This window comes from Phyllobates terribilis, unplaced genomic scaffold (assembly GCF_046119375.1).
Source record: "Phyllobates terribilis strain yellow unplaced genomic scaffold, ASM4611937v1 Scaffold_11__3_contigs__length_659146591, whole genome shotgun sequence".
NCBI classification, from domain to species: domain Eukaryota; kingdom Metazoa; phylum Chordata; class Amphibia; order Anura; family Dendrobatidae; genus Phyllobates; species Phyllobates terribilis.
Window position 1 is genome coordinate 631,892,464 of NW_027362771.1, and position 72,089 is coordinate 631,964,552.

Genomic DNA, 72,089 nt, shown 5'->3' on the forward strand with positions numbered 1-72,089 from the left:
ATGGGGCATTATAAGGGTGGGAGTGACACCCTGCATTGGGCATTATAAGGAAGGTGGGGAGAGGTGACATCCTGCATGGGGCATTATATGGGGTGAGAAGTGACATCCTGCATGGGGCATTATAAGGGGGTGACATCCTGCAGGGGGCATTATAAGGAAGAGGGTAGAGGTGACATCCTGCATGGGGCATTATAAGGGGGGAGTGGTGACATCCTTCATTAGGTAATAATAAGGAAGGGGGGAGAGGTGACATCCTGCAAGGGGCATTATATGGGGGGAAGCAACATCCTGCATGGGGCAGTATAAGGAAGGGGGGAGAGGTGACATCCTGCATGGGGCATTAAAAGGGGGGAAGTGACATCCTGCATGGTGTATTATAAGGAAAGGGGGAGGGGTGACATCCTGCATGGGGCATTATAAGGGGGGAAGTAACATCCTGCATGGGGCATTATAAGGAAGGGGGAGAGAGGTGACATCCTGCATGGGGTATTACATGGGGGAGCGAAGTGACATCCTGCATGGGGCAATATAATGGGGGGTGACATAATGCATGGGGCTTTATAAGGGGGTGACATCCTGCATGGGGCATTATAAAGAAGGGGGGAGAGGTGACATCCTGGATGGAGCATTATAAGGAGGGGAGTGGTGACATCCTGCATGGGGCATTTTATGGAAGGGGGGGAGAGGTGACATCCTGCAAGGGGCAGTATAAGGAAGGGGGGTGACATCTTGCATGGGGCATTAAAAGGGGGGAAAGTGACATCCTGCATGGGGTATTATATGGGGGGGATAAGTGACATCCTGCATGGGGCATTATAAGAAGGGGGTGACATAATGCATGGGGAATTATAAGGGGGTGACATCCTGCATGGGGCATTATAAGGGGGTGACATCCTGCATGGGGCATTATAAGGGGGAACAGCCTGCGTGGGCCATTATAAGGGGGAACAGCCTGCGTGGGGCATTATAAGGGAGGAACAGCCTGCATGAGGCATTATGTGGGGGGAACCACCTGCATGGAGCATTATGTGGGGGCACAGCCTGCATGGAGCGTTATATGGGGGCCAGCATCCTGTATGGAGCGTTATAAGGGGGCCAGTATCCTGTATGGAGCGTTATAAGGGGGCCAGTATCCTGTAAGGAGCGTTATATGGGGCCCAGTATCCTGTGTGGAGCGTTATATGGGGCCAGTATCCTGTATGGAGTGTTATATGGGGGCCAGTATCCTGTAAGGAGCGTTATATAGGGGCCAGTGTTCTGTATGGAGTATAATAAGGGGGCCAGTATCCTGTGTGGAGCGTTTTATGGAGGCCAGTATCCTGTATGGAGCGTTATATGGGGGCCAGTATCCTGTATGGAGAATTAAATGGGGGCCAGTATCCTGTATGGAGCGTTATATAGGGGCCAGTATTCTGTATGGAGCGCAATAGTGCCAGTATCCTGTGTGCAGGGTTATATGGGGGCCAGTATCCTGTATGGAGCGTTATATGGGGACCAGTATCCTGTATGGAGCGCTATAAGGGGGCCAGTATCCTGTGTGGAGCCTTATATGGGGGCCAGTATCCTGTATGGAGCGTTATATGGGGGCCAGTATCCTGTATGGAGCGTTATATAGGGGCCAGTATTCTGTATGGAGCATAATAAGGGGGCCAGTATCCTGTGTGGAGCGTTATATGGGGGCCAGTATCCTGTATGGAGCATTATATGGAGACCAGTATCCTGTATGGAGCGTTAGAAGGGGGCCAGTATCCTGTATGGAGCGTTAAAAGGGGGCCAGTATCCTGTATGGAGCATTATAAGGGGGCCATTATCCTGTATGGAGCGTTATAAAGGGACCAGTATCCTGTATGGAGCGTTATATGGGGCCCAGTATCCTGTGTAGAGCATTATATGGTGGCCAGTATCCTGTATGGAGCTTTATATGGGGGCCGGTATCCTGTATGGAGCGTTATATAGGGGCCAGTATTCTGTATGGAGCATAATAAGGGGTCCAATATCCTGTGTGGAGCGTTATATGGGGGCCAGTATTCTGTATGGAACGTTATATGGGGGCCAGTATCGTGTTTGGAGCGTTATATGGGGGCCAGTATTCTGTATGTAGCGATTCACCGGTTTCTGACCTATTGTGGAATTTAAAATAGATATTGCTCATGTAATGTAAGAAGTGAAATCTTTGTCCTTGTACTATATATATATTTCTCTGCGGTATCTGTGCATCATAAATCGTGGTATGTGTTAAAGGGGCCCACTGAGACTCTTTCGCCCGGGGCCCACAAAAACCTGGAGCCAGCCCTGTTCCAGAATCTGGAATTTTTTTAAAGACTCTGCTGATAACCCCAAATTGCGATTTGTACCATCTGCCAGGCCAGCATCATCAGGGGTGGCAAAACTACCAGCCTGACCACCACCAGCATGATCAGGCACATGTCAGTAAAGCACCCGACTTTGTGGGGCAAACCCCTGGGTCCACGACCAGTGTCAACGGGTGTCACCACTGGTTCTTCCACTGTTGTGCGTGTAAGAGAACCACCTGTTGTGTGTGCAAGGCAATCCCCTGTCCATACTGCATGCAAAGATGCCCCCTCATCTCAGTCTTCACTTGTTATGGCAGTTTCTCAAGAAACAGCATCAACGTCCACGTCCACGTCCCACAGCAGCGTTCAATTGTCCATATCCCAGACCTTTGAATGAAAGCGCAAATTCGCAGCTAAAGCCCAACAGGCCACAATCCTAAATTCGCACATTTCCCGACTGCTTGCGTTGGAAATGCTGCCTTTTAGGATGGTGGAGACGGAATCCTTCAGCAACCTTATGGCGGTGGCCGTCCTTCAGTACTCGGTCCCCAGCCGACACTAGTTTGCCCGGTGTGCAATCCCCGCACTACACAAGCACGTGTCCCAAAACATCTGCCATGCCCCCAACAACGCAGTTACTGGGAGAGTCCACCTGACAACGGACACGTAGACAAGTGCTTGTGGCCAGGGAAGGTACATCTCCCTGATGGCACACTGGGTAAACATAGTGGAAGCCGGGACCTAGTCAGACCTTGGGACGGAAAATGTCCTCCCAACGCCAAGGTTTGCGGGCCCTAGGTCAATCAGAGTTGCCCCCACAGTGTACAGCTCCTGCACATCATCCTCCTCCTCCTCATGTTCAGCCTCCATCTCAGATATCCCCACATCAGTTACAAGCTGGAAGCACTGCAGTACTGCCTCAGCAAAGCGGCAACAGGCTGTCCTGAAACTCATAAGCTTAGGTGAGAAACCTCACACTGCTTGTGAGTTTTGGACAGCTGTGAAAGAGCAGGCAGATCTGTGGCTGAGACTGCTGAACCAACATCCAGGCATGGTCGTGTGTGACAATGGCCGTAACCTGGTGACGGCTCTGAGGCGATGCGAGATCACACACGTACCATGCCAGGCTCATGTGCTTAACCTCATGGTTCAAAGTTAAAGAAAAGGAATTGCAGCCAGAGTATGATTTGATGGATAAAGAAGCCGTAGCGGGCGATTACATACAGCCCAGCCTCATCTCATCCCACAGTGCATTGGGGGACAATGAGGGAGAGGAGGAGGAGGAGGAAGAACAGGAGCTGGTATCATGCACTGTAGATGGTAGTACCTGTAACTGTCATACCGCCGGTTCAGCGTTGGTGGCCTGAGGAGAGGGGGGAAAAGGAGGAGGAGGAGAGCATGGTCAGTCGTCATCTTGGTGAGGACACGGAAGTCTTGCCCGTCACCAGTCTGGCACGCATGGCTGACTTTATGTTACGCTGCCTTAACCGTGACCCTCCCGTTGTCAAAATGTTGGGTGACAGTCATTACTGGTTGGTGACACTTTTAGACCCCCGCTACAAGGAGAACTTTCACTCTCTTATTCCTGAAGTGGAGAGGTCTACAAAAATGGGGCAGTACCAGAAGATCCTTGCTGCAGAACTGTTAAAAAAATTCCCATCTGAACAAGCTAGCGGCAGAGGTCACAGTTTGTTGACCAACCAAGGTGTACAGGTGAGAGAGACGCAACTGCAATCCAGCAGAGGCAGCTGAACACTGTCAAAGTTCTGGTTTTCTGACAGTTTTCTGAGACCCGCCCAGCTTACAGTCCCTGAGGCGCGGGGTACTCTCAAAAGGAGTGTAAAGTTTCAAAAGATGGTGAGGGAGTACCTTGCCGACCGTACCAGGGTCCTCCGTGATTCGTCTGTGCCTTTTAATTATTGGGTATTCAAGCTGGACACTTGGAATGTACTCGCTCTGTACGCCATGGAGGTCCTGTCCTGCCCTGCCGCTAGCGAGTTATCGGAGCGTGTTTTTAGTGCTGCTGGGGGAATTATAACTGATAAGCGCACTTGCCTGACAACTGACAATGCTGACAAGCTGACCCTTATCAAAATGAACAAGGGCTGGATTGGGCCAGACTTCTCATCACCACCAAATGACACCTCAGTATCATAAAGTCAAATCCACTGTGTTATTTCAGGAGGTGTATTCCCATGCACCGCTTCACACCCACACATGTGTATACGCTTCCTCATTTCGGCTGTTTTTTGCTCTTCTCCTTATCCTCAGCCTCCACCACCACTATACCACCAGGGTGACCATGGTGCGTGTTGCCGGCATTGCAAGTTCCTCCGTCCTAATTTTTGGCAGTTTTTGCTTGGAAGGCATAGGCAAAGACTATTGGAAAACCACTCCCCAATAATGGGAATAATGTTTTTAATATGCTGTACTGCATTGCTCTTGTAAGGGGCTTTGCAAGTTCCTTTGTCCTAATTTTTGGCAGCTTTTGCTTGGAAGGCAAAGGCAAAGACTATGGGAGACCCACTCCCCAATGATGGGAATAATGTTTTTAATATACTGTACTGCATGGCTCTTGTAAGGGGCATTGCAAGTTCCTCCGTCCTTTATTTTTGGCAGCTTTTGCTTGGAAGGCAAAGGCAAAGACTATGGGAGACCAACTCCCCAATAATGGTAATATTTGTTTTTAATATGCTGTACTGCATGGCTCTTGTAAGGGGCATTAAAATTGTCTTGTTAAGCTACTGTGACCTCCATGTCTCTTCCAAGGGTCATTGATATTGTTTTTTATTCCACTGAGACCTCCACCACTCTTCCAAGGGGCATTAAAACCGTATTGTTAAGCTACTGTGACCTCCACGTCTCTTCCACGGGGCATTGATATTGTCTTTTTATTCCTCTGTAACCTCCACCACTCTTCCAAGGGGCATTGATATTGTCTTTTTATTCCATTGCGACATCCACCACTCTTCCAAGGGGCATTAAAACCGTCTTGTTAAGCTACTGTGAGCTCCACGTCTCTTCCACGGGGCATTGATTTTGTCTTTTTATTCCACTGTAACCTCCACCACTCTACCAAGGGGCATTAAAACCATATTTTTAAGCTACTGTGACCTCCACGTCTCTTCCAAGGGGCATTAAAACAATCTTGTTAAACCACTCTGAACTCCAGAGCTCTTCCAAGGGGCTTTGAACAGTTGTTTTTAATTACCGCTAACCCCCCAACACTCTTCCAAAGGGCATTGCATTTCCTCCTAATTTTAGTCAGCTTTTGCTTTTCAATGCATACGCGAACACTAAGGGAGACCCACTCCCCAATAATAGGTAGAAGGCTTTTAGTACGCTGTAATCCACGTCTCTTTCATGGGGCATTGCAGTTCCTCATAATTTTTGGAAAGCCTTCCATTCACTGCATAGGCCAACAGTGTACAGGAGACCCAGTTGCTATAAATGGAAAAAACGGTTTAGTTAAGGCCCTCTGACCTCCATGTCACTTCCAAGGGGCATTGGAGTGCCTCAAAATTTTTGGTAGGTATTGCACTCACTGTATGCCCTATAAATGTGTAGCCGAACCCCTCCTTTTGGTACAGAAACATATCCTACAATACATGTGTGGTTGACTGGCCTGATATTGATGTGAATGGTCCCTGTTCCTCCTGCTCTTTCTCCTTTGCCACCACATCATCCATTATTCATCAGCTGAAGCTTTGTTTTAACGGGAGTCATAGAACTGGGAAAGTAGCAGGAAAACAGCCAGCAATCCTCGGAGGAGGCAGGATATGCGCCAAAACGCTGACTACCTCAGGCCTAGCCGCTACTCCATACATGCACTTGCATTGCAAGGAACAGAAAGCTAAGGAGATGGATGGCCTCATCATCATGAATAATTTACTCGTTGTGTAGGAGGCCGACCACTGCTGCTGTCTACCTTCTGAACTCTGTATTGAAGCCTGATTGACCAAGGCCAGTAATCCTCTATGTCTGGAGGACGTGTTGCATCCCAGTGTCCAACTGTGTCCTGGCTTCCAAAATATAAACCCAGTGTGAAAGCGTCAGTGAGATGGACCATCCCTGGCCACATTCAATTGTCCACGTGTTTGTGGTAAGGCTGTCCTTCCCACTAAATGCACTGGGGAGGGCACAAGTAATGTTTTGGTATGCACGCTTGTGTATAAGGCGCACCGGGACAAATAATGGCGGCTAGGGATCGTTTATGGACACCCGGCCACCCCCACGCGGCTGGGGACCAAGCGTGGACACCCAGCCGTCAGGCGGCTGGGGACTGATTATGGATACCAGACCGCCGATGCAGCCATGACGTTGTGGCCAGATTCCGCCTCCACATGCCTAAAAGGCCCAGTTTCAAGTACAAGCAGGCAAATAGTATGGTACTGCAGCCTGGGGGTGGATGGGTGACAGACTGCATACTTGCGCTTGCATTGCAAGGAATGGGGAGGTACAATTGAACACTGCCCTTGGACAATGAATTGAACGGGGATAGTTGCAAGTCGACAATGACAGCTGCAGGGCGGGAGGCATCTTCGTATGTGCCATTGGGCGTTGGCGTGCACACACTACAGCAGAATAGGCTGTCCTTCCCACTAAATGCACTGGGGAGGGCACAGGTTATGTTTTGGTATGCGCGCTTGTGTATAAGGTGCACCAGCACAAATAAGGGCGGCTGGGGACCGAGTATGGACTCCCGGCCGCCGGTAGGCTGAGGACTGAGTATGGATACCAGGCCGCTGACACAGCCATGGCATGGTGGCCGGGTTCTGCCTTCACAAGCCTAAAAGGCCTCATTTCAAGTGCAATCAAGCTAGCAGTATGGTATTGCAGCCTGGGGGTGGGTGGGTGGCAGGCTGCACACTTACGCTTGCATTCCAAGAAAACAAAGCAGATGCTAACTTCTATCATCATCATCATGCTCCTCACCTTGGATCTCTCAACTCCCCTGATGGGGAAGCCAGGGCCCACCGGAGGAGTCTGGTTGTCTCGTGGGCTTGTCCAATGCTGCCCTAAAGCAGGCCAGGCTAACAAAAGTGTGGGGAAGGTTACCGGGACAGATAGTGGCGGCTGGGGACAGAGTATGGAGACCTCGCTGCCGAAGCAGCCATGAGGTAGTGGCCAGCTTCGGCCTCCTCCAAATTAAAAGGCCCCATTTCATGTGCAAGCTAGCAGTATAGTATTGCAGCCTGCGGGTTGGTGGGTGGTTGGCTGCATATTTGTGCTTGCATTGCAAGGAATGGTGGAGGTACAATTGAACACTGCCCTGGGACAAGGACTTGCACGGGGATAAATGCAAGTCTGCATCTTCTGATGCGGCAAGGATCACTTCTGATGGGAACACTTTTAGGCAGTGACCTGGGTGTCAGAGATGCTTCCAGGGGTCTTCCCCATGCTGTTCCCATGTCTTTTCAGCTCTGTATGCATGTGTAACACAGCAAATGGCCAGAAAAGGTTGTAAAATATTAAAATGACATTTCCCGGTGAATGCATTTGTCACGGTTGAAAGCAATACAAAAGTGCAAAAACGCATAAAAAATGCTACCTGTGAACATAGCCCAAGGTGTGGAGGAGTATGAGGAGCTTCTCAGTGTCTGCTGCATGGCAAACTGGATGGCAGCATTCTGCTGCGATCCAGCATGTCATGTCAATGTAGCAGAGCTGAAGCCATCCTGGGAACCATGGAAAGGTAAGGATGAGGTTGGTTTATTATCTTACTTTTATTGCAGAAGACATTAGCTTCAGCTGGAATGGGCGGGACGGTAAATAGAGTTTAATTTAGAACATTAAAGGAATGTGTCTTTATTTCAATTAAAGGACTTTATTCTGGATGTTTGTGTTTTTTTTAACTTTCACTATGGGGTTAGTAATGGGGGTGTCTTATAGACAACTCTCCTTTACTAACCTGGACTTGATGTCATCTGGCATTATAAGCTGTCATCAACCGCAACCCTATAACCCCACTGCCACCACTACAGGGCAGTGGGAAGAGCGAGGCTAAGTGCCAGAAGTGGCACATCCTATGGATGCGCCATTTCTGGGGAGGCTGATGGCTGGTGTTTCTAGCCTGGGAGGAGGCCAATATTCATGGCACCCTTCCTGGGCTATTAATATCAGCCCCCAGCAGTATGCCTAGCCTTTGCTAGCTATTAAAATAGGGGGGACCCCACATCATTTTTTTTGGTCCCCCATTTATTAGCTAGTAAAGGCTAGGTATTCAGCTGGAGGCTGATATTAGTAGCCTGGGAAGCTCCGTGAGTATTACCCCCTTCCCAGGCTTCAAACATCTGCCCCAGCCGTCTGCTTAACCTCCGCTAGAGACTAAAATTACAGGGAATTCCATGCCAATTTTTTTTTTAATAAATCCTTTATTTTAACACTAAATGACAAGTACAGTAACCAACACTGTCACTATACTTAAGGCCCCGTCACACTTAGCGACGCTGCAACGATCCCGACAACGATACAATCTGTCAGGGATCGTTGCTGCGTCGTTATGTTGTCGCTGGTGAGCTGTCAAACAGGCAGGCTCACCAACGATCAGGGGAGCAGCGACATCGTGGAAAGAATCTTTCCACGATGTCCTGCTCCTGGTTTCGAGCCTGCTGAAGCAGGAGCAGGCTGGTAACTATGGTAAACATCGGGTTACTAGGGGCACACGCGCTCCTAGTAACCTGTTGTTTATCATGGTTACCACTCTGCTACAGTGAGCGGGAGGTTACCGCTCACTTTAGCAGGCTCGTAACCATGATAAACAGCGGGTTACTAGGAGAGCGTGTGCCCCTAGTAACCCGATGTTTACCATAGTTACCAGCCTGATCGCTGCTCCCACTGGTCACACACAGCGATGTGTGCTGACCAGCGAGAGAGCAATGACCAAAAAATGGTCCAAGACACTTTGCAGCGATCAGCGACCTCACAGCAGGGGCCTGATCGCTGCAAAGTGTCACACATAGCGACATCGCTGGTGAGGTCGCTGTTGCGTCACCAAAACCGTGACACAGCAGCAGTCTCGCTAGCGATCTCACTATGTGAGACGGGGGCTTTATTATATCTGTGACTGACATGTTTCTATCTATCTAATCTATGTGTGATGCTCTATTCTTTCTGTTCTAAATTGTCTGGTACCGGAGTATGCCGCTATTGAATTGCCGGCCAGCTTTTTTAAAGAGACAAAAACACTATTATTTTTTTTTAATAAATCCTTTATTTTTGCACTAAATAACAAGTACAGTAACCAACACTGTCACTGTACTTATTATATATGTGACTGATATGTTTCTATATATCTAATCTATTTGTGATGCTCTATTCTTTCTGTTCTAAATTGTCGGGTACCGGTGTATGCCGCAGCTGAATTGCCGGCTTTTCATGTTTCACTGTGAGCACTGTTCCCATCGATTTGGGCAACCACTGTAATGCCACAACCACCATGGCTGTGGCATTACAGTGAGTGGCAGACAATACCTGCCATTGGTTTTAACGGTGTTCAACGGTGTTTGATGGTGTTCGACGAACCGTTCGACGAACATGTCGGTGCTCGACGAAACGAACCGAAGAACCTGAACACTATAGGTGTGGCTCAACACCAGTGAGGAGTTGCCCACTTACTAAAGACTATGATACTTTTTCCAGCAATGGACCACCATTTTTGTCAATATTATTATTGTGTATTATTAGTGATTTACTTGTTATGTCTTATATAGTTCTGCTTACTTGTCAGTATGTAAGATTTACTTGTAAAATGTCCAGCATTCCACTAATCTCATCTTTATCTCAGGAGTCCATTGTTTCAACAGCCAATGGTCTCATTTGGTGAGTGTGGATTGAGACACAGTGGAGCCGTCATCACAAGGGGTATTGCAGGCAGTCTCAGATGAAGGCTTCTAGAAAATTCTTCATTGTTTTTTCGCTTACAGTGAATGCTTGATGGGGAGGGTGATCACTTCTGACCTGGGAGGGGACTGATCCCAGGGAAAGAAAGGAGAGTCATGTTTTAGTGGGAGTTGTGTGGAAGGAATGAAGGAAGAGGATGGAGACTGTGGACTTGGAAGGATGTTACATGTTACCATTATGGATTATGTCATTTGGATTCACACTTTCTTAAAAGGACTGCTGCTACTTGGATACCTGTGACTTCATCATTTTAGCTGCCGTCTAGAGGATCATGGACTGTAGCTATAGACTATACTGGCTGGAGATACGAAATCTGTGGGCCAACCAAAAGTTGGGAGACAGTGAGTATGGCCTGGTACAAAGGCAGTGTAACTACTGAACCCAGATTGGGAATTTGAGAACTGAGAGATCTATATTTTGCTCATTTACCTGGGATTGCTTTACTACCATGGCTGTGATCAATAAGATATTGCTGCATCATTAACCGGCCTAGGTGACTACATACAACCCACAACCTCAGATCTCTGCACTCGTCATCATCCAATGTGTTATCCCATTCCTCGCCCTCAGAGTGACCCCTCTCCTTTTGTTGCCCTGACAGCACAGTACAGTCCGCATGAGCCGCAGGTATCTGAGTATCATCGGGATCACCTCTCTCCCCTGCTGTTAACGTCTGGTGACAAGGGTCAGGAACCTACTCGGACCCTACTTTGTCCTGCCCCGAATCCAAGCTAAAAAAATGTTGGGCATCGACGCAAATGCTTTCACCCCCTTGACTCTGTGACTGTTTGGAGTACACTTCGGATGCCCATGGTTTAGAATGGGTGAAGAGTTCTACAGACTCGCCCATCTGTAATTTGGCTTAGTCAGTTGGGCAGTTGTGATGCGGGGGGAAGCATGGGTAATAGGGTTGCCATCTCTGTGGACTGTACTGCATGTAATGTTGAGGTGGAGGAAGAGGAGAAGAGGCCACTGAAGGCAGAGATTGCCATCCACTGGAGCACCTACTCTTTCTGAGCCTGATGAACAAGGCGTATCGCTGTACGGCTGCCAAAGGAAGGGAGTGCAGTAGGCCGTCCACTAACATAAGTTGTCAATTGTCTCTGGATAGGACTTAATTGTGTTGATTCACTAGTGCTTTAACTAACATTACCACATACCCCACGTACACCTTGAACATCAAGCCTATTCCCCCTTTCTCCACGCCCTCGCTTTTTCCCACTCATGTTGGTAAGATACAGTGGTAGGAGCATGCACTTAACTAAAGAAAATACATTTTTTTCCTGTGCAATAGCTCAGCACACACCTGAATTTCAGAGACACTAAATGACAAGGTAAGATATGGCCTGCTGTATATCGTTACTAACAGACAAAAGAAATTTGTTAGTGTGCATGAGGCCGATAAAACCTTCGAAATATTCTCCAAACAATTTCAAACTGAGATGTCCCCTGCTGTATTACTTTAGGAAAAAAATAATTTTTTTTTTTGAATGTGGATGAGGCCAGTATGACATAGAATATATGCTCCAAAATATTTCACACTCAGATCTAGCCAGCTGTATCACTTTACTAAGAGCAAAAATTCTTTTTGGGTTATTCTGCATAAGCTCTGCGTCCAGCTGACATTGACCGCCATTGACATCGTAGCTGGCTTATAGCACTGTATGACTTTTGGCACAGGAAAAAATAATTTTTGAACTGGGCGTAGCAAGAGAAAAAAAATATTTTTTTACTCTGAAACCACCTGAAGTTCAACTCCACTAAAATAGTTTCTGACACTAAAAAAAAACTTTAGTGCCCACAGCTTTCAATATCACAATAGCAACAAAAAAAACTGATTTTGTGCTCTGCAATAAGAAACTCTTCAGACTGTGCAGAGCACAATTTCAACCCCACTAAATGAAAAGGTGCACTGCGCTTGCTTGATCACATTAGCAAGTGCAAAAAAAGATTCAAGGTATACTGAGACATGGAGCTCTCTACCAGCGGTGCACAGCACTATTGTATGGCATGGGCCCTCTGTTTCTGTCAGTATCTCAGTACTTGCACAAGAACACCAAAAATGTGCTGCACCAGCAGTTGCAGAGGTACACGGGCCAGGAATTATCTACACTCTGACTACCACACAAGCTCCCATCTGTCTAGCTAATATCTCTCATTACACAAGAGAACACTGAGCAGCGTCTGTATCCAGCAGTGACATGGACATAATGGCGCTGAGGGAACATGGCATCTTTTTATATTGAGAGGACATGTGGTTTCTGCCGCCAATTGCAGAAGCCCTTATGTCTGGACAGTGTAGATGCTTTCTGCGCTATGATTGGCAGGCCGTGCTTTCCTCAGTTAAAGTTACCGCCCACAGAAAAATAAAAACAGTGCGCCACTGATCTGACCTGTTCTAAGCTCTCCACAGCCCCCAGACTCACCTGGCACATGTCACCGCTCATCATACACCAACACTATGCTAACAAAACTGTCCAAAATGCCGTGGTTGCCCTGTATTCGTGGTCCCACGTAAATTCATCAAAATTTTCAGATTTTAAGAAAATTTGCTCGCCTTTGCGATCATGAATCCGAATGTGCCATATTCATGGCGAATTTGAAACTTTCGAACATTCGCCGAACAAATTCGCTCAACAGTAATGATGAGCGAGCACCAAAATGCTTTCGCACTCGTTGTTCAACTCAAGCAAATTGGAATGCTCGAGTGCTTGCTTCGAGTAACGAGCCCAATGTAAGTCTATGGTAAACTCGAGCATTTTTGTCGCGGCCCCCCCTGCGGTCTGCAGAGGGTCTAAAAATTTCCCAAATTGATGGGAACAGTGCTCAAATGTCATGGGAACAGCATGGGGAAGACCCATGGAAGCATTTCTGACTCCCAGTCCCAATGCTGTGAACAATGTTGTAAGAGTATTAAGCTACTTTTACGGACTCACAATAAAACATACAAAACTAAACAAAAATGGAATTTCCTCGGAAATATGTTAAGGAACATCCTTTCCAGGGTAATGACTTGTATATAAGCTATAATAAATAACCAAAACCAAAAGTACTCCTCCACACCTTCAACTATGTTTACACATAGCGTTTATGATGCTTTTTTGCACTTTTGCATGGCTTTCAACAGTGACAAATGCATTCACTGGGAAATGTCATTTTAAATTTTTACAACCTCATCTGGCAATGTGGTGTGTGACACATCATCAAACACATCCTTTTTCATTTATGATGGAGGGACTCTAAAAGTCACAAAACCTATTTTTACAGGACCATCAGACAGCTCTTACTATTCTTAAAGGGCCAGCAGTCGGTCCTCGCTGTTGTTAGAGAGCCGTCAGCCGGCTATGCTTTGTTGTTCCCATTAATAATAGTTAATAATAATAATAGTTTTTATTTTTATACTGCCAACATATTCCGCAGCACTTTACAAATTTTAGGGGGGACATATACAGACAATACAGAATAAGCATATCTCATATCGAAAGGAGTGAGGGCCCTGCTCGCAAGCTTACAGTCTATGAGGAAATGGGGGAGACACAAAAGGTCAAAAGTACATATATTATATAATGCAGCCTTGATATACTAAATAGAATAAATAATACATGGACTGGTCGCCTGCCAGTATGTGTACCGTCCTGACAGAGGCTATTGAGTGCATGGTTGTTATGAACCTGAAGTTGAAGAAGATTTTAATTTGGGGGAAAACTGGGATGGACAGAGTGTGTTTAGGCGATACGCCAGTCTAAAGAAATGTGTTTTTAGGGTTCTCTTGAAACTGTGGGTGTTGGGAATTAATTGAACTGTCCTGGGTAGTGCATTCCAAAGAATAAGCGCAGCACGTGAGAAATCTTGGAGACGGGAGTGGGACGTTCGGATTATGGAGGATTTTAGTTTTAAGTCATTTGCAGAACGGAGGGCACGTGTAGGGTGGTAGACTGAGACAAGGGAGGAGATATAGGGGGGTACTGAAGCATGGAGTGCTTTGTGCGTAAGCGTAATAAGTTTAAATTGAACTCTATATTGGATGGGCAACCAGTGCAATGACTGGCACAGTGAAGAGGCATCGGTGTAGCGGTTGACGAGGAATATGATACTGGCTGCTGCGTTAAGGACGGATTGGAGAGGAGAGAGTTTAGTAAGAGGGAGACCGATTAGTAGAGCGCTGCAATAGTCAAGACGAGAATGAATAAGAGCTACAGTAAGAGTTTTTGCTTAGTCAAAGGTGAGAAAAGTCCTGATTCTTGAGATGTTTTTGAGGTGTAGATGACATGAATGAGCGAGTGATTTGATGTGAGGAGTGAAAGAAAGATCTGAATCAAAAATGACCCCAAGACAGCGGGCTTGTTGCTGGGGAGTAATGGTTGAGCCACAAACAGAAATGGCAATATCGGGCACAGGTAGGTTGGGGGTGGGAGGAAAGACGAGGAGTTCAGTTTTTGACAGATTCAGTTTTAGGTAGAGGGAGGACATAATGTTAGATATGGCAGAAAGACAATCACTGGTCTTTTGTAGTAATGCAGGGGTGATGTCCGGAGCAGAGGTGTATAATTGGGTGTCATCAGCATAGAGATGGTACTGAAAACCAAATCTACTGATTGTTTGTCCAATAGGAGCGGTGTATAAGGAGAATAGAAGGGGGCCTAGGACTGATCCTTGAGGAACCCCGACAGTAAGGGGAAGTACAGAGGAGGAGGAGCAGGCAAAAGACACAGAGAAGAAGCGGTGAGAGAGATAAGAGGAGAACCAGGAGAGAACCGTGTCCTTGAGGCCAATAGTGCGGAGCATAGTGAGGAGGAGCTGGTGATCCACAGTGTCGAATGCTGCAGAGAGATCCAGGAGAATCAGCAGGGAGTAGTGACCATTGGATTTAGCTGTTAGTAGATCATTAGAGACTTTAGTGAGGGCAGTTTCAGTAGAATGTAAAGGGTCAAGAAGAGAGTTGTCTGAGAGATAGCGGATGAGACGAGAGTGGACCAGGCGTTCCAGGAGTTTAGAGATAAAGGGAAGATTGGAAACAGGTCTGTAGCTGGCCGTGCAGTTCTGGTCAAGGGATGGTTTTTTAAGTAATGGTTGTATGCTGGCGTGTTTAAAAGAAGAGGGAAAGATACCAGATGAGAGGGAAAGGTTGAAAACTTTAGTAAGGTGATTGGTGACAGCTGGGGAAAGGGACTGAAGGAGATGTGAGGGAATAGGGCCACTGGTTCAGGTGGTAGGGCGAGAAGATGCAAGGAGCCTGATCACTTCATCTTCCGTGACTGGTTCGAAATCAGAAAGTGAGCAAGATACAATGTGGCGGGGGAGAGCATGTAAAGCATTTGGGGATTGGGAGAAAATTTCCTGTCGGATATGGTCAATTTTTTCTTTGAAATAATTGGCCAGATCGTCAGCGCTGAGGTCGGTGGTCGGGGCCTGTGTTGTTTGATTGAGGAGAGAATGAAACGTGTCAAAGAGTCGTTTAGGATTATTGGAAAGTGAGATGATGAGGTTGTTAAAGAAGGTTTGTTTGGAGAGGTGAAGGGCAGAGTTATATGTTTTCAGTATGAATTTATAATGGAGGAAATCTTCGGGCAGATTTGATTTTCTCCACAGCCGTTCAGCGCACCTGGAGCACCGCTGGAGGAAAAGTGTTTGAGGTGTGTGCCAGGGTTGTCGCCGTCTATGCCGAATTGTTCTTTGTGTAGGAGGTGCGGCTTCATCCAGGGCGCATAGCATTATTTCGTTATAATACTTCAATGCAGAGTCGGGACATGAGAGGGAGGAGATTGGGGCCAATGATAATTGCAACCTTTTTATAAATTTCTGTGTGTTAATGGCGCTTAAATTTCTATAAGTGTGGACAGTGGGGGGGTCTTGAGTAGAGTCACAGTTCTTGACCGAGAATGAAAGAAGATTATGGTCAGAGAGTGGAAGGGGAGAATTAGTAAAGTCATGTACTGAGCAAAGCCGGGAGAAGAACAGGTCCAATGTGTTCCCGTCCTCATGTGTAGGAGAATTAGCAAGCTGTGAAAGGCTGAAGGAGGATGTTAGTGATAAAAGGTGAGCCGCAGATGGGGAAAGAGGATCGCCAATTGAGATGTTAAAATCTCCCATGATTATTGTGGGGATGTCGCAGGATAGAAAATTTGGAAGCCAAGCAGCAAAGTGATCCATGAATTGACGGGGGGGATTTGGGGGGCAATAGACAACCGCCACTCGCAGGGAGAAGGGTTGGTAGAGTTTGACTGTGTGGGCTTCAAAAGACGGGAAGATAAGGGAGGGTACAGGAGGGATAACCTGAAAAGTACATTTTGTTGAAAGAAGCAGACCAACACCTCCGCCTGATCTGTTGTCAGGTCGCGGAGTATGAGAGAAATGTAGGCCATTATAGGAGAGAGCTGCCGCGGCGGTGGTGTCCGACTGCTGGATCCACGTTTCAGTGAGAGCCAGAAGGTTGAGGGAATTAGAGAGGAAAAAGTCATGGATGTAAGAGAATTTATTACAAGCTGAGCACGCATTCAAAAGGGCACAGTTGAATGAGACAGAAGATATGCAGGGAATATTAATGAGATTAGCAGGGTTTCTGAATGTAACAGGGAAAGAGTTAGTGTTATTATTACTGGAGGGTCCTGGGTTGGGAGAAATATCACCTGCGACTAATAGAAGGAAGATACTGAGAGTGAGCAGATGGTTGAGTGATTTGTGAGAGCGTTTCCTGTTTTGTATGGTGGGAATGAATGGATCTGCGTGGTATAACGTTGTGAAGAGAGCATGACAACTGTGCATAGGAGAAGAGAGGAGTGAGGGATTAATATGGATGAAGTGTGCCGAATCAGTGGGAGAACGGTGAATGTGGATGATTGTAGCAGTTATTAATCCCATTATTAATGCCATTATTAATGAGTGGATCTCCTATACTGTTATTGCATATGTAGTGACTGCAACGGCTGCCAAAAATTTGGACGTAACCCAATACCCCTTTGAAGAGACATAGAGGAGGGTCTCAGTAACCAAAAAATGTTCCCATTATAAAGGAGCAGGTCTACTATAGTGGTAATGCCCATGCTGTGACTGCAAGGACTGCCAAAAATTGAAAAAAAAAACACTAACAATTTAGAAATACATAGAGCAGGGCCACAGTAACAGCATGTTCCCATTAGAAAGAAGCAGGTCTGCTATCCAGTTACAGGGTATTCAGTGGTTCCAACGGCTGCCAAAATTTGGCATTAACCCACTAAGAATTTAAAAACAAATAGAGCTAGGCCACAGTAACGGCAAATTCCCAGTACAAAGAAGTAGGTCTCCTATACAGTTACAGGGTATGCAGTGAGCGCGACGACTGCCAAAAATTTGGAGGAACTCCAATGCCCCTTGCAGGAGACGTAGAGGTCAGAGGGCCTCCTGGAAACAATGTTCCCATTATTAGGAAGCGGGTCTCCCATATTGTTTGCCTATGAAGTGAATGCAACGGCTGCCAAAAATTTGGAGGAACTCCAATGCCCCTTGCAAGAGATGTAGATATGGTGATATGGTGGATATTGTGGAGGAGTATTAGGAGAAGGATGAGGACTAGAGCAAATAGACAAAATCAGGAAGTGTATACCCATGTTGGGGTGTGAAGACAGAGGTGCATAGGAATAGAATTAGACCTCCCAAAAAAATACACTGTTTTTGAGTTTATGTTACGCTAATATCATTCGATGGTGTTGAGAAGTATGGCCCAATCCAGCCCTTGTTCATTTTTATAAGAGTCAGCCTGTCAACATTTTCAGTTGACAGGCAGATGCACCTATCGGTAATAATTCCACCGGCGGCAGTGAAAACCTGCTCTGATAAAACGCTAGTGGCAGGGCAGGCCAGGACCTCCAAGGCGGAGCGAGCCAGTTCATTCCACATGTCCAGCTTGGATATCCAATAATTATAAGGCACAGAGGAATCACGGAGGACATTGGCACGGTTGGCAAGGTACTCCCTCATCATCTTACGAAACTTTTCCCTCCTTGTAAAATTAACCCACACCTCAGGTCCTAAGCGATGGGAGGGTTTGAGAAAACTGTCCCATGACTTAGACAGTGTTCCCCTGCCTCTGCTGGATTGCATTTGTGTCTCTCTCACCTTTAGGCCTTGGTTGTCCAACGAACCGTGACCTCTGTTGCCAGCATTTTGAGATGGGAATTTTTTTAATAATTCTGAAACAAGGGCATTCTGGTACAGACCCATTTTATTAGGCCTGTCTGGTGCAGGAATAAGAGACAGAAAGTTCTCCTTGTAGCATGGGTCTAGAAGTGTCACCAACCAGTAATGACTGTGTTCAAAAATTTGGACAATGCGGTCATGGGAAAGGCAGAGTAACATACACTCAGCCATGTGTGACAGACTGCAAAGAGGCAAGACTTCCGTGTCCTCAGCAAGAGGATAACTGACCATGCTCTCCTCCTCATCCCTGTTCAGGCCATCCACGCTGTATAGATGATATGATAGTAGTACCATCTATAGTAGAGGAAACTAGATCCTGTTTTTCCTCCTCCTCCTCCTCATTGGCACATAATCCATGTTGGGATCAGATGAGGCTGGGCTGTGTAATCATCTTGTATGGTTCCTTGCTCCATCTCTTCTTACTCTGCCTGCATATCATCCTCTTTAATTGTGAGCAGAGAGCATTTCAGAAGACAGAGAAGCGGGATGGTGATGCTAATTATGACATCATCGGTGCTCACCATCTTGGTTGAGTCCTCAATGTTTTGGAGGATGGTACAGATGTCTGACATCCATGCCCACTCCTGAGGTCTTATGTGTGGAATCTATATAGTAGTTAATCACTGCACTACCTATGCACGGAGCACGGGCAGGGTCCAAAGCCAGCAATATATATATAGTAAAAGCACGGCACTCGAGATGAACTTTCAAACAATTTTAATGAGCCAGCAAACAGAAAGTGTTATACAGCAGACGTTTCGGTTAAAAAACCTTCATCAGTACACTCTGCAAGGCTATGAAGTGGAGATATAGCGATATCTTTATCAGAGAAATATAGAGATAGCAGGCTTCCTATGCTCTGGCGTACCGACGCGGTATCCACCGCTTGTCAGTGTGCTGCACAGCACACTGACAAGCGGTGGAGTCTTAAAAAAAAATAACCAGACTTGGTAAGACCTAACAGTTGTACTTGCAACTTCCGTCATGTTAGCATTACGAGGAACACCTTCCCGCCTTGTGTCTGCGGCTACCACAATGCTTCTTCCTGCTTGTTGTAGTGCTACACCTCCCTCCCCCTGTGTGCTGCTGTCCTCGCTCTCTATGTCCCCCTGCCAGGTTGGGTCAGTTACTATATCATCCACCACCTCGTCTTCCACTTCCGCACCCTGGTCCTCCTCCTGACTTTCTTGCAATTGTGTCTCATCATCATCATCCACCTCCTGCGACAGTAATTGCACGTTCCCAGCATTGCCTTCGTATGACCTTGGCTGCTCCAATATTTGGGCATCGCTACATGCATTCTCCTCTTGACTCGCTTGAAGCTTGCCAGGCAAGAGGCTCAAATCTACAAATGAAAAAATGAACAGAACTTCTGAGAGTCTAAGTGTGGGATCAGTTGTCTCTAAGCACTCGGCATGGTGGGAGGAAGGAGGATTAGGAATATGTGGTCGAGATTCACGGCTACTGACACTTCACCGTGTGGAAGTCAGGATGGTGATGGTTCCAAAAGACAGGGTGCTGGTGGTGGTGTCAAAGTGACTGGAAGCATTATCTGCAATCCAGCCAATAACTTGTTGACACTGCTCAGGGTTGAATAGTGTTGTGCTGCGGTCCCCTAGTAATTGGGACAGGAAGGTCGAGCGACAATATGTGGGTATTTGTTGTGCCACAATTTCAGCTTGCCCACTGCCATGTCCTTGGTCTCTGCAAGCACCATCACCATCAAGTCCACTTCCCCATCCCTTGCCACGCACCTTGTTCAATTTAAATGCAGAACAATATTTTCCCCGTTCATGAGAAATGGCTAATTTTGGAGCACAGTTATGATACGTGTGACAGAGAACCACGGTTTTAAATAGCAGGCCTGTAATTTACAGATACTATTCTTCACAGACACCTAGTGTTAATAGCTTGACTGATACACTGCAACAGAATGTAAAAGGAGACCAATATTTTCCACGCTCAGTTCAAATTTCAGGATTTTTATCGCTCAACTATAGATCAAATCTGGCTGTATTCCGTAGTGCTAACAAGCAAGAAAAATAGTGTACTCTGGATTGCTTTTTAAGCAAATAACCAGGATTAAGATATAAAAAAAATTTGGCCTGGCCCCTGATATCTGGAGCTATGTCTGCAAATATTTGAAATTATTACAGCAGCAGCACACAGGACGTTCATTGGACCATTTCGTGCTATGTGCGCTGGAGTCTGCCACATACACTGCCTGCCTGCCTAACTCCTGCTATCACTAGTATTATATGCAGCTGGATTAGTCCTCAGAAGGACTGTTAGTTCAGATGGATATATATATATATCTTCGGAATACTTTTACTAACTATAAACAAGCAAATCCCTCCCTCAGACAGCAGCACCTCTCCCTACTCTGCCTGGTTCCGGGGTAGACTGTGACAAGCAGATCGGTGCCAGGTCTTATATAGACCTGATAATAAGGGTAGGACCAAGATCAATCACTATGTGGTGCACTGGAGAAAAAATATGCTATTCACTTATAGTGTAAACTCTGGCACTCAATAAATGAGAAAAAAAGTCCAACAGAAGAATATTCATGTTTTTGATGTTTTTATTTGTTCAAAGGTTATATCCAAACCAACGCTTCGGCCCCAACATGGGCCTTCATCAGTATGATAATCTATACAGAAACATATCAAACACAAATTATTTACACCAGGGTATTCATAAAGAATCTTAATACGTGTGACCTAACACATGTAAAAATATATGAGTGTGCTCTATAGTAGGGAGTCGGTCATGTGATTGAAGTGGTCTGGTTAGTGTGGTGAAATAATAAGTAAAAAAAAGAAAAGAAAGGAAGAGGAGAGGAGCAGGAATAAGAGAGGGAAAAATAAAGGGGAAAAATATATGATGAAAGAAGGATGAAGGAATAGTATAAAGATATGAGATGGATACAATATTAGAACTAAATTTTACCTGAGGGGTAGGCAACCGTGGAATCGTCTAAATCCAAATGAGTACTGTGTTACTGAATATAATATAGCCTAACCCTGAAAAATGAGAACGAGAGTAGATTGGAAATCAACCCTAAGTTTGGACTGGACTTACTAATTATTTCATCACACTTACCGGACCACTTCAATTCACTTCAAGAACTAACGCGAGACAAGAAAAGGACAACATTCCTATTCCTAAACTCCAGCAAGTGGGTTCCTGACTTCTCAGATGTTTACAGACTGTTGTAAACAGTAGAAGGAATGGTAGACAAGGTCCTGTCCCACCTTCTTGAGATGTGTACCTTTTATCAATTTCTAAATGAGCTATCACCTCCTGGTGTGGTGGTGTCACCAGTAAACACTTGGACCGCATGTAGTAGTGCATGGTTGCTATTCAACAATTGTCTCTTGTAAGGTCCCGGGGCATAACTGATGCTGTTGTTGGTGGAGTCAATACCAAGGAGTGGTCCACGGTATGTGACACATGAGCTTCCAAAGCAGAGATAAATTTCTTTAAAAGACAATGGCATTGTATCTTACATTGAGCTAACTTGACAGAAGGCAGTAAAATCCATCTGCTGAATCACCAATTGTGGTAAATTTGGACATATATGATTTATTTTCTGCATAAACAAGCACATTTCCTAGGCACAGATGTGGCTTACTGACAACGCATAGGTGGAGGAGTGCGGAAAACAGTAGATGAGAGTGATGATGAGAATGACCCAGCATAATTTGAGAATACACTCTTCCTACTGGAGAGATGATTATGAGCTCAAACTGTAGGAGGGAAGCTAGAGCCCTGGCCATATTGCTGGTCATTCTGCTTTTCCAATGTGAGCAGGGTTTGTCACTTAATATGCTGATGGAGATCTGCAGTTCCTAGTAGATTTGTGCTACAAGATTCATGAATTACCCTATTACACTGCCTGCACACTACAAAAGATTAGGTCTCTAGCTATGTAGAATTTTTTCTCCCCCACTACTGAGATAATTTGTCCTTACTGAGATAAGGACCCACCATCACATTGATGAGCACCAGGATCTTTATCCACTGCAGCTATAACTGTGTTGGAATTACCTAAATCTACTCCAAAAGTGACTACAAAAGAAGCAAACCGGTCCCTTGAAGATATTTTGGCTAAACACTCTTTATTGCCAAAGCCTTCTGGCTCCTATGTCTTGTCCACCACATAACCATCTTCTTCATCATCACTATTACTGACTCACATAAAAGTTTCCACTGCATGGGAAACATCTTGAGCTCCTTGAGACAAGGGTCCATGAGGACTGGGCTCCAGCATCAATGAGAACATTTAAAACGTAACTTTAACTGTACAAGTAAAAACATGGTGAGAAAAAGCAAAAACAATATCAAAGATTGACAATGACCCAAAACACACAGCCAGGGCAACTAAGGAGTGGCTACGTAAGAATCATTTCAAGGACCTGGAGTGGCCTAGCCAATCTCTGTACCTGAACCCAATAGAAAATCTTTGGAGGGAGCTGAAACTTAATGTTGCCCAGCAACAACGCCAAAACCTAAAAGATCTGGAGAAGATGTGTATGGAGGAGGGGGGCAAAATCCCTGCTGCAGTGTGTGCGAACCTGGTCAAGAACTACAGGAAACGTCTGACTTCGGTAACTGCAAATAAAGGTTTCTGCAACAAATATTAAGTTCTGTTTTTCTATTGCATCAAATACGTATTACACACAATAAAATGCAAATTAATTATGTAAAAATCCTACAATGTGATTTTCTGGATTTTTATTAAGAGTCTGTCTCTCACAGTTGAAGTGTATCTACAATAATAATTACAGACCTCTCCATTCTTTGTAGGTGGGAAAACTTACAAAATTGGCAGGGTATCAATTACTTATTTTCCCCACTGTGCATTACATTACTTATCCTGTACTGATCCTGAGTTACATCCTGTATTATACTCCAGAGCTGCACTCACTATTCTGCTGGTGCAGTCACTGTGTACATACATTACATTACTGATCCTGAGTTACCTCCTGTATTATACTCCAGAGCTGCACTCACTATTCTGCTGGTGCAGTCACTGTGTACATACATTACATTACTGATCCTGAGTTACCTCCTGTATTATACTCCAGAGCTGCACTCACTATTCTGCTGGTGCAGTCACTGTGTACATACTTTACATTACTGATCTTGAGTTACATCCTGTATTATACTCCAGAGCTGCACTCACTATTCTGCTGGTGCAGTCACTGTGTACATACATTACATTACTGATCCTGTACTGATCCTGAGTTACCTCCTGTATTATACCCCAGAGCTGCACTCACTATTCTGCTGGTGCAGTCACTGTGTACATACATTACATTACTGATCCTGAGTTACATCCTGTATTATACTCCAGAGCTGCACTCACTATTCTGCTGGTGCAGTCACTGTGTACATACACTACATTACTGATCCTGAGTTACATCCTGTATTATACTCCAGAGCTGCACTCACAAATCTGCTGGTGCAGTCACTGTGTACATACATTACATTAAAGATCCTGAGTTACCTCCTGTATTATACTCCAGAGCTGCACTCACTATTCTACTGGTGCAGTCACTGTGTACATACACTACATTACGGATCCTGAGTTACATCCTGTATTATACTCCAGAGCTGTACTCACTATTCTACTGGTGCAGTCACTGTGTACATACACTACATTAGTGATCCTGAGTTACATCCTGTATTATACTCCAGAGCTGCACTCACTATTCTGCTGGTGCAGTCACTGTGTACATACATTACATTACTGATCTTGAGTTACATCCTGTATTATACTCCAGAGCTGCACTCACTATTCTGCTGGTGCAGTCACTGTGTACATACATTACATTACTGATCCTGTACTGATCCTGAGTTACCTCCTGTATTACACCCCAGAGCTGCACTCACTATTCTGCTGGTGCAGTCACTGTGTACATACATTACATTACTGATCCTGAGTTAAATCCTGTATTATACTCCAGAGCTGCACTCACTATTCTGCTGGTGCAGTCACTGTGTACATACATTACATTACTGATCCTGTACTGATCCTGAGTTACATCCTGTATTATACTCCAGAGCTGCACTCACTATTCTGCTGGTGCAGTCACTGTGTACATACACTACATTACTGATCCTGAGTTACATCCTGTATTATTCTCCAGAGCTGCACTCACTATTCTACTGGTGCAGTCACTGTGTACATACACTACATTACTGATCCTGAGTTACATCCTGTATTATACTCCAGAGCTGCACTCACTATTCTGCTGGTGCAGTCACTGTGTACATACATTACATTAAAGATCCTGAGTTACCTCCTGTATTATACTCCAGAGCTGCACTCACTATTCTACAGGTGCAGTCACTGTGTACATACACTACATTACGGATCCTGAGTTACATCCTTTATTATACTCCAGAGCTGCACTCACTATTCTACTGGTGCAGTCACTGTGTACATACACTACATTACTTATCCTGAGTTACGTCCTGTATTATATTCCAGAGCTGCACTCACTATTCTGCTGGTGCAGTCGCTGTGTACATACATTACATTACTGATCCTCAGTTACATCCTGTATTATACTCCAGAGCTGCACTCACTATTCTGCTGGTGGTGTCACTGTGTACATACATTACATTACTGATCCTGAGTTACATCCTGTATTATATTCCAGAGCTGCACTAACTATTCTACTGGTGCAGTCACTGTGTACATACACTACATTACTGATCCTGAGTTACGTCCTGTATTATATTCCAGAGCTGCACTCACTATTCTGCTGGTGCAGTCGCTGTGTACATACACTACATTACGGATCCTGAGTTACATCCTGTATTATACTCCAGAGCTGCACTCACTATTCTGCTGGTGGTGTCACTGTGTACATATATTACATTACTGATCCTGAGTTACCTCCTGTATTATACTCCAGAGCTGCACTCACTATACTGCTGGTGCAGTCATTGTGTACATACATTACATTACTGATCCTGAGTTACGTCCTGTATTATATTCCAGAGCTGCACTCACTATTCTACTGGTGCAGTCACTGTGTACATACACTACATTACTGATCCTGAGTTACGTCCTGTATTATATTCCAGAGCTGCACTCACTATTCTGCTGGTGCAGTCACTGTGTTCATACATTACATTACTGATCCTGAGTTACATCCTGTATTATACTCCAGAGCTGCACTCACTATTCTGCTGGTGCAGTCACTTTGTACATACATTACTGATCCTGATTTACCTCCTGTATTATACTCCAGAGCTGCACTCACTATTCTACTGGTGCAGTCACTGTATACATACACTACATTACTGATCCTGAGTTACATCATGTATTATACTCCAGAGCTGCACTCACTATTCTGCTGGTGCAGTCACTGTGTACATACATTACATTACTGATCCTGAGTTACCTCCTGTATTATACCCCAGAGCTGCACTCACTATTCTGCTGGTGCAGTCACTATGTACATACATTACATTACTGATCCTGAGTTACATCCTGTATTATACCCCAGAGCTGCACTCACTATTCTGCTGGTGCAGTCACTATGTACATACATTACATTACGGATCCTGAGTTACATCCTGTATTATACTCCAGAGCTGCACTCACTATTCTGCTGGTGGAGTCATTGTGTACATACATTACATTACTGATCCTGAGTTGCCTCCTGTATTATACTCCAGAGCTTCACTCACTATTATGCTGGTGCAGTCACTGTGTACATATATTACATTACTGATCCTGAGTTACATCCTGTATTATACTCAAGAGCTGCACTCACTATTCTGCTGGTGCAGTCACTGTGTACATACATTACATTACTGATCCTGTTCTGATCCTGATTTACATCCTGTATTGTACTCCGGAGCTGCACTCACTATTCTGCTGGTGCAGTCACTGTGTACATACATTACATTACTGATCCTGAGTTACATCCTGTATTATACTCCAGAGCTGCACTCACTATTCTGCTGGTGCAGTCACTGTGTACATCCATTACATTACTTATTCTGTATTATACTCCAGAGCTGCACTCACTATTCTGCTGGTGCAGTCACTGTGTACATACATTACTTTACTGATCCTGAGTTACATCCTGTATTATACTCCAGAGCTGCACTCACTATTCTGCTGGTGCAGTCACTGTGTACATCCATTACATTTCTTATTCTGTATTATACTCCAGAGCTGCACTCACTATTCTGCTGGTGCAGTCACTGTGTACATACATTACTTTACTGATCCTGAGTTACATTCTGTATTATACTCCAGAGCTGCACTCACTATTCTGATGGTGCAGTCACTGTGTATATCCATTACATTACTTATTCTGTATTATACTCCAGAGCTGCACTCACTATTCTGCTGGTGCAGTCACTGTGTACATACATTACTTTACTGATCCTGAGTTACATTCTGTATTATACTCCAGAGCTGCACTCACTATTCTGCTGGTGTAGTCACTGTGTATATCCATTACATTACTTATTCTGTATTATACTCCAGAGCTGCACTCACTATTCTGCTGGTGCAGTCACTGTGTACATCCATTACATTACTTATTCTGTATTATACTCCAGAGCTGTGCTCCAAGAAACTTTTGCTAAGAATTAGTGGTTTTCTCTATTTAACCATTTATTGCTTTTGCTTCCTAGAAAATATTTACAGTGATGAAATATTAGTGTAATATTACATGAGAGATATTGGATACAATTAGTTAATCACCTGCGGGCTTCTATTCTCTCAGTGGAGTGAAGATGGAGGACACACGTCACCTTTATTCTTTTCTGTCCATATATAGAGAGGTGTTAATGTGATAGGAAATAGCAATGGATCTGATTTTCTGCTCTCGTGTCACTCAGGGCTGTCGTACTGGAGAGCTTGGACCTCCATAAGACTTATAGAGGGCACAGACTGAGCGTCACTTCAAGGGTTTGCTCATCATTAGTAAACCATGGGAAATGCTGATGTAAGTTCTGTCACATTCTGAGGCTTCATCTATGATGTATAATCATTTATATTGTGAACCTTGATTTTTTTTGTATTTTATATGTTACTATCTCGCTCATCACTGTCTTTACTGCTTATTCTCTTCGGGGTTTTTAGCCTAGAAAGATATCTCATCCATGAAACAAATTGAGCTCCTACCAGTGAGAAAAAGATGAAAAAAACAACAGTTGTAACTAAATTGAAGTTATCTTTTTAGTATTTTGTTATTTTTGCTGTTTTGTTTTTTTTTCACATGTAATAATTGAAGTTGCATCTACATTATAATTGCTCTGTGATCGATCTAAGGTGCGAATTATAGCTTTATTTCCAAATGCAAAATCCTTGTCAGAGCCCCCTATCCCTCATGTGTCACTTTTGGTGTCTGTTTTGGAGAGGATTTTGGGTCACATTATACACCGAGTTCTAGGTGTATCTTCTACCAATGCACCGCTAACGGTATAGGTACATCCCAAATGTGGGTAAGGGGAAATTGTGTTTGTCTGTAACATGACGAACCTTCACAGAACACCGTGAATGCATTTGGGGGATTCAAAAGTCGTCAGTCACTGCAGATTTTTCATTTCAGACCAGAAAACCCCTTTAATGGTGATTTTTGCTTTAGGTAAGATGAATTACTATGTATTTTAATGGTAAACATAGCAAGCTTTCGAGACAACTCAGGTCTCTTCTTCAGGCTTTATTAGCCTGAAGAAGAGACCTGAGTTGTCTCGAAAGCTTGCTATGTTTACCATCTTTTCAGTTAGCCATTAAAAGGTATCAACCACTGAGGACTCTCAGATTCCAACATTGTTCTATCTACTGGCTAACACGGTATAAATATTCTTTATTTTAAATAATGTTAATAAATCTGGAACATGGTAGAAATCACAGATAGTATCTATTCTTTTAGGTAGCTCTTGATAAAGCTGTCAACAATAGTTTTCTCATATCTCATAGTCTAAGACAGGGGTGAGGAATCGTTTTTCTGCCAAAGGCTAGTTGTATATTTGTACCATCCCTCGGGGGCTGTACAAATCGAGCGCCTACTCCACCCACAAAGAACGTCCTGACGCTGGCACTGGTGTTAGGACGTTATCTTTCACTGCACGCGCCTCAGTATTCAGTAGTGAACAGTATGTGCACGTTCTCACAGAGCAAGAAGACATTAAATGTACAGCAGCCGGCAAAATACAGTTGTCGGCCCAAGCAATGCGGTCCCCAATATTCTGCCAAGGGGCTGGATATAAGGACATTAAGGAAGGTAAATGTTCCCTGGGCCTGATGTTCCCCATCCCTCATCTAAGAGAAGAAGTTACCCTCCCACCATACACACTAATTATGGCTCTACTGTTCTTAAAAATGATTATTTTTATAATAATTATAAGTCAATATTATTGATTTATTCAATCATGTCTGTACGGTTAGGAATATGTCAATGGTAGTCATCTCAAACTGATGTTATTTTCTACAGGAAAGAAACCTGAGTACCGGAACAGAGTTCTATCTCCTAGGCTTCGAAGGAAGCCAAAATCACAGAAATGTGCTGTTTTGTCTTTTCCTGGTGATTTACTGTGGGACAATATGTGGGAATCTCTTGATCATCACCTTGGTGTCCAACAGCAAGAACCTCCACACCCCAATGTACTTCTTCATCTCACAACTGTCCATCAGTGACATCTTGTTGACCACCGATATTGTTCCCAACATGCTCCACATTATACTATGTAATGGGGGGACCATTACTTTTTTGGGTTGCATCACACAACTGTATTTCTTCTGTGCCTTCGAAGCAGTTCAATGTTTTCTCCTCACAGTGATGTCTTATGACAGATATGTGGCCATCTGTAACCCTCTTCGATATGCTTCTATAATGACGTGGGCCCATTGTGTGAAATTGACCATTTTCTGTTGGGTTTTTGGCTTTTCTATTACATTGAGTGACACCTTAACAACAGCTAAGCTGACTTTTTGTGGACCAAACATCTTAGATCATTTCTTTTGTGATCTTGTTCCTTTATTAGAAATTGCCTGCTCTGATACCTTCATGGTTAAGTTAGATATCAATCTAATTGTCATACCAGTACTTATCATTCCATGCGTAATAATTGTGATATCTTATGTCAACATTGTTTCCACCATCTTAAAGATTCCTTCTAAAACCTGTAGACAAAAAACCTTCTCCACCTGCGGCTCCCACCTCACTGTGGTCTGTATATTTTACTGGACATTGTTTTGTGTCTACGTCTTTCCAATGAAAGACCAAATAATTAACATAAGTAAAATCCTGTCACTTCTGTACACGGTATTTACACCTTTGGTCAACCCCATAATATATAGTTTAAGAAATAAAGAGATGAGGAAAGCTTTAGAAAGAATAATAAAAATCAATTAAATATTTGATTTGTCCTCAGAACAATATGTCCAACTTTTATGAATTATTATCTACAATTGATCTCTTTAACAATATACAAATTTAACAACCTCTATGGTCATAACATTCACTAGAGGTGTTTGTTTTTCTTTAGAACTTTGATTTTCTTTGCAATTGGAGTACTATTTTGTCAAAATAAAAACTAATCTGATCAGGAAAGCCATGGCATGGTAGCCTTTGCTAGGTTTCAAGCATTCTTGCCAATATAATGAATAAAGCTCCCCATTCTTATTAGATGAAAATTGGATGAATCCATCAATTTTGACTAGATAGGCCAACTATTTTATTGAGCTGGGTGTTGGACAATTGACTACTGACATATTCCATGATGGAAACAATCCACAGATATATTAAAGATCAGGCAACTTAACCAACTGTATCTCACCCCTTTCTAAATGTTCATTATAAGCACAGCCTTAGCAATGTCAAGGAGACTTCACCAAAGGAAACAGACGATTAACCGGTAGTAACCCACAGCCCTATTAATAGTGTGGAGGTTTCACCAATTTAAGATACACCAGGTAACTGCTCTCCTCCAAATTAAAGATGTCTGAGCGCATGCAGAGAAGCTAATTAACCAAATCTGCTAATCTGGTTGAAAAACTTCACTCAGAGACTGAACCACGCAAATGGCATACTTTATTACATAGACATGGGGTTAAATAGCATTCTCCTTCTAGGTGGGATTAATAAAATTTATTGCTCCTTTCTGATAACTCGGCACACTGTAATTTGTTCATCTATGTATCTCTTGGTCTGAGTAACGCTTTAGGAATTCCGATGGGAGGGGGTGAGTTCGTCTCTCAGCGCCATCTTTGCCAACTTGACATGAATCTCTCTGTTATCAGGCATGTACATGCTTACGTCATTCCCAGGAAATTATCAACAAATTGGAACAGAAGCTGTTAGTTATATATTCATTAACTATTAACATAATCCATGTGCATATACACATTTGCATACATACATACACATAGATTATTCCATCATCTCTATATTGATTCTCACTGATTAGGTAATCTATTAAAAGAAACTAATTGATTTTCTATAATATATATTTTACCTTGACAGACCCCCTTAAAATCAAGTATTTGCTTTTAATATCCATATGCTAAAAATCAGAGGGGAGAAGAATTGACCCTATTCTAAGGCTATTCTGAAACCCTATGATGTGACGGACGCCCCGTCCCTTTTAGACGGACCCACCGACGTTCCTAAATATAACTCATATGAAGACCTACAGGAAACCGAAGGAGACCCTAAAAGATCTAGTGACTGGGTAATAGAGGGTCACCCCTAACACAGAAATATGGATATTATCTTCACAAACTCATTTACTTCCGGTAATCTCTCTGGTACAACACTTTTGTTCTAAGGGGAACTATTTGTTCATAGATTTTGAGAACCTTAGTAACTTTCCCTGTGGGGCCGGTATTGTCTGGGATATAATTACAACATTGTTCACCTATCATTTTGCATACCCCTCCTTTTTCTGCAAGTAACATATCCAGAGCTATTCTGTTTTGGAAGGCCATGGTAGATGTGGGTGCTAGTTGGTCAGCTATCCCTTGTAAGGCATCTTTGGTGTAATTGACAAATCTTTGTTGGTTATAATATTTGTAATTTATCCAATCTATGTTCTTGTTAATGGTTATTATGGGTATTATGGACTCAAATCCCGCCTTCACTTGGTCTCGGGCCTTGAATTCGTCTGACACCTCCTTAAGCACTCCAAGAACATCAACATATATGTGGGTCAAAACTGCCTTTGGGGTTAACTTCCAGAAAACTGGAATATCATTCTCTTTAGTAATAATTGTTTGGAATGCACGTGTTACCGTAACAAAGGCTTCCCCCATAGCTACCGTCATCAGAAAAAGGAGCATCAGGGTTGTGGGTCTGAGACCGCCTTCTTGCAATGGGATGCGTGGACCCATGATGTTCTGCCTTCGACCTTCTCAGCTGTAAGTGATGTAAGCGGCACTTAGTAGGGCCCTTCAAATCTAGCATCCAGTGTGCCTTGCACGTGATTCTTTATCCAGACAAAATCTCCAGGCTGGATGCTGTGAGTACCTGATTCAAGATCTGAGTCTGGAATAGAAGAGTACACTGTAGCATATGTTAGTTTAAACTCTTTAGCTAGTCTGACAACAAAATTCACAAGCTTATCATTCCCTGAACGAAGCTGCTGTGGGTAATATCGACCCATTCTAGGTGGCCCCCCAGACAAGATCTCATATGGTGTGAGCCCGGTGGGTTGTCTCGGGGTATTTTGGACTGAGTATAGTGAAATAGGCAGCACCTTCGGCTATGGAAGTAACCATTCTTTACTGGCTTTAAGAATTTTGTTTTTCAAAGTGCTATTCATCCTTTCAACTTTACCGCTACTTTGAGGATGATAAGGAGTATGCAGGCCCAAATCCGCCCCAATCATCTCCCAGATTGATTTGGTAATTTCTACAGTGAAGGAGGGTCCTTGATCACTTTCAATCACTTCTGGAATCCCGAATCTGCAGATAAGTTCTGCCAGAAGCCTTTTCACTGTAGTTCTAGCAGTCATGTTGACTACTGGGTATGCTTCTGTCCATCCGGAAAACATATCCACCACCACCAGAACATATTCATATCTTCCCCTCTTTCGTAATTGCATATGTTAAATTTGAATTCTCTGGAAAGGATATTGTGACTTTGCCAGCTTCTTCTTTGGCGCATGTTCTGTTCTTCCGGGATTACAAGTGTTACAAATCTCACAGCTCCCAGTACAGCATAGTTTGTAGCAAGAACTGAGATCTCGGGTGCAATATAGAGTTTATTGATAGCTGAAACCATCTGATTCTTCCCTCTATGTACCTTTTCATGAGCCCACTGAACCACTGCAGGATACAGTGCTCTTGGCAGACATATTCTTCTTCCCACTCTCCTTACAAAACGTTTCTCCCCGTCCGATCCATCCTTGTTTTTCTTCTTCTGGTACTGCATTCTGCCGGTCCATTGAAGTCCTGTGTGTCAGATTCTCTTCCAGTCTTTCCTCCTCTTCATCTTCCTCCTCTTCTTCTTCCAACCCCAAATTTCTCATTCCCGTTTCTTCCTCATCCCCTCATTGTCTCTGACTTCTGGTGAGCACAAACACCTCTATACCCCCCGACACCTCTGCTTCCTCTGGAAATATTGGTTCCATAGCTGCTGCTTTTTCTTTAATGTCAGCCAGATGATTCCCCTTGGCTTCCTCTCAATTCAGTTTCCCATGAGCCTTAATTTTGATCACAGCCACTTGCCTAGGTAACATCAGAGCTTCTAGCAGACTTCTTACTGCCGCTGTATTCCGGATTGGAGCTCCACTGGCTGTCTTGTAGCCCATCAGGGCCCATATCAGGCCAAAGTCGTGGGCAATCCCGAATCCATACCTCGAGTCCATGTAGATATTGGCCACTTGACTCTCTGTGCACTTGCAGGCTTCGGTCAGAGCTTACAGTTGGCCTCTTGAACTGACATATAAGATGGCAGTGGTCCAGCAGAAACAACCATTGATGGGGACACCACCGCATATCCGGTATGGTAATTTCCATATTCATCTTTTTATCTGGACCCGTCAACATACAGTATCAGATTCGCTTCAGGCAGTGGCTGCTCAGAGAAAGTAGGTAGGTGAGAGGTTTCTGCCTTCATGACTTCAAGGTAATCATGGTCACTCGAATCAGGATATTCATGGTCTTCTGAGGACCCCCATAAGTCTTCAGAGCAGTCCTACCTTGTCAGAGGAAGCAGAGTGGAGGGGTTCAAGACAGTACATCGCCGAAGTGCTATATTTTCTGGTAAAAGGAGCTCACATTGGATTATAACACGACGTTGTATAGATAGATGGTTGTGCTGGATTTGTGCAAGGATAGCTTTCAAATCATGAGGGGTCAGTATAGTTGTAGGATGGCCAAACACAACATCTGCTGTTCTGTGGAGGAGTTCTGTAGCTGCCAGCACTGCTTTAATACATGTTGGACCTGTTTGCGCCTCTGGATCAAATTTACTGGAATAATATCGGATGGGTCTCATGCGGCCTCCATGTTTTTTTTGTGCCAGAACTCCTGAGGCATGGCCACACGCTTCAGAGACAAATAGAAAGAATGGAAATTCATACTTGGTAATCCCCAGTGCAGGGGCTGAAATGATGAGTTCTTTCAACTGGTCCATTGCATCTTCAGCTTCTTGGTCAAAATGCAGGTCAAGCTCAGAAGAGTGGACCCGATCATATAGAGGTTGCATGAGGGCTGACATGTTAGGAATCCACTGCCTGCAGTATGTGACCATTCCCAGGAAAGCTTGGAGTTGTTTGACAGTTTTCGGGTGCGGGATGTCACGGATGGCAGATTTCCTCTCTTCAGTGAGATGCATGGTACCTTGGGATATGCAATGACCCAAAAACACAACTTTGGTACAACACCATTGTAGCTTTCTCAGAGTGACTTTGCATCCGATGGTGGCCAGAAATTGGAGCAAAGAATAGCTGAACCTGTAGCAAGTTTGGTCGTCAGAACAATAGAGGAGTAGATCATCGACATATTGTATCAATGTGACTTCAGGGTTCTCACTCTTCTAGGGTTGGAGACAGATAGTTAAGGATAGTGTGAAGTGATGAGGGGAGTTCTGAGCTCCTTGAGGCATAACGGTCCAGGTATACTGCACTCCTCTGTGTGTAAAAGCAAAAAGATACTGACAGTCTGGATGCAGAGGCACACTGAAGAAGGCGTTTGCCAAGTCAATTACTGTAAAATGCGTTGCCTCAGGTGGAATTTCACTGAGTAATCTATGTGGATTTTGCACCACTGGGGTGTCCAGGATTGTAACTGCATTCACAGCTCTCAGATCTTGCACCATCCTGATTTTATCTGGTTCTCCTCTTGCAGTTTTCTTCTTCACTAGAAACAATGGAGTATTAGCAGGAGAAACACGGAGAATTAACGCTCCTTTCTTGAGTAATTCTTGGATCTGGGCATCTAATGACGCTTCTTGGGCTGCTTTCAGTGCGTGCTGTGGGAGTGTGGAAATCAGTGCACCTTCTTCCAGGAAAACTTGAACTGGTGGGACAGGCAGCCGGTCTACAGTACAGACCAAAAGTTTGGACACACCTTCTCATTTAAAGATTTTTCTGTAATTTCTTGACTATGAAAATTGTACATTCACACTGAAGGCATCAAAACTATGAATTAACACATGTTGAATTATATACTTAACAAAAAAGTGTGAAACAACTGAAAATATGTCTTATATTCTAGGTTCTTCAAAGTAGCCACCTGTTGCTTTGATGACAGCTTTGCACACTCTTGGCATTCTCTTGATAAACTTCCAGAAGCAGTCATCGGAAATGGTTTTCACTTCACAGGTGTGCCCTGTCAGGTTTAATGGCGCTCCTTCCCTTCCAAACCCTGCCGTGCACCCAAACAGTGATTTTCCCCCACATATGGGGTATCTGCTTACTCAGAAGAAATAGCACAACAAAATGAATCATGCAATTTCTCCTGTTAACCATATGATAATGTAAAATTGGAGGCTGAAATTCATTTTTGTGAGAAAAACTTGAATATGTTATTTTTACTACTCAATGTTATAAACTTTTGTAAAGCACCTGCATGTTCAAGGTGCTCACCACACACTAAGATAAGTTTCCAGAGGGGTTTAGTTTCCAAGATAGTGTCACTTGTGGGGGGTTTCCACTGTTTTGGTACATCAGGGGCTCCCAAAACGCAACATGGCACCGCTAATTATTCAAGCAAATTTTACATCAAAAAGTCAAATGGCGCTCCTTCCCTTCCAAACTCTATGTGGTTTTCTCCCACATATGGGGTATTGACATGCTCAGGAGGAATTGCACAACAAATTTTAGGGTCTACTTTTTCCTCTTACCCTTGCGAAAATAAAAAAAATTGGGGTCTAAAGTACTATTTTTGTGAAAAAAGTTAAATGTTCATTTTTTTCTTCCACATTCCAAAAATTCATGTGAAGCACCTGAATGGTTAATAAACCTCTTGAATGTGGTTTTGAGCACCTTGAGGGGTGTAGTTTTTAGAATGATGTCACTTTTGAATATTTTCTGTCACAAAAGCCCCTCAAAATCACTTCAAATGTGATGTGGTCCCTAAAAAAAATGATGTTGTAAATTTTGTTGTAAAAATGAGAAATTGCTGGTCAACTTTTAACCCTTCTAACTTCCTAACAAAAGAAAATGTGGGTCCCAAAATTGTGCTGTGGTAAAGTAGACATGTGGGAAATGTTATTTATTAACTATTTTGTGTGACATACAGTACAGACCAACACTTTGGACACACCTTCTCATTTAAAGATTTTTCTGTATTTTCATGACTATGAAAATTGTACATTCACACTGAAGGCATCAAAACTATGAATTAAGACATGTGGAATTATATACTTAACAAAAAAGTGTGAAACAACTGAAAATATGTCTTATATTCTAGGTTCTTCAAAGTAGCCACCTTTTGCTTTGATGACTGCTTTGCACACTCTTGGCATTCTCTTGATGAGCTTCAAGAGGTAGTCACCGGAAATGGTTTTCACTTCACAGGTGTGCCCTGTCGGGTTTAGTAAGTGGGATTTCTTGCCTTATAAATGGGGTTGGGATCATCAGTTGTGTTGTGCAGAAGTCTGGTGGATACACAGATGATAGTCCTACTGAATAGACTGTTAGCTGCTTTTTTTCTTGCCATAATACAAATTTTAAGTAAAGAAAAATGAGTGGCCATCATTACTTTAGGAAATGAAGGTCAGTCAGTGCGAAAAATTGGGAAAACTTTGAAAGTGTCCCCAAGTGCAGTTGCAAAAACCATCAAGCGCTACAAAGAAACTGGATCACATGAGGACCGTCCCATGGAAAGGAAGACCAAGAGTCACCTCTGCTTCTGAGGATAAGTTTATCCGAGTCACCAGCCTCAGAAATCGCAGGTTAAAACCAGCTCAGATTATAGACCAGTTCAATGCTACACAGAGTTCTAGCAGCAGACACATCTCTTCAACAACTGTTAAGAGGAGCCAGGACCCGCAATCCTTGGCATCGTGTTCCATCCCAAGGTCCGACTGGGTCCCAGGTTCCACTATATTTACCCAGTGTGCCTTCAGCGAGATGTACTGTCCCTGCCCATAAGCATTTGTCCACGTGTCCGTGGTTAGGTGGACTTTCCCAGTAACTGAGTTGTTGAGGGCACGTCTAATGTTGTGGGACACATGCTCATGTAATGTGGGAATGGCACACTGAGAGGAATAGTGGCGGCTGGGGACCAAGTACCGAGGGATGGCCGCCACCATCAGGTTGCGGAAAGTTTCTGTCTCCACGAGCCTAAAAGGCAACATTTAGAGTGCAAGCATTCGCGAAATGTGTGAATTTAGTAATGAGGCCTGTGGAGCATTGGCTGGGTATTTGCACTTGCATTCCAAGTACTGGGGTAGGGACATCTGAACGTTGCTTTGGGACAAGGACGTGGACGTGCTTGCTTATGATGCTAGTTGATAGTGTGCAACGACAGGTGCAGGGCGGGAGACATCTTGGCATGCGCCATGGAAAGAGGATTGGCTTGCACACACAACAGCGGAACAAGCAGTTTTGTCACCCGCAGACACTGTTGCTGGACCCTGGGGTTCAGCCCACTTAATCAGGTGCTTTGCTGCCATGTGCCTGATCATGCTGGTGCGGGTCAGGCTGCTAGTTTTGCTACCACTGCTGATGTTAAAAGAACACAATAATAGAGCTCCCATAGTTTCTATATTAAAATGAGGCATAAATTAATTGTTTAAAATTTGCAATTTTATTATGAATAAATAGAAAACATACATAAAATAAGCAAAGGTATCAGAAAATGTAGCAATCAAGTTACAAAGCATATGACAGATTAGATTTTTTTTATATTAGGTGCTTTTTGATCCTCCTTAAGTGAAAGTAAATGCCAATAAATATAAATGAGCAAGATGTTATAAGTTTTTTTTAAAGTGCTAGTGCTTTAATCGTGAATATCAATACTCTCTATATTAAATAGCAGCAAAAAATAATGAAAAAAGTGCAAAGTGGCAATATGTGTCAGAGCATAAATAAATAAGATGCAAGTGCCTAAGTTAATTTAATTTTAACACATTATTTCCCCTGATCAAGGTATTGCACATAAAGTAGTTTGAGTATAGAAGTAAATTGTCAAGGATCAAACATGATTCCTACTTACATGTTGTAGTTGAGGAGCTTTGTTACCTGGCCACCACCCCGACGATGCCGTTTCACCATGGCTTTTTCGAAAATATAGCCAAACAAGCAGGGAGGGGGCGAGAGTACCCACCCGAGCAACCCGGAAAGAGCGGCAAGCATGCAGGGAGGGGGCGAGAGTTCCCACCCTAGCAACCCGGAAATACTCGCTGAGCTTGTCGAGCACAGTGATGCTCGGGAAAGTACCGAGCAGTGGCGAGCACGTTCACTCATCACTAGTTAAAACCAAAAGTCTTTAATTATAAACACTTTAAATGTTAAGGGGATATATGACAAAATTAATAACAGGTAGTGAAGCCTCTGGCAAGAGGTGGAGGGTGGACGGAGGCAAAAAAAAAAAAATAGGCATCCAGACGCTTTTTGAATGTCAAGCGTTCTTAGGCTTTGGTATCAGGATTTGGGATATGAATTTTATAATATTTCCCCTTAATTTTTAAAATGTTTATAATAAGTAACTATTGGTTTTAACACATCGTGGAAATAAGAATCTGGGAGCTGGATCATATCCTTTCATCCGCAGCTAAAAAGAATGCTGGGTCTAACAGATAAAGCATTAGCTGTTGATAACAGATGTGAAATAATAGCAACAGCTGCAGCTATGGTAGAAGGATGACAGATAGAACTTTGTGAAACATTGGCTTGATAAAAATGTGCAAAGTTCCTTCAGATTGTATAGTGTGACCTCTTATTTTTTTCAGTTTTCTTCATGTAGTCCACTATGTTGTCATGATGAATTCAATGAATATTGTTTGTCCCAAGTAAAATAGCAAATTTTTTCCACAATATCGGAGTGCAGATGATTGTGCCAAAAGCTAAAACTTCAGGAGGCTGACAATTGGTGCTCTCCAGCTTCAGAATATTTTATAACCTCTTTAAATGGAAATGCTGACTATATGACCTAAATTGCATGTTCTTGAATTTTCTAGCGGATTCACCTGTACTGTGCTGTCTCTAGGACTACAAGTGTAGAGATTCTTAGTGAGGCGGCAAAGAGGTGAGGAGGCTGCATTTTAAGTGCGGAGGAGGCCGATACGTGCATAGTAAAATGTAATTTCATAGTTTGACACAAGAACATATTTTGGTGTTTTCCTTACTAGCTTTCCATTGTTTTTTTTGCTTTTACGTGTATTGTTTATCCCCATTTAGTATGTGTTCCAGGGAAAATGCTACCACATGTGCGTCTTGTGAGATGTATACATGCCTTGAGGGTGAATATGTCTGCGCTCAATGTCCGAAAGTTACATGTTTGGAAGCCCAGGTACTGGATCTAAATATGCAGCTAGCAATACTCAGGAACATTGCAAACCTGGAGCAAAGTTTAGAGCTCACTGAGCTTGTTCTGGCTGGGGCGATTGATATGGAGGAGGGTGGAGATGGGAAAGATCAGGACAGAAGTACTTAGCTGAGCAAATGTAACAAGAAGGGGTAGGGGGAAAAGGACCAGGGAGGCCAGTCGTAATAAATATGCCTGTTTAGCTGATATTAGGACTGCAAGCATAGGACTAGGATCACTACAGCAGGACGTTGCTCCTAGCAACCTGGAAAACGACTCCTGTATGAAGAAGGGAAATAGAATTGCAACAAAGGCCAGACAGATGTTGCTGGTAGGGGACTCTATAATTAGGAGGACAGACTGGGTCATCTTCTGCCGAGACCGTGAATGGTAAACAGTGTGTTGTCTGCCGGGTGCTCGGGTTCGACATATGGCAGATTAGATAGACAGATTGCTGAGTGGGGCTGGGAAAAACCCAGAGCTCATGGTACACATCGGTACTAATGACAAAGTTAGAGGGAGGTGGAAGGTCCTTAAAAATGATTACAGGGAGCTAGAAGAGAAGCTGAAGGCCAGGACCTCCAAGGTGGTGTTTTCAGAAATACTGCCAGTGCCACCTGCATCACTAGAAGGACAGTGGGAGCTTAGGGAGATAAATAAGTGCCTTAGAGATTAGTGCAGGAAGGAAGGGTTTGGTTTCATGGAGGACAACGCCTACTTCTCTGCCGCTACAGGCTGCACCTCATTGGGGAGGGCGCAGCTGCGCTTGGAAAAAAGATGGTCAGATGGATAAAGGAGATTTTAAACTATGATCTTTGTGGAGAAGGGGTAGTTGTGCTAATAAGGGGATATATAGAGTACACAGAGAGAGTGAGACAGTAGTTTTAATGAGGATTTAAGGGGGCTGGGATATGCAAGGAAAGTAGGGTGCTGAGTAAGAGTAACAAATGTGCTAATAGTATTAAATGCTGGCAAATGCAAGAAGTCTCATAAACATAATGAATGACCTGGAGACTCTTATGTCGGTCACAGAAGACGATGTGGTGGGCACTATATAAACCTGGCTGGATGAAAGCCATGACTGGGTGAGAAATGGAGAGGGTTACCCTATATTTAGAAAGGGCAGGAAAAACAAAAAAGGTGGAGAGGAGAGAATTTTTATAAAATCCAAATTAAAATCTGTGCTCAATGACAACATTGGGGGGAGCTTTAGCAAAGTAGAATCACTATGGATAAATGTACATTGGGATGGAGATTGTGCTAACTGTCTTTCCCTTCCGTGTGCAGTAACACGAAGGGCTTAGGTAGTTTTTAGGTGCGTCGCTCATCCTCCATGCAGTTAACGGAGATAGAGCATACCGCTTTACCCGGTTCTGTGTGCTGTTAACACGGACGGGTTCTCATTTTAGTTGGTTTCTTCCTTTTCCACCCGGGAGGTGTTCGTCAGCAGTCCACCAGGCTGCATCGCGGACCCCGGGGTCGGTTGCGTTCCTATTTAATAAAACTGTTTGCAACCGTCCCCTTAACACCACCTAATATAGCTGAACATGTAGAGGATGAAATGCTGCAACAAATTAAAAAGACAGCAAAAATTAGGGTCCTCATTATCAGGGATTTTAACTATCCAGATATTCAATGGGACATAAAAACTTCTGGTTGTGCTAAAAGCTGCAAGTTCTTATCCACAGTTCAGGACAATTACCTCTCTCAGCTGGTAGATGAACCGACCAGGGGAGATAATCTTCTGGATCTGGTTAAGACAAGTAGACCATACACAATTTCAGAGCTACAGGTCAAGGATCATTTGGGAAGTAGTGATTATAATATGGTAAGTTTCATTGTAATTTTTAATCAAACATTCAAAAGGGGAAATGCAAAAATCTGGAACTATAGGAAAGCTAATTTCAACAAATTAAGGGAAGAGCTTAATCGTGTAGACTGGGACCATGTCATGGTAACTGGGGATACTGAACATAAATGGGGCATGTTTAAGAAAATACTACTATAATCCTGTAGAAAACTGATACCCTCTGGTAATGTAGAAAACTTATACCCTCTGTCTTTAAAGTGTTGTGGAATTAGTGGCTCTATATAAGTGAGTAAATTAAAACAAAATATAAAAAATTATGAAATGTCAAGGAATTAAAAAAAAACATTATTGATAAATAAGACAGAACAAATTTAATGAGACAAAAACAAAGGGCATTCAAAATCTTGGTGGCCGAGAATACAGAAATAGAATTTCAGGAGTATGAACATCTAAATATGAAATGCAAAAAAGAAATCAAGCTGCAAATTTATCTACAGAGAATCAAAAAGGCAGTTTCATTAAAATGAATCCCAAAAATTATTATAAATACTTAAATGCCAAAAAAGAAATTAAAAGATAACTATAGAGGACAAAGAAAAGGCTTACATATTAAATAGTCACTTTTAGTTCATGCTCACCAATGAACTGTCTATGCAATGGATTATTCAACAAATGAAAAATCAAAGTTCAACACCTGATATAAAGAATTTAACACAAAAAGAAGTATGCCTGTATATGAGGAAATTAAACAATGACAAATCCCCTGGCCCAGGTGGCTATCATCCATGGATACTGAAGGAAACAAGCTCAGTAATTGACAGACCGCTGTGTCTCATATTCTTACACTCTCTTGTAACATGGGATTGGAGGATAGCTGATTTGGTACTAATGTTTAAGAAAGGTAAAAAAGTGGATCCAGGTAACTACTGTTCAGTAAGTCTGACATCAGTAGTGTGCAAATTTTTGAAGGCCTTAAAAGAGATGACCTTCAGAGTTATATAGCAGAGAATAATATAATAAATGATAATCAGCATGGATTCATGAAAAATAGATCGTGTGTAACCAACAGGTTGTGGTTCTATGAGGAGGTAAGTGCAAATCTGGATGTTGGTAATGTGGCTGATGTGATTTATCTGGACTTTGCAATGGCATTTTATCCTGTACCGCATAACAGCCTTATACTGAAGCTACAGAAGCAGGGACTTGGGGGAACTATATGTAGATGAGTAAGGAATTGGCTTAATGATAGGAAACAAAAGTCATCATAAATGGTACGTTCTGTAAATCAGGGTTCCCCAACTATAGTCCTCCACAAGGCCCCTCCAACAGGTCATGTTTTCAGGATTTCCTTAGTATTGTACAGGTGATAATTACATCACCTGCACAGGCAATAATTCCTTCCCCTGTGAAAAACTAAGGAAATCCTGAAAACATGATCTGTTGATGGGCCTTGAGGACTGGAGTTGAGGAACACTGCTCTAAATGGGATATAGCCAGCAGGCAGTGGGAACTGCAGGGATCTGTACTAGGACCAATTCTTTTTAATGACCTTGAGGATGGGATTGACAGTTAAGTGTCAGTTTTTGCTTATGACACCAAACTATGTAGCATATTAAAATGTAATCTTGACATTAAGATATTGCTGAATGACCTGGATAACAGACTGAATGAGCAAACACTTGGCAGATGTTTTATGTGGATAAATGTAGAGTAATGCACCTAGGACAGAGTAATCCTATTGCTGTATATACATTAGATGGGAGTATACTCAGGACTACAGAACAGGAGAAGGATTTGGATATTCTGATTTCAAGTAAGCTGAGCAGCAGCACTCAATATCAAGCAGCAGCTGCAAAAGCAAACAAGACTTTAGTATGTATAAAGAGAGAGACAAAATCCTGCATGCCGAAAGTATTGTTACCCCTTTATAAATCACTGATCAGGCCACATCTGGAATATGGGATTCAGTTTTGGACTCCTCATTTTAAAAAGGATATTTAGAAGTTAGAGTCAGTTCAAAGACGGGCAACTAGATTATTATGAGGGCTGTAGGCCTCTCATATGATAAGAGGTTGAAAAAGTTGGACTATTTTAGACTACAAAAAAGACGCCCCAGAGGAGATCTCATTTACATATATAAATGTATACACTCGTATATGTGTGGACAGTTCAAAGGATGGCACATAACCTATTCCTTCCAAAGACCATACTAAGGATCATGGGGCACTCATTACGGGTGGAAGAAGGTCGATTCCGGTAGCTTAATAGGAAAGGGTTCTTTACAGTCAGAGCAGTCGGACTGTGTAATGCCAACCACAAGAGGTAGTGATGGCAGGATACAGTTAACCCTGCTATTGTCCTTGTTACCACTATACACTTGTTATCTTCCGGTCATTTTTGACCGGACCTAATAAAGTCTTGATTTTTAGCTAATTTAAGTGTTTTAATTGAATAATTTTTGCAGTATTATATTGTATGTGAACCTGGTTGTTTATAAACAAATGAAAAATGGAAAGAAAAACTTACTTTTTATTTTTTTTTGTGTCAAAACATTTAACACATACGGGCGGCACGGTGTTGCAGTGGTTAGCACTGCAGCTTTGCAGCGCTGGGGTCCTGGGTTCAAATCCCACCAAGGACAACATCTGCAAGGAGTTTGTATGTTCTCCCCGTGTTTGCGTGGGTTTCCTCCCACACTCCAAAGACATACTGATAGGGAATCTAGATTGTGAGCCCCAATGGGGGCAGGGATGATAATGCATGTAAAGCGCTGCAGAATATGTTAGTGCTATATAAAAATAAAGATTATTATTATTATTAACATGGCTTTATTGGAATATTTATGCATATTGCATATTTGCACATAAAAAAATAATTATTCATCCAACTGTAAACTATAACTAATAGCAATAAACTAAATGTAATTATATTATTTTCCAAAAAAAAAAAAAATTAACAGTTCAGTTTTTTTTATGTGAAATGATAAATAAGTCACACGGTGCAAAATTTACTGCTTGCAATTGTCACAGGTATAATTGACATGTCTTTTGCATGAATATTTTCCACATCTGTAACATATCACATTTGATTTGTGATTGCTTGATGTTGGACAGAAGTCGCATCACTTCCGTTTTAGGCTGGTTGCTTTGCTGGTGGCGTCCGTGGGTATTGTAGCAGTGCTGGTGTAAGCTGTTGGTTCACTTTATTTATCTTGCTGTTGGATCCTGTGGACATTGACTGCCGATCCATCAGCTCTGGGTGTTACCTTTCGTTCTTCAATATATGGGCTAACCAGTGATTTTCCCAACTCCTCTATAAAAAGTCTTCTCTTATATAGTTTATTTTTGGTTCCAATTTGGGTCTATTTCCTTCCATAGCACGAATGCATTGTATGCTGACACATCAAGCATATTGTAAAAAATCACCATTGGCCACCGATTTGTTTTGCGCTTACAGGTGTAAGTGCCTATCAGTTGATCTAGAGTATCAACAGCCCCTTTTGTAGCATTATATTCTCAAATGATGTCTGGTTTTCTGTCATCTCTATTACTTAGTAAAATAAAACGTAGAACTATAAAAGTCTCTCTTACTGAGAATACCTTGCGGCAGTTCTGGCTTATTTTTTCTAATAGTACCCAACATGATCATTTTCCTTTCATCAACATCTGCCCTAATTGATATGATGTAAAAAAATTGTCGCATGTGACATTTTGTCCTTTGAGTCCCTAGGTCAAATCCAAGACTACTCGCATGCCTTGATTTTTTGCGGCTCTTTCTCCAGCTTGTTTTCCTATGTATACCTGTGCATTTAGAGCGTACGCACTTTTGCTGTTGCACAGAGTCCATGTTTTGATGCTGTACTTTGCAGGCTTACTTGGAATATACTGCCTGAACGGACACCTACATCTGAACAAGACTAATTGCTCATCTACAGTCACATTGTCACCAGGATTATAAAATATTGGTAGATTTTCTACACATTTGTTCCACAAATCTCTAATAGGGGCAAGTTTGTCTGTGGCTCTTCTTTCAATTCGATTGCTTTTATTATCAAAGCGAAGGACTCTTGAAATTTGATGAAATCTTTTCACAGACATTGTGGCCCTAAATATGTGGCGACCAGTTTCTGAATCCCATAAACTACTGGTTGACTCACCGTATGACCTGTAGACTCCTGCTAACAGTAGCAATCCTATGAAAGCATTTAGATCTGTCAAATCTAAAGTATTCCATTTCTCGCCATAAACTTGTTGTCCCTCAATGTTGGACATTTGGATTATGATGTTTTGTATGGTAATATTTATAAACAATTTGAATGCAGATTGTATGTCATCAATTCTTGATATAGCATACCTGGTAAGACCAGGTGTACCTTTTATGACATCTTTAGAAGACATTCTACCAGACTGAGTAAAAGGCTGCAAGTTCCAAATGACATCTCTGTTCTTTGAAAGGATTTCTTGGATCCCACTAGTTGTCTGGGTCTCCTCATCAGATTCCACTTCAGAATCAGATTGCTCTGCATTGGATTCCCCATCATTTATGTGGTCCTCCTCTTCTGACACATTCTCAGGCGGGGCATCATCATCATCATCAGAATTAGAGGCGTTTACAAAGTCCTCCAAATCTTTTTCAGTCATTATACGTTTTCTTATTAGGCAAAGAGGCAACACTCTGGAATGAAAACATAAAATATACATAAAAAATAATAATACAATGAGAGAACAAACTATTACCAGTTTTACAACAATAAACACAATTATGGCCCCATCACACATTGAGAAATCCCCTGCGATTGTGATGCTGGAGCATCGCAAACAAGACCATCCATATATGCATGCACTAATTCTATCAATTGCTGTTTTACACTATACCATCTAATCAAAAGAATTGAATACTTTGACAATAAAAAAATAGTTTATCTGCTACATACCTGTAAAGATGATCCTTTAGAACTCTGTTGTCTGTATATGTCTTTTCTGCTCTCTCTCCAGCTGGACTGAAAATGAAACTGGATAGACTACTATGGCAATTGTCTACTGATAGGATAAAATAAACCCCACCCCCACCCTTTAGGATAAGAGCTCAGAGTAAAGCAAACACACTTTTCAGACAGAATTTATTAGTACTGTTTCAGGTCAGCATTTCACAGAAATTAGATCAGGGAACACAAGTAAAAAAAGAGAATATGTTAATTTACAATATGAAATGTTGAGAACTGAATTGAACTATTTTACAGGAACAGCAGGGTAAAAATATTTGGCACATAACTATACTGGAAGGTAATCCATCAGCAGTATTGTAATGAGAAAATGTATGTATGTGTAAATCTTCATGGACCAAAAGGACCTAAATAAATTGATAAATAGTAGTAGATGTAATATATAGTCCAAAATGAGATTATAGCTCCTTTATTTTACTCATAAAATGGCTGGAGATCACTATAAAAGGCTATCGGTCATTTTTGACCGAAGAGTACAAGTGTATAAAACATTGTGGAGCAAAAAGTAAACATAAAAAAATGTATATAACAATACGCATAGTAAGAACCCCTCAAATGAGGAATAGTCAATCAACCACAAGTTTCAGAACCGCAAGTTCAAAATCGGTCGTTTTTGACTGAAGACAACAGCAGGGTTAAAGACACATAGAGCTGGGCCACAGTAACGACATGTTACCATTAGAAAAGAGAAGGTCTGCTATTCAGTTATAGGGTATGCAGTGAGTCCAATGGCTGACCAAATTTAGGAAAAAGTCCACTAACAATTTAAAGACACATAGAGCAGGGCCACAGTAATGACAAATTCCCATTAGAAAGGAGAGACTCTGCTATACAGTTATAGGGTATGCAGTGAGTCCAACGGTTGCCAAAATGTAGGAAAAACCCTGCTAACAACTTTAGAATACATGGAGGTGGAACTCAGTAAAAGCATATTCCCATTAGAAAGGAAGGGGTCTCCTATCCTGTTTGCCTATGCATTGACAGCAATGGCTGTCAAAAATTTGGAGGCACTGCAATGCCCCTTGCAAGAGATGTAGAGGTCAGAGGGCTTCCTGAGAACAATGTTTCCATTATTAGGAAGTGGGTCTCCAATACTGTTTGCCAATGCTGTGAAGCAACGGCCGCCAAAAATTTGGAGGAACTCCAATGCCCCTTGCAAGAGAAGTAGATATGTTAATATGATACATATAATGGTGATATGGTGGTGTTGGATGAGACTGCGGAGAAGCAGGAGGACAAGAGAAAATATACAAAATCAGGAAGCGTATACCCATGTTTGGGTGTGAAGGCAGAAGTGCATGGGAATAGAGTTAGAACTCCCAAAAAAAAGACACTGTATTTGAGTTTATGCTACGCTACTATAATTCGGTAGTGTTGAGAAGTCTGGCCCAATCCAGCCCTTGTTCATTTTTATAAGTATCAGCCTGTCAGCATTTTCTATTGACAAGCGGATGTGCCTATCGGTTATAATTTCCCTGGCTGCACTAAAAACTCGCTCTGACAAAACGCTTATGGCAGGACAGGCCAGGACCTCCAAGGCATAGAGAGCCATTTCATGCATGTGTGCAGTTTGGATACCTGATAAATATAAGGCACAGAGGAATCACGGAGGATATTGTTACAGTTGGATAAGGTACTCCCTCAACATCTTCCCAAATTTTTCCCTCCTTGTGAGAGTACCCAGCACATCAGGGCTTGGGGATGGGAGGATCAGAGAAAACTGTCCAAGAACTTTGTCAGTGTTCCCCTGCCTCTGCTGGATTGGAGATGTGTCTCTCTCGCCTGTACTCCTTGGATGTCCAATGAACTGTAATCTCTGCTGCCAGTGTTTTCAGATGGGAATTTTATTAATAATTCCGCAACAAGTGCATTCTGGTACTGCCCCATTCTATTATGCCTGTCCAGCGTGGAAATAAGAGACATAAAGTTTTCCTTGTAGCATGGGTCTAGAAGTGTCCCCAATCAGTAATGACTGTAACCCAAAATTTGGACAACACGAGGGTCACGGGAAAGGCAGCGTAACATAAACTCAGCCATGTGTGCAAAGAGGCAAGAGTTCCGTGTCCTCACCAAGAGGACGACTGACCATGCTCTCCTCCTCATCCTCCTTCTCTTCCTCCTCCTCCCTGTCAGCAGGCCATCCACGCTGAATAGATGGTATGACAGTTGTGCAAGTAGTACCATCTGTAGCGCAGGAAACTAGTTTCTCTTCTTCCTCCTCATCCTCATTGTCATTCAATCCGCTTTGGGATGAGATGAGGCTGAGCTGTGTGGAATCACCCTATATGGTTCCTTGCTCTATCTCATCGTGCTCCGCCTGCAATGCATCCTCTTTGATTGTGAGCAGAGAGCATTTCAGAAGACAGAGAAGCGGAAAGGTGATGCTAATTGTGGAGTTATCGCCACTCACCATCTTGGTGGAGTCCTCAAAGTTTTGGAGGATGGTGCAGATATCTGACATCCATGTCTACTAATGAGGTCTTATGTGTAGAGTCTGACCTAAACACCAATGGCCTTGTTGATGCTGGTAGTCAACAACTTCCCTTTTTTGCTCACAAATCCTTCCCAACATCTGCAATGTAGAGTTCCAATGAGTGGTGACATCACACACAAATTTGTGAGCCGGCAGCTACAAACTCTTCTGAAGCACAGTATGGGCGGCCGAAGCTTTAGCTGACTTTCTAAAATGGGCACACTTGCAGTGAAATCTGAGAAGCAGATCTGGCAGATCAGGGTAGATTTTGAGAAACCGCTGAACCACGAGGTTAAGCACATGAGTCAGGCATGGTACGTCTGTGAGCTCGCCTCACAGTTGTAACCAGGTTCTGTCCATTTTCACATATGACCATGCCTGGCTGTAGTGTCACCGGTGTTAGTCACAGATCTGCCTGTCTTTCAGAACTGTCCACAACTCTTCAGTGTTGTGCGGTTTATCACCTATACATATTAGCTTCAGCACGACCTGTTGCCACTTGGCCGAGGCAGTGCTGCAGTGTTCCAGCTTGCAACTGATGTGGTCATTTCGTAGATAGAGGCTGTAGAGGGGGAAGAGATGTTGGGGCTGTAGAATGTAGGGGAAACCCTGATTGACCCAGTGCCCACAATCTTTGGAGTCGAGAGGACGTGTTCCGTCCCAAGGTCCGACTGTGTCCCAGGTTCCACTACAGTGCATTGTGAAAATATTTGGCCCCTTTGAACTTTTCTACCTTTTGCCACATTTCTGGCTTCAAACATAAAGATATAAAATTCTAATTTTTGGGGGAAGAATCAACAACAAGTGGGACAGTATCGTGAAGTGGAACAAAATTTATTGGATATTTTAAACTTTTTTAAATAATTGAAAACAGAAAAGTGGGCCGTGCAATATTATTCGACCCCTTTACTTTCAGTGCAGCAAACTCACTCCAGAAGTTCAGTGAGGATCTCTGAAAGATCTAATGTTGTCCTAAATGACTGGTAATGATAAATAGAATACACCTGTGTGTAATCAAGTCTCAGTATAAATGCACATGCTCTGTGATAGTCTCAGGGTTCTGTTTCAAGTGCAGAGAGCTTCATGAAGACCAAGGAACACACCAGGCAGGTCCGAGATATTGTTGTGGCAAAGTTTAAACCTGGATTTGGATATAAAATGATTTCCCAAGTTTTAAACATCTCAAGGAGCACTGTGCAAGCAATAATATTGAAATGGAAGGAGTATCAGACCACTGCAAATCTACCAAGACCCGGCCATCCCTCTAAACTTTCATCTCGAACAAGGTGAAGACTGATCAGAGATGCAGGCAAAAGGCCCATGATCACTCTGGATGAACTGAAGAGATCTACAGCTGAGGTTTGAGAGTCTGTCCATATGACAACAATCAGTCGTACACTACGCAAATCTGGCCTTTATGGAACAGTGGCAAGAAGAAAGCCATTTCTCAAAGATATCCATAAAAAGTCTCGTTTGAAGTTTGCCACAAGCCACCTGGGAGACACACCAAACATGTGGAATAAGGTGCTCTGGTCAGATGAAACCAAAATCAAACTTTATGACCACAATGCAAAACGATATGTTTGGCGTAAAAGCAACACAGCTTATCACCCTCAAAACACTATCCCCACTGTCAAACATGGTGGTGGCAGCATCATGGTTTGGGCCTGCTTTTCTTCAGCAGGGACATGGAAGATGGTTAAAATTGATGGGAAGATGGACAGAGCCAAATACAGGACCATTCTGGAAGTTAACCTGTTGGAGTCTGCAAAAGACCTGAGACTGGGACGGAGATTTATCTTCAAACAAGACAATGATCCCAAACATAAAGCAAAATCTACAATGGAATGGTTCAAATATAAACGTATCCAGGTGCTAGAATGCTCAAGTCAAAGGCCAGACCTGAATCCAATCGAGAATCTGTGGAAAGAGTTGAAAACTGCTGTTCACAAACACTCTCCATCCAACCTCAATGAGCTCGAGCTGTTTTGCAAGTAAGAATTGGCAAGAATTTCAGCCTCTCGATGTGCAAAACTGATAGAGAAATACCCAAAGCGACTTGCAGCTGTAATCGCAGCAAAAGGTGGCGTTACAAAGTATTAACTCAAGGGGGCCGAATAATATTGCAAGCCCAATTTTTCAGTTTTTAATTTGTTAAAAAAGTTTAATATATACAATAAATTTTGTTGCAATTCATGATTGTGTCCCACTTGTTGTTGATTCTTCCAAAAAAATTTTGAATTAAATATCTTTATGTTTGAAGTCATAAATGTGGCAAAAGGTAAAAAAGTTGAAGCAGTCCAAATACTTTCACAATGCACTGTATATCAACCCAGTGTGCCATCAGCGAAATATACCGTCCCTGCCCACAAGCACTTGTCCACGTGTCCGTGGTTAGGTGGACTTTCTCAGTAACTGCATTGTTGAGGGCACGGCTAATGTTGTGGGACACGTTCTCGTGTAATGTTGGGATGGCACACCGGGAGAAATTGTGGTGGCTGGGGACCGAGTACCAAGGGATGGCTGCCGCCATCAGGTTGCGGAAAATTTCCATCTCTACGAGCCTAAAAGGCAAGATTTTGAGCGCAAGCAGTCACGATATGTGTGAATTTAGTAATGAGGCCTGTGGAGCATTGGCTGCGTGTAGCGCCGGCGTCCCTGCCCTCTGCTAGGCAGGGACGCTGTTCCCCTCACCTCTCTGCTCCGAGCCCGGCGTCCTCCTCCCGCTCTGCTGGCAGCGCACGCTCCTTCCCTGCCACTGTGCTTAGGGCGCGCGCGCGCTCCCTCCCTCTTAAAGGGGCCGCGCGCGCCGTCCTAAGGAGTCCCCGGCCAATGGCCGGAGGACTTCACCATATATAAGGCACCTCCTCCAAAATGGAGGTGCCCGAGCAATGTTGTTGCACTGTTCACTACTCTGCTTCAGCCCTCAGGTCCCTTGCCAGTTACCTGCCAGTTACCTGCCAGAATCCTGCCAGTTTGCTGTCTGTTTCCTGCCTGATATTCCTCCTACCTGCTTGCTAGCCTGAGGTCCGACGGTCTGCCTTCCTACTCCTGTCAGTCTGTCTATGGACCAGCTTGCCCGCTCACCTGGGAGCGCACATCTGCTACCTGCCTTCTAAGCCTACCTGGAGGCTCCGCCGTCACGTTCTGTGACCACCGGCCTTTCCAGATACTCCTGCCCGCTCACCTGGGAGCGCTCATCTGCTGCCTGTCTGTTGGCCTACCTGGAGGCTCCGCTGTCACGTGCTGTGACCACCTGCCTTTCCAGAGACTCCTGCCCGCTCACCTGGGAGCGCTCATCTGCTGCCTGTCCGTTGGCCTACCTGGAGGCTCCGCCGTCACGTGCTGTGACCACCTGCTATTCCAGAGACACTTGCCCGCTCTCCTGGGAGTGCTCATCTGCTACCTGCCAGTTCGCCTACCGGGAGGATCCGCCGTCACATGCTGTGACCACCCGTTTATCCAGAGACTCTCGCTTGCTCACCTGGGAGCACACATCTACCATCTGCCTGCTAGCCTACCGGGAGGCTCAGCCATCACAGGTCGTACCTACCCTTACCCAAAGACTGCCCCGGTCACTTGCCGTGACCTCCTGCCCGTTCATCCAGAGACTGTCCCGGTCACTTGCCGTGACCTCCAGCCCATTCACCCAGAGACTGTCCCGGTCACCTGCTGTGACTGCCTGCCCATCTTCCCTGGTCGCCACCCGCTCCCTTACAAGGACCGCCCCCTTGTATAGGTAGCTCAGAGGTTTCGCCTCCCAGACCCGTTACACTGCGTATTTGCACTTGTGTTCCAAAGACTGGTGAAGGGACATCTGAACGCTGCGCTGGGATAAGGACGTGGACTTGCTTGCTGATGATGCTAGTTGATAGTGTACAACGACAGGTGCAGGGCGGAAGGCATCTTCACATGAACCATGGACAGGGGTTGGCGTGCATACACAACAGCGGAACAAGCAGTGGTGTCACGCGTAGACACTGTTGCTGGACCCTGGGGTTTGGCCCACTTAGTCGAGTGCTTTGCCACCATGTGCCTGATCATGCTGGTGGTGTTCAGGCTGGTAGTTTTACTACCCCTGCTGATGTTGGCCTGGCAGGTGGTGCAAATGGCCTTTTTGGGGTTATCGACAGAGTCTTTAAAAACAACCAGACTCGGGAAGACCTAACAGTTGTACTTGCTACTTCCTTCATGTTGGTGTTACGAGGAACACTTTCCCGCCTTGTGTCTGCGACCACCACACTGCTTCTTCCAACCTGTCTTGGTGTGATGCCTCCCACCCCCTGTGTGCTGCTGCTCTGTATGTCCCCCAGCCAGGTTGGGTCAGTTACTATATCATCCACTATCTCGTCTTCAACTTCTGCACCATGGTCCTCCTCCTGACTTTCTGGCAATTGTGTCTCATCATCATCATCATCGCCCACCTCTTGCTTAATTGCACTTTCCCACTGTCACCTTCGTGTTACCTTGGCTGCTCCAAATTTGGGCATTGGTGCATGTGTTCTCCTCCTGACTTGCTTGAAGCTGGCCGGGCGAGAGGCCCGAATCTACAAATGGAAAAGTGAACATCTCTTCTGAGTGTTCAAGTGTGGGATCAGTTGACTCCGGGCACTCGGTATGGTGGGAAGAAGGAGGATCAGATTGAGGAATATGCGGTCCAGACTCACGGCTACTGAGACTTGACTGTGTGGAAGACAGGGTGGTGGTGATGGCAAAGTGACAGGATGCATTATCTGCTATGCAATCAACAACTTTTGACACTGCTCTGGGTTCAATAGTGGTGTACTGCGGTCGGCTAGTAATTGGGACAGGTAGGTCGAGCGACAAGATGTGGGTTTTGTTGTGGCACACTTTCAGCTTGCCCATGGCCACGTCTTCAGCCTCTGCATGCACCATCACCATCACATCCACTTCACCGTCCCTTGCCACACGCCTTTCCCATTTTTAATGGAGGACAATATTTTCCACGTTTACGAGAAATGGCTAATTTTGGAATTCAGTTATATGTGATACATCTGACAGAGAACCATGATTTTAAATAGCAGGTGTGTAATTTGCTAATACTATTCTTCACAGACACCTAGTGTGAATAGCTTGACCGACACACTGCAACAAAATGGAAATGGAAGAAATGTCTGAATATGGAACAGTCTTATAGGTGATATGTCTGACAGAGAACAACGGTTTAAATAGCAGGCCTGTAATTTACTAATATTATTTTACACAGATAGCTAGTGTTAATAGCTTCACTAACACACTGCAACAGAATGGAAAAGGAGGCCAATATTTTCCACATTCAGTTCAAATTTCTAGATTTTAATCTCTGAAATATGGAACAACTATGACTTTATTTTGCAGTAAGAACAAGCAAATGGAGCAGAAAAATGGTGTACTCTGGATTGATTTTTAAGCAAATAACCAGGATTAAGATAACAAAAAAAAATTGGCCCTGGCCCCTGATATCTGGGGCTATGTCTACAAATATCTGTAATTATTACAGCAGCAGACAGGATGTTCAATGTACCCTCTTGTGCTGTATCATACACTGCAGTCTGCCATATATGTTGCCTGCCTTCCTAGTACTGACTATATGCAGCTAGATAAGCCCTCAGAAGGACTGTTAGTTCAGATGGATATATATATACATATATGTTGCGGAATACCTATACTAACAGGACATTCAATGGACCCTCTTGTGCTGTATCATCCACAAACCGTGCCTGCCTGCCTAACTCCTGCTCTCACCAGTATTATATGCAGCTCAATTAGTCCTCAGAAGGACAGTTATTTCAGTTGGATATATATATATATATATATATATATATATGTTGTGTAATACCTATTCTAACTATAAACAAGCAAATATCTCCCTGATGCAGCAGCATCTCTCCCTGCTGTGCCTTTTTCCAGGGTAGACTGTGACAAGCATGGCGGCACCCTTTCTTATATAGACTTGATTATGCTGTGCAGCAAGCTAATCACAGTAATGCCAACAAACAACATAGCTACGGCATTACAGTGCATGGCAGGCAATCCCTGCATGTACATTGGCTCTCTAAAGAGCCAATGTACAAATACCCATCTTATTAACATTTTGGTGCCCCCCCCAAAAAAAAAGCATATCTCTGATTTTTCAGACACAAATATATCTGTTGAAAATAGTCAGGTGTAGGCTAGAGAAACAGAAGTGTTGTTTTGCACTTCCACGGTTCAAACCTCTGTATTATCCATTTTTGGGCCATTTGTATGTAAAAAAAAAAAACAGTTTGAGTGTGTCGCTCACTGTTCAGCCGCAAATATATTTATTTAAAAAAGTCTGGTATTCCCCAGTAAACAATAACTGTGGTTTTGCCATCCCACGGTAAAAAATCTCTATTATTCAGGTTTTGGTATATTTTCCGTAAAGAAAACCAGTAGTGTCTCCTGACTGTTGTGACACAAAAATATATCTGTTGAAAATAGTCTGGTGTAGGCCCGACAAATCCCAGTGTGGTTTTGCAGTTCCACGGGTCAAATCTCTGTACTATCCAGTTTTGGGCCTTTGGTATCTAAAAAACCACAGTTTGAGTGTGTCGCTCACTGTTCAGGCGCAAATCTATATATTTAAATAAATCTGGTATACTCCAGTAAACAATAACTGTGGTTTTGCCATCCCATGGTAAAAAATCTCTATTATTCAGGTTTTGGTATATTTTCCGTAAAGAAAAACAGTAGTGTCTCCTGACTGTTGTGACATAAAAATATATCTGTTGAAAATAGTCTGGTGTAAGCTTGACAAATCCCAGTGTGGTTTTGCAGTTCCACGGGTCAAATCTCTGTACTATCCAGTTTTGGGCCTTTGGTATCTAAAAAAAACACAGTTTGAGTGTGTCGCTCAAGAAACAGCATCAACGTCCACGTCCCACTGCAGCGTTCAATTGTCCATATCCCAGACCTTTGAACGAAAGCGGAAATTCACAGCCAACGCCCCACAGGCCACAGTCCTAAATTCGCACATTTCACGACTGCTTTCGTTGGAAATGCTGCCTTTTAGGCTGGTGGAGACGGAATCCTTCCGCAATGTATGGCGGTGGCCGTCCCTTGGTACTCGGTCCCCAGCCGACACTATTTTGCCCTGTGTGCCATCCCCGCACTACACAAGCACGTGCCCCAAAGCATCTGCCGTGCCCTCAACAACGCAGTTACTGGGAGAGTCCACCTGACAATGGACACATGGACAAGTGCTTGTGTCCAGGGATGGTACATTTCTCTGATGGCACACTGGGTAAACCTAGTGGAAGCCGGGACCCAGTCTGACCTTGGGACGGAACACATCCTCCCCACACCGAGGATTGCGGGCCCTATGTCAGTCATAGTTGCCCCCACAGTGTATAGCTCCTGCGCATCCTCCTCCTCCTCCTCCTCCTCATGTTCAGCCTCCATCACAGATATCACTACATCAGTTACAAGCTGGAAGCACTGCAGTGCTGCCTCCTCCAAGCGGCAACAGGCTTGCTGAAACTCATAAGCTTAGGTGATAAACCTCACACTGCTTGTGAGTTGTGGACAGCTGTGAAAGAGCAACCTACATCCCGGCATGGTCGTGTGTGACAATAGCCGTAACCTGGTGGCGGCTCTGAGGTGAGGTGAGATCACACACCTGGCTCATGTGCTTAACCTCGTGGTTCAGCGGTTTCTTAAATCGTACCCCGAGTTGCCAGATTTGCTCGTGAAAGTACGCCGCGTGTCAGCTCATTTTCGCTAGTCCGCTACAGCTTCCGACGCCCTTGCTGTGTTGCAGCAGCGTTTGCAGCTTCCGGCACACCGACTGGTGTGTGATGTCCCCACACGTTGGAACTCTACCCTTTACATGTTGCAAAGGATTTGTGAGCAGAAGAGAGCAGTTGTGGAGTACCAGATGCAACAAGGCCGTCGATATTCAGGTCAGACTCCACACATAAGACCTCAGGAGTGGACCTGGATGTCTGACATATGTACCATCCTGACAAACTTTGAGGAGGCCACCAAGATGGTGAGTGGCTGTGGCGCCATCATTAGTGTAAGCATCCCACTTGTCTGTCTTTTGCAATGCTCTCTGCAGAGAATTAAAGAGGAGGTATTGCAGCCAGAGTATGATGAGGTGGATCAAGAAGCCGTAGTGGGCGATTACACACAGCCCAGCCTCATTTCATCTCAACGTGCATTGGGGGATAATGAGGGAGAGGAGGAGAAGGAGGAGGAGGAGGAAGAACAGGAGCTGCTATCATGCGCTGTAGACGGTAGTACCTGTACAAGTGTCATACCGTCGGTTCAGCGTGGGTGGCCTGAGGACAGGGGGGAGGAGGAGGAGGTGGAGGAGGTGGAGAGCATGGTCAGTTATCATCTTGGTGAGGACACGGAAATCTTGCCCGTTACCAGTCTGGCACGCATGGCTGACTTTATGTTATGCTGCCTTAACAGTGACCCTCGCGTTGTCAAAATTTTGGGTGACAGTCATTACTGGTTGGTGACACTTTTAGACCCCCGCTACAAGGACAACTTTCACTCTCTTATTCCTGAGGTGGAGAAGTCTACAAAAATGGGGCAGTACCAGAAGGTCCTTGCTGCAGAACTCTTAAAAAAATTCCCTTCTGAACACGCTAGCGGCAGAGGTCACAGTTCGTTGCCCAACCAAGACGTACAGGCGAGAAAGATGCAACTCCAATCCAGCAGAGGCAGGGGAACACTGTCAACGTTCTAGGACAGTTTTCTGACACCCGCCCACCTTACAGACCCTGAGGCGCGGGGTACTCTCACAAGGAGTGGAAAGTTTCAAAAGATGGTGAGGGAGTACCTTGCCGACCGTACCAGCATCCTCCGTGATTCCTCTGTGCCTTTTATATATTGGGTATCCAAGCTGGACACTTGGAATGAACTCGATCTGTACGCCTTGGAGATCCTGGCCTGCCCTGCCGCTAACATGTTATCGGAGAGTGTTTTTAGTGCCGCTGGGGGAATTATAACTGATAAGCGCACTTGCCTGTCAACTGACAATGCTGACAAGCTGACCCTTATCAAAATGAACAAGGGCTGGATTGGGCCAGACTTCTCATCACCACCAAATGACAGCAGAGTAACATAAAGTCAAATCCACTGTGTTATTTCGGGAGGTGTATTCACATGCACCACTTCACACCCACACATGGGTATACGCTTCCTCATTTCGGCTGTTTTATGTTCTTCTCCTTATCCTCAGCCTCCACCTCCACTATACCACCAGGGTGCCAGCATTGCAAGTTCCTCCATCCTTATTTTTGTCAGCTTTTGCTTGGAAGGCATGAGCAAATACTATGGGAGACCCACTCCAAAATAATGGGACTTATGTTTGTAATATGCTGTACTGCATGGCTCTTGTCAGGGGCATTGGAAGTGGCTCCATCCTAATTTTTGGAAGCTTTTGCTTGGAAGGCTTAAGCAAATCCTATGGGAGACCCACTCCCCAATAATGGGACTTATGTTTGTAATATGCTGCACTGCATGGCTCTTGTAAGGGGCATTGCAAGTTGCTCCATCCTAATTTTTGGAAGCTTTTGCTTGGAAGGCATAAGTAAATCCTATAGGAGACCCACTCCCCAATAATGGGACTTATGTTCGTAATATGCTGTACTGCATGGCTCTTGTAAGGGGCATTGCAGTTCCTCATAATTTTTGGAAAGCATTCCATTCACTGCTTAGGCCAACAGTGCACAGGAGACCCAGTTGCTATAAATGGAAAAAAAGGTTTAGTTAAGGCCCTCTGACCTCCATGTCATTTCCAAGGGGCATTGGAGTGCCTCGAAAATTTTGGTAGGCATTGCACTCATTGTATGTCCTATGACTGTGTAGCCGAACCGCTCCTTTTGTTACAGAAACATATCCTACAAGACATATCTGGTTGACTGGCCTGATATTGATGTGAATGGTCCCTGTTCCTCCTGCTCTTTCTCCTTTGGCACTACCTCATCCATCATTTATCACCTGAATCTTTGTTTTAACGGGAGTCATAGAACTTGGATAGTAGCACCTCAGGCCTAGCCGCTACTACATACATGCGCTTGCATTACAACAAAACAAAGCAGATGCTAACTTCTATCATCCTCATCATGCTCCTCGGCTTGGCACTCTCAACTCCCCTGATGGAGAAGCCAGGGCCCACCGGAGGAGTCTGATTGTCTGGTGGGCTCGGCCAATGCTGCCCTAAAGCAGGCCAGGCTAAGAAAAGTGTGGGAAAGGTTACCAGTACAAATAGGGGTGGCTGGGGACCGAGTATGGACACCCGGCCGCCCCCTGGAGGCTGGGGAGCAAGTGGGGATATCCGGCCACCGGGCGGCTGGGGACTGAGTATGGATACCAAGCCGCCGACGCAGCCATGACGTGGTGGCCACATTCCGCCTCCACATGCCCAAAAGGCCCAATTTAAACTGCAAGCAAGCAGTGTGGTATTGCAGCCTAGGGGTGGGTGGGTGGCAGGCTGCATACTTCCGCTTGCATTGCAAGGAATGGGAGAGGTACAATTGAACACTGCCCTGGGACAAGGACTTGAACGGTGATAGTTGCAAGTCTGCAACGACAGGTGCAGGGTGGGAGGCATTTTCGCATGTACCATGAACAGGGGTTTGGCATGCACACACTACAGCGGAATAGTCTCTCCTTCCCACTAAATGCACTGGGGAGGGCACAGGTAATGTTTTGGTATACGCACTTAATCTTATGTATAAGGCACACCAGGACAAATAGGGGCGGCTGGGGACTGAGTATGGATACCTTGCTGCCAAAGAAGCCATGTGGTAGTGGCCAGCTTCGGCCTCCTCCAAACTAAAAGGCCCCATTTCAAGGGCAAGCTAGCAGTATGGCATTGCATTCTGGGGGTGGGTGGGTGGCAGGATGCACACTTACACTTGCATTAAAAGAAAACAAAGCAGATGCTAACTTCTGTCATCATCATTATGCTCCTCAACTTGGCATTCTCAATCCCCCTGATGGAGAAGCCAGGGCCCACTGGAGGAGTCTGGTTCTCTGGTGGGCTCGTCCAATGTTGCCCTAAAGCAGACCGGGCTAAGAAAAGTGTGTGGGGGGATGTTCCAAGGAGAAATAGGGGCGGCTGGGGACCGTTTATGGACACCCGGATGCCCCCAGGCGGCTGAGAACCGTGTGTGGGCACCCGGCCGCGGGGCGGCAGGGGACCGAGCATGGACACCCGGCCGCCAGACAGCTGGGGACTGAGTATGGATTCCAGGCCGCCAACGCAGCCATGACGTGGTGGCCAGATTCCGCCTCCACATGCCTAAAAGGCCCAATTTCAAGTGCAAGCAAGCAAGCAGTATAGTATTGCAGCCTGGGGGTGGGTGGGTGGCAGGCTGCATACTTGGGCTTGTATTGCAAGGAATGGGGGAGGTACAATTGAACACTGCCCTGGGACTAGAACTTGCACAGGGATAGTTGCAAGTCTGCATCTTCTGATGCGGCAAGGATCACTTATGATGGGCACACTTTTAGACAGTGACCTGGGTGTCAGAGATGCTTCCAGGGGTCTTCCCCATGCTGTTCCCATGTCTTTTCAGCACTTTATGCATGTGTCACACAGCACATGGCCAGATAAGGTTGTAAAATGTTAAAATTACATTTCCCGGTGAATGCATTTGTCACAGTTGAAAGCAATACAAAAGTGCAAAAACGCATAAAAAATGCTACTTGTGAACATAGCCCAAGGTGTGGAGGAGTATTTTTGTTTTTGGTTATTTATTTTACCTTATACACAAGTCTTTACCCTGGAAAAGAAGTTCCCTAACATATTTCACAGGAAAAAAGTTTCAGTTTCGTTTGTGAACGTTTTATTGTGAGCCCGTAAAAGTGGCTTAATACCTCTGACCAAGTTGTTGACAGCAGTGACCTGGGGGTCAGAATTGCTTCCTGGGGCGATCCCCATGCTGTCCCCATGTCATTTGAGCACTGTCACTATCGTTTTGGGCACTTGTTAGGCTTTTAAATGACTGCCGGGGGTGCCACCGCAAAAATGCTCGAGTCTCCCATAGACTAACATTGGGCTCGTTGCTCGGGTCGAGCACCCGAGTATCACAGCGAGCTCGGCCCGAGCTTCGAGCACCCGAGCATTTTAGTGCTCGATCAACACTAATCTAGACTAGAGATGAGCGGTGTTCGACTGGAACTGTTCGCCAATCTCAAATTCGAGCTGTTTTGGGCGGTGTTCGAGTTGTTCGACGAACCCGAACGATTTGCAAAAAATTCGGCTGTTCGAGGTTATGTTCGATAACTGTTCGTGCACCAAAAGCGTGTCCTGCATGTCTGGTGCTATTTAGAGCACCAATCATGCAGGGATTGTCTGCCACTCACTGTAATGCCACAGCCATGGTGGTTGTGGCATTACAGTGATTGCCCAAATCGATGGGAACAGTGCCAACAGTGAAACATGAAAAGCCGGCAATTCAGCAGCAGCATACACCGGTACCCGACAATTTAGAACTGAAAGAATAGAGCTTCACACATAGATTAGATAGATATAAACATGTCAGCCACATATATACGAAGTACAGTGAAAGTGCTGCTTACTGTACTTGTCATTTAGCGTAAAGGATTTATCAAAAAAAATAATAGTGTTTTCATGCACCGTCTCTATAAAAAAGCCGGCCGGCAATTCAGCAGCGGTACCCGACAATTTAGAATAGAAGGAATAGAGAATCACACATAGATTAGATAGATAGAAACATGTCAGTCACATATATATGAAGTACAGTGACAGTGTTGATTACTGTACTTGTCATTTAGTGTAAAGGATTTATCAAAAAAAATAATAGTGTTTTCATGCACCGTCTCTTTAAAAAAGCCGGCCGGCAATTCAGCATCTGTACCCAACAATTTAGAATAGAAGGAATAGAGAATCACACATAGATTAGATAGATAGAAACATGTCAGTCACATATATATGAAGTACAGTGACAGTGTTGATTACTGTACTTGTCATTTAGTGTAAAGGATTTATCAAAAAAAATAATAGTGTTTTCATGCACCGTCTCTTTAAAAAAGCCGGCCGGCAATTCAGCATCTGTACCCGACAATTTATAACAGACAGAATAGAGCTTCACACATAGATTAGATAGATAGAAACATGTCAGTCACATATATATGAAGTACAGTGATAGTGTTGGTTACTGTACTTGTCATTTAGTATTAAAATAAAGGATTTATTATTAAAAAAATTGGCGTGGGGTTCCCCTTAATTTTAGGCTCTAGCGGAGGTTAAGCAGACAGCTGGGGCAGATGTTTGAAGCCTGGGAAGGGGGTAATACCCACGGAGCTTCCCAGGCTACTAATATCAGCCCCCAGCTGAATACATAGCCTTTAATAGCTATTAAAATGGGGGACCCCCCCAAAAAAATGACGTGGGGTCCCCCCTAATTTAATAGCTAGCAAAGGCTAGGCAGACAGCTAGGGGCTGATATTAATAGCCCAGGAAGGGAACCATGAATATTGGCCCCCTCCCAGGCTAGAAACACCAGACATTAGCCGCCCCAGAAATGGCGCATTCATAGGATGCGCCAATTCTGGCACTTAGCCTCGCTCTTCCACGCTGCCCTGGTGCGGTGGCAGGGGGTAATAGGGCTGGGGTTGATGTCAGCTTATAATGCCAGCTGACATCAAGCCCAGGTTAGTAATGGAGAGGCGTCTATAAGACACCCCCATTACTAACCCCATAGTCAAAGTTAAAAAAAACACCAATTCTTTATTGTTCTAAATTAAACCATACTTACCATCACGCCCATTCCAGCTGAAGCCAACGATCTCCTGTAATAAAAATAAAATAATAAAGCAACCTCATCCTTACCTTTCCATGGTTCCCACGACAGCTTCAGCTCTGCTACATCGAGATGACAGGTTGGACCGCAGCAGAACGCCGCCATCCAGCCTGTCATCCCGCAGACACTGAGAAGCGCAGGCTTGCTTGCGCTCCACATTGTCTCTCTGTGACGGCATAAAGATGAGCCGAGGTCATGTCCAATGAACTCGGCTCACCTCATGCACGTCACTTACAGCGTGGGAGAATTCTCACGCTGAAGCGCTGAGTGCAGGAGAATTTTCCCACGCTGTCAGTGAGGTGCATGAGGTGAGCTGAGTTCATTGGACATGAGCTCACCTCATGCACTTCACTGACAGCGTGGGAGAATTCTCCTGCACTCAGCACTTCAGCGTGAGAATTTTCCCACGCTGTCAGTGACGTGCATGAGGTGAGCCGAGTTCATTGGACATGACCTCGGCTCATCTGGATGCCGTCACAGCGAGACACTGAGGAGCGCAAGCATGCCTGCTCTTCTCAGTGTCTGCGGCATGACAGGCTGGATGGCAGCGTTCTGCTGCGGTCCAGCCTGTCATCTCGATGTAGCAGAGCTGAAGCTGTCGTGGGAACCATGGAAAAGTAAGGATGAGGTTCGTTTATTATTTTTCTTTTATTGCAGGAGATCGTTGGCTTCAGCTGGAATGGGCGTGATGGTAAGTATAGTTTAATTTAGAACAATAAAGAATTGTGTGTTTATTTCAATTAAAGGACTTTATTCTGGGTGTTGTGTTTTTCTTAAATACTTTACTAGAAATTCATGGCGGTCATGTCTAATACTGGCGTGACCCTATGAATTTTGGGCTTGGGGCCAGCTGATAATACCAAGCTGGCCCTAACCCCTTTATTACCCAGTGAGCCACCGCACCAGGGCCCTGGATGAGTTGGGTACAGCGCCAGAAGATGGCACTTCTATGAATGCGCCATTTTCCGGGGTGGCTGCGGACTGCAATTTGCAGCGGGGGGGGCCCAGAGAGCTTGGGCCTGCCTGCGCTGCAGATTCCAGCCCCCAGCTGCCTAGTTGTACCTGGCTGGACACAAAAATAGGGCGAAGCCCAACGTATTTTTTTTTTAATTATTTCATGAAATTCATGAAATAATTAAGAAAAAAAGGCCTTCCCTATATTCTTGTGTCCGGCCAGGTACAAATAGGCAGCTGGTGGTTGGGGGCAGCCCATTCCTGCCTGCTGTACCTGGCTGGACACAAATATAGTGCGAAGCCCCACTTCAATTTTTTTAAATTATTTCAGGAAATTCATGAAATAATTAAAAAAAAATTGACGTGGGGCTTCGCACTATATTTGTGTCCAGTCAGGTGCAGCAGGCAGGAACGGGCTGCCCCCAACCACCAGCTGCCTATTTGTACCTGGCCGGACACAACAATATAGGGAAGCCCTTTTTTTCTTAATTATTTCATGAAATAATTTAAAGAAAATTGACGTGGGGCTTCGCCCTGTTTTTGTGTCCAGCCAGGTACAACTATGCAGCTGGGGGCTGGAATCCGCAGCGCAGGGAGGCCCAAGCTTTCTGGGCCACCCCCGCTGCAAATTGCAGTCCGCAGCCACCCCGGAAAATGGCGCGTTCATAGAAGCGCCATCGTCTGGCGCTGTACCCAACTCATCCAGGGCCCTGATGCGGTGGCTCACTGGGTAATAAAGGGGTTAGGGCCAGCTTGGCATTATCAGCTGGCCCTAAGCCCAAAATTCATGGGGTCACGCCAATATTAGACATGACCACCATGAATTTCTAGTAAAGTATTTAAAAAAAACACAACACCCAGAAAAAAGTCCTTTAATTGAAATAAACACACAATTCTTTATTGTTCTAAATTAAACCATACTTACCATCACACCCATTCCAGCTGAAGCCAACGATCTCCTGAAATAAAAGAAAAATAATAAAGCAACATCATCCTTACCTTTCCGTGGTTCCCATGACAGCTTCAGCTCTGCTACATCGAGATGACAGGCTGGACCGCAGCAGAACGCTGCCATCCAGCCTGTCATCCCGCAGACACTGAGAAGCGCAGGCTTGCTTGCGCTCCACAGTGTCTCTCTGTGAGGGCATCCAGATGAGCCGAGTTAATGTCCAATGAACTCGGCTCACCTCATGCACGTCACTGACAGCGTGGGAAAATTCTCCTGCACTCAGCGCTTCAGCGTGGGAGAATTCTCACACTGAAGCGCTGAGTGCAGGAGAATTCTCCCACGCTGTCAGTGACGTGCAGGAGGTGAGCTGAGTTCATTGGACATGAGCTCACCTTATGCACGTCACTGACAGCGTGGGAGAATTCTCCTGCACTCAGCGCTTCAGCATGAGAATTTTCCCACGCTGTCAGTGACATGCATGAGGTGCGCCGAGTTCATTGGACATGAACTCATCTCATCTTTATGCCGTCACAGCCAGACACTGCAGAGCGCAAGCAAGCCTGCGCTTCTCAGTGTCTGCGGGATGACAGGCTGGATGGCAGCGTTCTGCTGCGGTCCAGCCTGTCATCTCGATGTAGCAGAGCTGAAGCTGTCGTGGGAACCATGGAAAGGTAAGGATGATGTTGCTTTATTATTTTTCTTTTATTGCAGGAGATCGTTGGCTTCAGCTGGAATGGGCGTGATGGTAAGTATGGTTTAATTTAGAACAATAAAGGATTGTGTCTTTATTTCAATTAAAGGACTTTATTCTGGGTGTTTGTGTTTTCTTTTAACTTTGACTATGGGGTTAGTAATGGGGGTGTCTTATAGACGCCTCTCCATTACTAACCTGGGCTTGATGTCAGCTGGCATTATAAGCTGACATCAACCCCAGCCCTATTACCCCCTGCCACCGCTACAGGGCAGCGTGGAAGAGCGAGGCTAAGTGCCAGAATTGGCGCATCCTATGAATGCGCCATTTCTGGGGCGGCTGACGGCTGGTGTTTCTAGCCTGGGAGGGGGCCAATATTCATGGCACCCTTCCTGGGCTATTAATATCAGCCCCCAGCTGTCTGCCTAGCCTTTGCTAGCTATTAAATTAGGGGGGACCCCACGTCATTTTTTTGGGGGGGTCCCCCATTTTAATAGCTAGTAAAGGCTATGTATTCAGCTGGGGGTTCATATTAGTAGCCTGGGAAGCTCCGTGGGTATTACCCCCTTCCCAGGCTTCAAACATCTGCCCCAGGTGTCTGCTTAACCTCCGCTAGAGACTAAAATTAAGGGGAACCCCACGCCAATTTTTTTTAATAATAAATACTTTATTTTAATACTAAATGACAAGTACAGTAACCAACACTATCACTGTACTTCATATATATGTGACTGACATGTTTCTATCTATCTAATCTATGTGTGAAGCTCTATTCTGTCTGTTATAAATTGTCGGGTACAGATGCTGAATTGCCGGCCGGCTTTTTTAAAGAGACGGTGCATGAAAACACTATTATTTTTTTAAATAAATCCTTTACACTAAATGACAAGTACAGTAAGCAACACTGTCACTGTACTTCATATATTTGTGACTGACATGTTTCTATCTATCTAATCTATGTGTGATTCTCTATTCCTTCTTGTCTAAATTGTCGGGTACCGGTGTATGCCGCTGCTGAATTGCCGGCCGGCTTTTTTAAAGAAAGCGTCTTCTGAGCAGTTTGTCAGCTTTTGGACATCTTTGAAGGTGTTTTCTATGTGTTTCTATGTGTTTTTGTTTGCCTGCCATTGGTTTTAACGGTGTTCGACGGTGTTCGACGGTGTTCTAAGGTGTTCGACGAACAGTTCGACGAACAGTTCCTCGAACATCCCGGTGTTCGACGAACCGAACCGAACCCGAACACTACAGGGGTGGCTCAACACTAATCTAGACGCGTTTTGAATGTTAAACGGTCGTAGGCTTTGGTATCAGGATTTGTTATATGAATTTTATCATATTTCCCCTTAATTTTTAAAATGTTTATATTAAGGAATTATTGGTTTTAAAACATCGTGGAAATATGAATCTGGGAGCTGGATCATATCCTTTCTTCCCGAGATAAAAAGAATGCTGGGTCTAACAGATAAAGCATTAGCTGTTGATAACAGATGTGAAATAAGAGCAACAGCTGCAGATATGGTAGAAGGATGACAGATAGAACTTTGTGAAACATTGGTTTGCTAAAAATGTGCAAAGTTCCTTCAGATTGTATAGTGTGACCTCTTATTTTTTTCAGTTTTCTTCATGTAGTCCTCTATGTTGTCATGATGAATACAATGAATATTGTTTGTCCCAAGTAAAATAGCAATTTTTTTCCACAATATCGGAGTGCAGATGATTCTGCCAAAAGCTAAAACTTCAGGACACAGACAGTTGGTGCTCTCCAGATTCAGAATATATTATAATCTCTTTAAAAGGAAATGCTGACTATATGACTAGTGTTGAGCCACCCCCGTAGTGTTCGAGTTCGGTTCGGTTCGTCGAACAACCGTGTGTTCACCGAACTGTTCGTCGAACTGTTCGTCGAACACCTTCGAACACCGCTAAAACCAATGACAGGCAAACAAAAACACATAGAAACACATAGAAAACACCTTCAAAGGTGTCCAAAAGCTGACAAACTGCTCAGAAGACACAACTAACACATGGAAAAGTGACAAGTACATATAGTCATGCGAAAAGAAAAGAGGTGGAGGAGTAAAAGGAGGGGGAGACACAGATATAGGCATGTCATGCCCTTCTAAAATCCAAAAAGTGAGAAGCCGACACAGCCAGTCCGCTCCTGCCCGTGCCACCTCCGTGTTGCCGGGTTTATGCCAGAGCCTCGGTGAACCCTGACGGCCAGCCCCCCTTTCCCAATACTGGTGCCTGTCCGCTGGTGGGTCGAGCGAGCCCCCCTGTGGTGGAGGCAGCTCTAAGCTTTTTAATTTAAATTGTCTCTCTAATTTGAATGAATACACTTTAAATCCTTTTACAAGGATCTATTGGAGGGCAAGTCTCATGCCAGCAGCCGCGTAATTCCAGCTTCAGTAGCGTCCACTAAAGCTGCTGCAGTTAAAAAGCTTTTATAAGGATCGAGCTTGGCGGTCCCCGCAAGGCGTCCTACCGCCAGTCCCAGCCCCTATGCCTTGGGGTACCTCCTGATGCTCTTCACTGAGTATCCCGGGGTCCCGAAGCATTTCCTTTGAAAAAATTAAGTGTCCAAACTACAGGTGGTGTAGCTTGCTTAACAGCCGGGAGAATCCGCTGACTAGCAGACACTGCTACTAGCACAAAGTATTTCCTGGGCTATATGCAGTTAAAAATTTGTAATTAGATACTCACGTTGGATGCTGAGAAAGCATTCCATAGAGTCTCCTGGCACGCCATATATTATTCTCTTAAAAAGCTTGGGGTAGGGGTCTAGGGGACCCTTTTATAGCCAAAATCACGGCCCTGTATCGCAATACGTCACCTAGGCTAAAGATAAATGGAACTGTATCACCCTGAGGGCTCGGTTGCTACAGAGGTATTGCACCTCATCCAGAGGTGTGATATCTCACTCTCAGGTAAGGAAGGAGTGTGGATCAGGACCCGACACCTGCATGCATTACACCACATTGCCGTGAGGCAGGGCGACCAATATGCCCCTGAGATGGGCACGACAGTCCCTGTCCCTGGCTGGAGTGGGGGGAGGGAACAATGAGGAATGGGAACCCTGTAGTGCAGGAGCAGGGAGGAAGCAGTTCCTGGGTGCATTGAGAAGGGAGTATAAAAGGTGGGCACCATCTTATTTCAGTGCCGAGAAGTCTGAGCAGAAGTGACAGGGAGCAGGGGCTCTGCATGGGCTCTGCTCCGGAGGCGGGCCTAGTAACAGAGGCCCAGGCCTGGAAGAGGGAGAAGGAAGGAAGAGGAGCGGAGAAGGCTCCAGGAACGAGGAACGAAGGGATCCCAGGGGTGCGGACGGGCGAGTCGCCACCGCACGCCCGAATCCACCTGCAAGGAGGGGTCAGGACAAAGGGGGAGACAGGTCCCCGAAACTAATGGAGGCAGGAAATGACCCGCAGCTAGAAACCGGAGGCTGTGACATTTTATGTGGCGCAGCCCCTCGCTACTCCCGCTAAGAAGGCATCACATAGGGTCAGGGAAACTGGTGCCAAGTTCCGGCACTGGTTTGACCGCCCTGAGCCACGGAACCGGGTCGCCGCCACGGAGACTACAACCACCAGCATCCACCAAAAAGGGTCCGGCTCCGGGAGTCCCAAGGCCCAGGGGGCGCGTCAGAACATTTTCATCACCTTTCATAATCACCAATGAGACAAGGCAGGGATGTCCTCTGTCCCCTCTCTTATACATCCTAGTGATGGAGCACCTGCTCTCATCAATTCGCCATAACCCCAATATTAGGTGGATTGAGTTGGGAGGCATCGAGTACAAATGCTCTCTATTTGCTGATGATGTCCTAGTATATATCACTCAATCACATATATCCATCCCTGCTGTTATGGCTCAAATAGATCACTTTGTTACATGGTCAAATTTTAAAATCAATGCAGTGAATTCTGAGGCCCTCGATGTCTCCCTCCCCAAATCCATACAGGATTCCATCCAGTCCAACTTTCCCTTTGCCTGGCCCTCACAGGGTATCAAATTCTTAGGAATTCCTATTCATAGAGACCTCTCCCGTCTATGTTATCTTAATTTTGTGCCCTTTATTGAACAACTCCATACAGAACACGGTTGGCAAGTTAGAACTGTAAGATTCACTACGTGAACCACTGGTGTTTTGTGGAAAAGCACATGTACACTGTGTTCCAAATTATTATGCAAAAAGTTTTTAGGAGTGATAAGGGAAGAATTTGTTTGTTTGTCAGTTAAACTCATTGATGGTGATGTGTGTCAGGGCTCTTTTTATCACTGTAAGCAATTGCAGACACCTGTGCTAATTAGTTTGGCAGGTGTGTCCAATGAAAGGCAAGACTACTTAAGAAGGCTGTCTCACATTATTAAGCAGCCTACATTTTCTGCCAAAATGGGAAAGAAAAAGGATGTGTCGGTTGCTGAGAAGCAACAAATTGTTTAGTGTTTAGGTCAAGGCATGACTACAATCAACATTGTGCGATGATCAGGATGAAGTGTCTTGGCAATCAAGAAGTATGTAGCTGATTCACAGTACACACGTGTGCGTGCTGATAAGGGCAAATTGAGGACTCTTTCCTACAGGCAATTACGTCAGGTTAAAAGAGCAGCGGCAAAAAAGCCTTGTCATAGCAGCAGACAAGTTTTTGAAGCTGCTGGTGCCTCCAACGTCCCCCGAACAACAAGATGCAGGGTCCTTCAGAGGTTTGCAGCTGTGCATATGCCATCCTGTCGACCTCCTCTATCAACTTCACACTAGCAGAAACGGCTCCAGTGGGCCAAACATTACATGAAGACTGACTTCAAAACTGTTTTGTTCACGGATGATTGCCGTGCAACGCTCAATGGTCCAGATGGATGGAGTGGAGGATGGCTGGTTGATGGACACCCCACGCAAACACGGCTGCAGCGCCAACAAGGAGGAGGTGGAGTAATGTTTTGAGCTGGAATCATGGGGTGAGAGATTGTCGGCCCCTTTAGGATCCCTGAAGGGGTAAAGATGAACTCCATAATATATGTGGAGTTTCTCAAACAGCAATTCCTGCCATGGTTCAAGAAGAAGAACCGTCTATTCCACAGCAAGATCATTTTTATGCATGATAATGCACCATCTCATGCTGCACATCTGCATCTCTGGCTGATATGGGCATAAAAGAGGACAAACTTATGGTGTGACCCCCATGCTCCCCTGACCTCTACCCCATTCAGAACCTCTGGAGCATCATTAAAAGGAGTGTCTATGATGGCGGGAGGCAGTTCACATCTAAGAAACAGCTCTGGGAGGGTGTTCTGTCCTCATGCAAAACAATTGAAGCAGAAACCATCCAAAACCTGACAAACTCAATGGACGAGAGAGTTCAGAAGCTCCTTTCGAACAAGGGGTCCTATGTGCAAATGTAACATCACCTAGAATAAAGTTTTGAGTTGAAAACTGTTTGATTTCAGTTTCTAATAACCTGCTAATGCTTATAATTTCAAAAATGACCATTTTTTTGGTCTTTATTAAAATGAAAAGGTTGATCGAAGAGTTTGGGGGATCTAAGACTGTGGCAACCAAGTAGTCAGGATTACTTCGAATTCTGAGAATCTGAGGGTCATGTTGCATGTAGTGCAGCAAGAAGGCACTTATTTGTCTTGCGTATTTCGGAGCCCCAAAATTATTTTCCGGGCTAGATGCAGCTAAAAATTATTATTAATTTTAAATCTGGTGGAGCTTAGTGTAGATGGCCTAATAGAATCAGTACTGCACACTGCTACAAAGCCCAAATAATTTTCCAGCCAAGATACAGATAAACATGATTAGTAATTTGAAAGCTTAAAACGGTTGGTGAGGTGATTTTAACCAATCATCAAGCTTTTACTCTCCCCAGGATGACACAGGGGTAGAAAAGTCGTTTCGGATCCATGATTTGTTCATCTTTATGAACGTGAGTCTGTCTACATTGTCAGTGGAGAGCCGTTTGCGCTTATCTGTCAGCACACCACCAGCAGCGCTGAACACACGTTCAGACAGAATGCTGGCTGCGGGGCATGACAAGATCTCCAAGGCGTAAGTGGCTAGCTCTGGTCATTTATCCAGATTGGAAGACCAATAAGAGCAAGGGTCCAGTGACACAGTCATGGCTTCAATTTTTACTTGGAGATTCTCCTGTACCATCGTCTCTAGGCGTTGACTATGTGTCAGACTTCTTCTCTCCTGTGACCTTGCAGAGGATGGGCTAAAAAAGAGGTGAAATGATTCCGCAAAATTGATGTTACCAGCAGATACTGTGTTTCTGTTACGGTTTGAGTGCTGAACACTCGACGGTCCCATGGTTGGCATGTTGGAACTGTGAGATTCACTACGTGCACCACTGGTGTTTTGTGGAAAAGCACATGTAAGATTCTGCAACAGTCTCTGCTGATACTCCTGCATGCGTGCATCCCATTCTATGGCAGGAATAATTTCTGCAAATTTACTTTTGTACCGGGGATCTAACAGTGTGGCAACCCAGTAGTCAGGATTATTTCTAATTCTCACAATTCGAGGATCATGTTGCAGGCAGTGCAGCAAGAAGGCACTCATGTGTGTTGCGCATCCAGGAGCACCAAGTCCCTGTTGTGTTGGTGGCGAGGTAACAATCATGCTTCCTTCCTCTGTGCTCTGCCCCCAACCTCGCACAACAGAAATGTGATCAAGGTCTCCCTCATCTGATGAGTCTTCCATCAGTTCGTCCTCCACTTCTTCCTGGGCTCCTGCACCTTCCTCACTAGTTTGGCTGCTACCATGCGCCCTGGTAAAACCATCTCCCCCACCCTCACATGCCTGCCGCCTTGGTGCTGCCGACCGTCTGGACCTTGCAGATGTTAGCCCTTCCGCATACAACTCCTCCTCCTCTACTTCCGCCACCTCCTCTTGTGCCACCACCTGACTCCGAATTCTGTTTTACATGTGCTCCAGCATGTAAATCACCGGAATTGTCATACTGATAATGGCATCATCAGCACTAAACATCTTCGTCGCCATTTCAAAACTGTGCAGAAGAGTGCATAGGTCCCTGATCTGAGACCACTCCTCCAGCGTGATTTGCCCCACGTC

At 44.4% G+C, this 72,089-nt stretch overlaps 1 pseudogene; it reads left to right on the plus strand.

Annotated features, from left to right (window-relative positions):
* The first annotated feature begins 23,071 nt into the window (after positions 1 to 23,071).
* Positions 23,072 to 29,764, plus strand: LOC141167508 (olfactory receptor 5G3-like; annotated as a pseudogene).
* The last annotated feature ends 42,325 nt before the right edge of the window (positions 29,765 to 72,089 follow it).